We start from the raw sequence: 72089 nt of genomic DNA, 5'->3' as shown, positions 1-72089 counted from the left end.
GGAGTGCAGTGGTATAATCATAGCTCACTGCACTGCAGCCTTGAACTCCTGGGCTCAAGCAATCCTCCTTCTTCAGCCTCATGTGTAGCCGTGACTACATGCGAGCCACCACTCCTGGTTAATTTTAAAAACAATTTTTTATGTAAAAACTGAGTCTTACCATGTGGCCCAGGCTGGTCTCAAACTCCTGGGCTCAAGCAATCCTGCTGCCTCAGCCTCCCAAAGTGCTGGGATTACAGCTGTGAGCCACTGTACCCGGCCTGTGTTTTCTTATTATCCAAATAATCATGACTTTGAGGCCCAATTCCATAACTCAAGAAAGTTATTCTTCTCCCTGCTTCTCCTTCATGAAAATGTTGGAGAATTCTGGAGAGATGCTGGATGTGCCACCCACCCATCCCAGTAGTCACTCATCCCTCCAGCCACCCTGACTCCAAGGCCGGTGCTGCAAAGCCCTGCAAGGAAATTCCCTTGAACAGGCTCAACACTCGCTTCCTCAGGCTGCTTTGCCATCCCCATGCAAGACACTCCAAGTGCAGACACAAGCTCTGCCTGTACTTCCACAATGCACAGAGAGGAGCAGCCCAATTGTTTAATAAAATTGTACTGAAGGCGTGGGGCTGACACAATTACAACTCCGAGAAACATTCCCATGCTTATCAAAAGGTGTTCCTCTAGAGGGTCCCGGCTCTGAAAGCCAGCCTTGGGCCTTTGGCCTAGCTCCTGGCTACCTTTTGCCTGGCTAAGCCAACTCAGCCTCCTCTCCACCAGGCTCCAGGTCTCTTTCCCACCTCTGAATCCAGCTGGAGCTTCTCAGTCCCAGAACTAAGTGGCAGCCTTGCTTATTCCCACCCCAAGATGACTGGGAGCTTCTCCTTCCTAAAAGGGGGACCCTTCAACCACCCACCAGCTGCAATGCAGCCTCCTTGGCCCCAAACACCAGCCCCAATCACCAATGATTCATTTCCATCTGCTGGTCTTCATAACACCACGCCTGGGGATGTCGCCCTGATAGCCAGGGTCAAACTTGATTCCATTTCTTTTTATCTTATTTTATTTTTTGAGACGGAGTTTCGCTCTTGTCGCCCAGGCTGGAGTGCAATGGCATGATCTCAGCTCACTGCAACCTCTGCCTCCCGGGTTCAAGCGATTCTCCTGCCTCAGTCTCCCAAGTAGCTGGGACTACAGGCCCCCACCACAACGCCCAGCTGACTGTTTTCGTATTTTTAGTAGAGACCGGGTTTTGCCATATTGGCCTGTCTGGACTTGAACTTCTGACCTCAAGTGATCCGCCTTTCTCGGCCTCCTAAAGTGCTGGGATTACAGGCGTGAGCCACTGCACCCGGGCAAACCTGATTCAATTTCCTTTCCCAGTCTTTTATCCAGTGTGGAGTAAAGAGAGGGTCAAGATACTTTCTGGGTTAGCTCAGGGTTTGCACTGTCCTAAAACAAATATAATCAGACAAATAGACAAAATATACATGCATTTATACATACAAACAGATATGTACACACATGTGCATGCACACAAACACACACACACACACCTTCCCAAGACAGTTTCAGAGATAGTCACTAAAATCTAAATCCATATTCAAAGATGCAGCAAGGACAATGTCCTACTAAAAATGGACTCTATTTATGTTAAATAGAACACATTATTTCTCAGCCTACATTTGAAGTAACATTGAGGATGACGCTCATTACACAAATTATTGTTCTTAGACAAACTGAAGTGTTTATTCTGCTAACTTTTCCCAAAACAAAGGAGTCACAATCATGAATTGGTTGCTCAGCCTTTCTTAACTACAAGTAACTTTTAAAGAACAGTTCTACTGCTTTAAAATATATTTTTCCACTGGGCATCACTACACAATGATGCAGTCATAGCTCAAAATATTTTGGAAATTCCTCCTTTGGAATTGCCTCCGGAGCCAAGAGCACATTCCTTTAGAATAGTCTCAATGGTTATAAATCTTTATACCAAGAAGAAGGTGTATTTGATTCTTAAAATAAACCAAAAATTATTTTAAAACAGAGCTGGTGAATGTAGGTGATCAAATTGGGTGACACTGCTTTGGTATACAAAATGTGGCCCTAAAACATTAGGCAAGTTTTCCTGTGTGAGTCATAAATTATCTGTGAAGGCCATTCACTCAACACACTTTAAAAATTTTTTAATGCAATACATTTTTACTCTGTACCAATCCTTGATGGGGCACAAACCCCAAAAACAACTAATTTCAATGTTAAATGGAAATATTTACAATAGTAATATGTATGAAACCTCAAGCATCTCAGAAGAGCGGTGCACAAGAGGAGAAGAAGGGTTGGGAAGGGTCTCAGAAAAGGCTTAAGAAACGTGTCATAATAATTAGAGTTTTTGCCATGGCCAACTTGAAGGCCACAGCATTTATTTAGATACATTCATTCAGATAGATTTGTTGAAGCCCTTACTCCATTGCTTTACAATCATGCTTCAGAATAAAGGAACATGAACTTCATTTCACCCCCGGAGTTATCGTAGCAGGACCCAACAAGACATTAATTTTGCCTATGGTTTTTGACCTTTTTTTGCTTCCTAACACACTTTCAGTTATGATCTTGGGCTTTCTTTGAGCAAAACCCTCTTGGCTTCCATACACCATTGTTATTTAGGAAATCCCTTATGACTTCCAAAACATTCACATGTTTTTCCCGGAATAACATTGCACACATTTATATGCGATCACGTTTTCCTGCCCCATGTATGTTTATGAACCCCAGTGCATGTTGCTTCAGGCCAGCTCTTACCGTGTAGTGATATTGCAGCAGCTGCTGAACAGCACCCTGCTATTACAGCCCCTGCATCCTGGTGAGGAAGGGAAGAACCCCAAGGATGGGCCAGGGAAGTGGAGGCACACAGGCAAAGTGGGGTTCCTCCAGATGGCGTTCCATCCCAGCTCTATGACTGCCTGAGTAAAGAGTGTCTTGGGGCTTTGGGTGGCAGGTTTTACTAGTCAGGGATCCATTTATATCTCCCCTAAAAGCCTGAAACACCAATGGCTACTCGTGAGTTTCTCAGTCACAGTGGAGAGTGGCTCCAAGGCCCTTTCCCAGGAAAATTCAGAAGGGGTAATGACCTCAGAGTTTTCAGCTGTGGCACCGGCCTGAGTTTCTCATGAGGCACTGGACTGTCATTTCTCATCAAAATCGTCTCTTGAACTTCTAAAGTAAACACCAGGAGGAAAAGAAATGAAATGGCTTTGCAACTGTGGAAATTGTACTATGTCGGGTCTACAGGGTGAAATGAATTGCTATTTCACCAGGCCAGGTAGCTACACCCTTATGAATCAAACAGCAAAAGAGGTGAAAAGGAATTTTAGCCATGTCAAAATTTCACCTAGACCCACTGTTTTATACTTTTCTTTGACTTGCTCTATAAATATTTTACTACAACTTTCAAAGTTTATAGGATCCTTAAGACTTGTAAAAAGGTCGAGTAACTAGAAACCAATGACTGATACCTACCACAGGGATCTTGATTTTTTTTCTTCTTCTTCTTAAGATTCCATGGAACAGATTTCATTCTACCCAGGATTCCTTGAAAGGTGGCTTGAAACTCATCTCCCAATTGAAGTCATGAATCTGCAGGGGACAAAGAAAAATGGCATCCACATATCAACTCTAGTTGATTTGGGGGCACTCTCCAGAGAGTCAGGAATCTGGTTTTGGCCCCAGACCTATAGCTTCCAGGGCTCAGACTCCTCAGAAGCTAAGGGTATGTGCCCTGATGACCTGGATCCCTGGTGCTGGCATCACATCCAGATTCCCCAAAGCAGAGAGGGCCCAGTCACCTTGTCCTACTGCATTCTGGGAATGACAGACATGCCACTGGTTTTAAAAGGATGTATTTCCAATGGACCCTTCACCAAGTTGCAAATTTTAATTGTATAATAGAGAAATAGGCATGAGTGTCTTCTGGTTTCCAGTGACTTGAGTTTTGTTGGTGATTGAACTAATTATCCTGATTCCTAAATCCCATAAAAGTACATAGGACTATGGTTATCAGTCTAGGCAAAATTAATTCACTTGTACATTTGGATACATTTGTTCTAATGACTGAATCGTGTGTCTCTTTTCTTCAAAAATACAGAGTTTGGCCAGTGCACGGTGGCTCACACCTGTAATCCTGGCACTTTAGGAGGCTGAACTGGGAGGATCACTTGTGTCAAGGTGTTCCAGACCAGCCTGGGCAACATATCGAGATCTCGTCTCTGCAAAAAGTTTTAAACTTAGCTGGGCATGGTGGTGCACACTTGTAGTCTTATCTACTCTAGAGGCTAAGGCTGGAGGAACAGTTAAGCCCAGGAGGTTGAGGCTGCAATGAGCTATGATACCCCACTATGATTGCCCCACTGGGTGACAGAATGAAAGCCTGTTTAAAAAATTTTTTAGAAATAAGAATAATACAGGTTTATAGATCAAAATGTGGCTCCTGAAATATTAGTTTTAAGCTTCAATTCAATAAGAAAGTCATTGTATTAGTCCATTCTCGCACTGCTATAAAGAAGCACCTGAGACTGTGTAATTTATAAAGGAAAGAGGTTTGATTGATTCACAGTTCCAAAAGGCTGGGGAGGCCTCAGGAAACTTACAATCATGGTGGAAGGTGAAGGGAAAGCAAGGACCTTCTTCACATGGCAGCAGGAGAGAGAAGTCCAAGCTGAGGAGATGCCATATGCTTATAAAACCATCAGATCTCGTGAAGAGTCACTCCTGTCATAAGAACAGCATGGGGAAAACCACCCCCATGATCCAATCACCTCCTACCAGGCCCCACCCTCCACACATAGGGATTACGGGAATTACAATTCTAGATGAGATTTGGGTGGGGACATGGGGCCAAACTATATCAGCCATACAGGAAGGGAGCGTGAGAAGCTGAAGGTTATGGTTCTTATGCTTTCTAAGTGTCTTCCAGGCCCTGAGCCCACTGTCTCACCTCCACAGTGCAGATATGCCTTAAACACAATTAAAACTGAAACCAACATTAAACAGAACTAAATGTAAGAAATTAACAGAAATTAATTACCACATATCAGAGAGACAATCACCTGTTTAAAGCTTTAATATGAAAGATACTTCTTTGAACATAAAAACCCCAACACTCACATATTTTCAAGGTAGTTTTGTACATTAGAAAATAATTCTCTTGTATTCCGTGATGAACGATTCATCATGGAATGCCTTTTAAAAAACAAAGACATTGAAAACGTGGTTCCAGGCTGGGCACAGTGGCTCACGCCCATAATCCCAGCACTTTGGGAGACTGAGGCAGGCAGATCACTTGAGCCCAGGAGTTCGAGATCAGCCCGGGCAACATGGCAAAACCCTGTCTCTACCAAAAAAAAAATTTTTTTAATTAGCTGGGCATGGTGGTGCATACCTGTAGTCCTAGCTACTTGGTGAGGCTGAGGCCAGAGGATTGCTTGAGTCTGGGAGGGAGGCAGAGGTTGCAGTGAACTATGATCATACCACTACACTCCTCACCCTGGTCAACAGAGTGAGACCCTGTCTCCAAAAGCAAAAAAGAAAAACTGTGATTGCAGACACAAACACTTAAACATAACTCTGCAAACTTTTCTGTTACCTTGAAAAACTATTTCCGTACAGGCAGGAAGAAAACCCTTAGCCTTGTTTTGATAGGGAAATTTGATTACTCATTTGAATAGACTGAGTATGATAGTTATTTGACTTTTGAAAATGTTTCAGGTCTCCTTCCTCTCTGCTATCTTAGGATCTGAGCTTCCTGAAATTTTGAACCAAGGGCCATGAAATACATTTTCTTAGCCTTTGCTGTAACATTCAGCATTAAACAGAAGATGTGAAGTGTGGCCGGACATGGTCACTCATGCCTGTAATCCCAGCACTTTGGGAAGCTGAGGAAGGCAGATCACTTGAGGCCAGGAGTTCCAGACCAGTCTGGGCAACATGAGGAAATACTGTCTCTACCAAAAATGCAAAACATTAGCCAGGTGTGGTGGTGCACGCCTGTGGTCCCAGCTACTCAGGAGGCTGAGGTGGGATGATTGGTTGAGCCTGGGAGGTGGAGGCTGCAGTGAGCCAAAACTGATTGCCACTGCACTCCAGCCTGGGTGACAAAGTGAGACTCCATCTCAAGAAAAAGAAAAAAAAGAAGAAGAAGAAGAAGAAGGCATGAGGTGAGAGGCAGGGAACATTCTTGCAAATCCAGGATGGTTTCTTGTAGGAAATGGTCTTTCTATTTTCAGTCCCTTATTTTATTCTTATTATGACTCAGGGACATGCTTTCTTTTGTATATTTGATCATCAAAAGATCCTTTCTATATTTGGAAAATTCTGTGCTTATGTTTGACTTTCTTGTTTTACATGGGGTGGGGGCGGGCGGGGAGGCAATTCCTGCAGTACAACGTGCCTCATCACAGAGGTTATACTTGCTCAGTGGAGTGTGATATTCATGTCCTTCTGTGCTGGATGTGTTTTTTCTTTTTAATATAGACATAAGCACTTTGCATTTCCATATGCATTTTGATTAGGTAAGTAAGACATAAGACAGGCCATTTTCACATTTTTTTCTGCTTCAAGCAACTAAATTGTACACGATATACTGACAACAGGCACAGCTTGGCACCAAACTGGATGTGAGGGGAAGATCTGGGGTGTGTCAGAGAAGCATCCGCAGACTTCAGAGCCTGCTGGTTCTTTTGAAAATAATTGCCGAGTTTCATCTGCTATCACCTGCTTTGCCTGCGTTCCTTTTGATAACTGCCTTCCTTTCAGGGCTGACTGAATAAGAGTTATTGATTTAGTGCTTCAAGATCTCACAAGATTCAGTCATGAAAATGAGATCTGACCTTGGGGGAGAAAAAAAACCGCTTCCTGCCCAGCACAGAGCCCAAGCAGGGACAGTGGCCGGATCTGTTCAGTGCTCATTAATGAGGTAACTTTGCCATTTATCAAAGCGCAGGACCAGTCTGGTGAGCCAAAACCAGAACATGAAAATAGATCTTTCTTCTGAAGTTCAGATGTAAAATATTTTCCATGTTTCCAAGAATTTTTTTTTAAAGCCTCGACTTTTGTCCATACCATAATTTTCTGGGAGTTTTCCTAATTAAAAATGCTGATGGGTATGGACTGTGTCCTTTCATAGAGAAGGCATTTAAGGGCATCTACAACTCACAAGTTCAATAAGATCACCCAGCATTAACATGCCTTTGATGAGACATTCGTTTATTATCTCTAGTTATTTCTCAATAATCACACAACTGGCCTAATGACACAATGGGCTTTATAATAATGAATTTTCAAAAGAAAGCAAACATTTCCTTTGAGGCTATATTCTCCAATGAATTTGGCATGCCCTGGTTTGAAGACTTTCATCTCCGAATAGGCTGAGGTTTCTCTTTTATCTAGCGGCCTGCCTTGCTGAAACTTTCTCTGACACACAAAGGAAAGTCTAAAAAATGTCCAGTTCTATCCAAGGCTTCAAAAGTACTCAGGGAGCCAGATAAAATCTGTCCCAGGATTTTTTCTCTCCCTGACAAATGTTTAGGAAAACCTTACTTCTGAGTCCAGGGCTACTTGGCTAGGACTGAAGATGCTAATGAAAAAGTGTTTCACTTAAGAACCTTGAGTGAGTCAAAATTAGAGAAGGCTTGTTACCTAAAGGCCTGTGGTTTCATTATACAAGGCCATATACATCACCAAGGCCAGTAAAGTCATTCAAACAACGACGTGTCAAAAGACAGAATATAGGCAAAAGGTTTTGACCCATCTGGTTGGTTGTGGCATCTCCTAACTCAAACACCTTTGAAAAAAAGCCTCGCAAAAGGTGAATATAAGGCCTGTTAGGCCTCAGAACACAGTGGTTGTAGGGCAGAAACTTTCGATCACAGGTCACTAGAAACACTCTCCAGATCAAAGTCATTCTAGTAATTGTCATTGTGCATTATGGAAATCCGAGTCCTGGGTTTGTGCCTTCCTTCCCCAAAACATGATTATTACTGAAACAGATGCATGTTGGATTTCCAGATTGTGAAGCTAAGCTGTAAGGGTCTGCCTTGTCATGACCTCACTGGCTGTGCATGGTCTAAACTCAACCGCCTCCCAGTCTCCAGACTGAACATCTTAATGTATTAACTTAGAATATACTTCTTGTAAGCTTTCTTCCAACCCAGGTTCTACTCATTTTGTTGGTCAAACAAACAAAACATTCAATCTAAAGTCAACAGTTACACAAGGATATGAATGTAAGAAAGGCTGAACGTGAATGATTCCAGGATAGAAAAAGTTAATAAACAAATTCACAAAATCTGTGAGCATTGCTAACCTTCAAAAGAGGAAGAGAAGGTTACATTTTGTTTAAAGACAAAAAAAAAATCCTAATTAGTATCATGCTCTAAAATATACCTTTTATTGAAAGCTAAGTTTTTATTTTTAATTAGTTCAATAAATGGCAATGGGCAGCCTTCTCCTACTTAGCGAACTCACCAGGCTGTAGAATTGTTGTAGGAAATTAGCTCCATTTCAGTCTTTGATCCTTGAAGACCAAAGTGTGCAATTTTGCTGGAGTAGTGTCAGTCGTTTTTAAGACCTTAGTGAAAGAAAAGTCTTAGTGTCCCTTAAAACTCCTTTAAGTATGTAAAAATGCACAATGTCAGGGACCAGGACCTCGTCTACATTAAACAAAGAACAAAGTCGATCACTTCCCATAAAGGGAAGGATTTACATTAAACTTTCCCCAGCAGAAAAAGAAAACAGAAATTAAAAAGATCAGACTGTGTTTTCTAGGGAAATCTCTGAATCTCCTTTTGTGCCTAATAATCTTCATTTACTGGGACACCTAAGCTTCTTTGTGACTTTTCATCTAAATATATATCCAAAGTTGTCTTCGCTGCCTCATTAAAGTAAAATAATATCACAATGTAACAAGTGTTCACATTTAAAAAAGTTTGTTTGTTTTTTAATCCCAGGCAATGACTTTTTTTCAAGTTATGCAATAATAAGACACTCCCTGAAAGTTTGTTTTATTTGCCTCTGGGCTTGTCATTTTCATTTTCCTGCCCTTTGCTTACTTTTCTGTTGCTACTAAACAGTAAACTTATTCAGGTATCTGTGTGTGTGTGTGTGCGCGCGCGTGCACGCGTGTGTGTGTGTGCGAGCACGCGTGTGTGTGTTTATATTATTTATTGATAGATATATATCTTAAATAATGAACTTTGCAAAATAAAATCACATTATGATGAGTTTTTTTAATCCTATTAATTTTCTAATGGCGTTTCCTTGCTTTGCTTAAAATAAGTGGACCACTGTTTGCCTTTGAATTTCTTTTCCATGAAAATATTCTTTCAAAATATATGCTTGCTTTAATAGAATTTAACCTGGTAATTTTGTTGTGACTGGTGCTAGCTAAAATTTGAGAACAGCCTCATGTCCACAAATGTTATATATCTTCATGCAGCTAGAATGGTTTGCCAAACATTTGCTCTGTATTCCAGATTTATGAGCTACCTTCATTCGTCTGTGGCCCCTAGTTTTCAGCCATATTTTCACACCATCCTTCTCTCCTCCCCACACAGGTTCAAAGTTCCATTTTCCCAGAATTCTTCTCAAAGCTCAACAAGCATATCAAATTTCCACTTCAGCATAGTGGGACTATCTCATACAATCTGCAACTCTCAATCTCATATACAATGATATTTTAATTGTGTGTCTTATTTGCAAGATATCTGATCATGCGGTATTAAGCAAGTCCTTATATTTATTTTGGAGCAATATGTCTTTCCTGGGGCTCATTTGGCCGGCTTCACGTGCTGGTGTAATAATATATCATACACAAACTTAGGGAAGAAATTAGAAAAACAGTCTATTCAGAAGAAGTATTTAAGAAGTCTACTGGGTTGGAAGACTTTCTCCCCTAGTTGAGATCATTTTATTTTTCTTAAAAAAAGATGAATCTATAAATTATGTCCTAGGAAAAAACCTCACAGTGGATATTGCAAGCACCAAATCCCTTTGTACCCTTTATTTGTGTAGCAAAGCATCTCCACGCCTTGTGAGAACCATACTGTTCTTCAAGATGGCAGGCTCTGGAGCAGAATTCCCTGCCTCTCAATGGCTGGGCCCTCCTCTGAGTTGGGACTAAGCCACCCTGCCTCCTGTAGTTCCATGGGCCTCACCTGGCCTGCACGCGGTATCCCTGGTTTGAATTCATCTGTGCCATTCTCCTCCCCTGCCAGATACTCAAGAGGATACCCATCCCCACAGTCCATATTGAAAACAGTCCTTAGCTGTTAGCTAAGAAACTGATCTCTATCACTGCGTTTACAAAAACAGAATCCCCATCCCTGAACCTTCAGCTTTTATAAAAGTACTTTTGTTGAGGTGGCCACTGGTTTGTTGGCATTGTATTTATGTTGGGTCACCCAAAAATGGCTGCCTGGAGCAGCTGACCACAAGAATTCCTCCCTATCTCCTCCTCCTTCCATTGTAGCTGCATAAAGGAATATAACATTGGTAGACGTGAGGTGATTCTCCAGTTGCTTTTTTTCTTAGAGACGGGGTCTTGCTATGTTACCCAGACTGGTCTTGAACTCTTGGCTTCAAGCGATCCTCCTGCCTCAGCCTCCCAAGTGGCTGTGACCACAAATGTGAGCCACCATGCCTGGCTGCAATTAGTTAACACCAGTCACAAGAAAACTACCAGGTTAAATACATATATTTATATTTAATATATATATTTATGTACATATAAATATACAGATATTTCTATATATAAATATAGATATATTTATATATAAATATAGATATATTTATATATAAATATATAGATATCTATATATAAATATAGATATATTTATATATAAAAATATATGTATATATAAAAATATAAAGATATATACATAGAAATATATATGTATATTTAACCTAGTAGTTTTGTTGTGACTGGTGTTAACTAAATATATATATATACATACATATATATATATATGTATGTATATATATGAAATTGATGCTGAGGCTTCTTCTAAACCCTTATTCCCAATCTGTTTACCTTGCACCAGGGTTTGTACAGGGCAAAAACAGTAACAACAGAACACTTGGTACCAAAGGAAAAGGGAGAGTAACACCTCATGCTGGCTCTTGCTCTCTGCCTCCCCATATCCTTCTCTCCACATCTCGTTGTTCCACTTAACTATTGCAGTGGAACAATCACCCCCAAAAGTTAGCCACTTCATATGGCCAGTTCTTTATGCTTGCAAATTTGGTGGGTCAGGGTTTTGGTCAGAGTACAGGGAAAATGGCTTGCCCAGCTACACCTAGAACCTCAAATGGAAAAACTCTATAGCTACGGGTGACGAAATGGCTAGAGACTGGAATCTTCCGGAAGCACTTTCACTTGTATGCCTCGTGGTTGATGCTGGCTGTCAGTTGGGACCTCAGTCAGAGCACTTACATGTGCCATCTCCATGTGGTCTGGACTTCGTCACAAGATGGCCGGCTTGGGGTCTTGTTGCAGGTATCCCAGTGAACAAGGTGAAAACTGTGTCACTTTTTCCAACTGAGTCGTGAAAGTCATGCAGTATTCTATTGGCTAGAAGAAAGTAATGAGCCCACCTAGATTTAAGGGGAGAGGATATAGACCCAGCCTCTTAATGGGAGTAGTGTCAAAAAATTTGCAGTCATTTTTTTAAACTACCATGCTTATCAACATTTTCCCTTAAAGGCGATATTTTTAGTCATTTCAAAACTACCTCTTCATAAGTTTTCCCCCAACACACACACACACACACACACACACACACACACACATTCTATAATGCACTTTACATTAGATATTTATGTTTCATTTTTCTCTGAATATACCTGACATTTTGTCCTTTGTCTGTACAAGATAACCAAAAAAAATGTGGCTGAAAAAAATTGAACTTACAGGGAAAGACCAAAGAAAAGAATCTAGATTCAAAGGCAGGAGAACCGGGAGAGCCCAGTGGTCTAAGTTGCAGTCTGGGACAGAAAGCAGAAGGATACAGATATCCCCACTCAAGGCCATCAAGCAGAGAGAGCAACTTCTCCCTTCCCCACCTTCTGTTCTACTCAGGCCTCCAAAGGATTGAACGGGCCTCGCCCACATTGAAGGGAGCAACCTGCTTCACTCCATCCACTCATTCAAATGTGGATCTCACCCAGAGACACCTTCCCAGACACAGCCAGAAGAATGTCTAACCAAATATCTGGGACTTCATGTCTCAGTCAAGTTGACACATAACATTAACCATTACATTCACAAAGATACAGGAACCTATTCTCAAATTCATACATTTGTTCATTCACTAAACAAATATTTATTAACGTTTAATGTGCCAGGTACGGTGTGGTGATATAAGCTGAGAATACAATGAGAAAAAAAAAGCAAAGAAGTAATACAAGGACATATTTCCTATCTATATCAACCTATTTCATCTCTGATAAGTCTAGATTATAAAATAGTATAATAATAGTACGGTAATTAAAAGTAAAATTTTGTTCCTTTAACCTGAAAATTGGGCCATCCTCTAAGTTGAAGAAAATATTTTTCTACCCCATGTTATCTCAGAACTTACATAGCAGCTTCTATTTTGTACTATTAATCTGAAATTGGGAAAAATATTCACAAAACTCCCAAGTACATATTCATATTTAATTCATTCTCCACATGCCCATGTGCCATTAATGTCAGAGGTTTCATTTCATTTCAACTGGTAATAATTTAAAGCCCACCAAGAGATGGAATGGTTTGAGAAATACCATAAACAATGTACAATTATGACTGTCTATTTTTCCCCAACTTTATCATGCCATAATTGGCTAAAGACTTTTTTTTTTGAGATGGAGTCTCGCTCTGTCGCCCAGGCTGGAGTGCAGTGGTGTGATCTCGGCTCACTGCAAGCTCTGCCTCCATGGTTCACGCCATTCTCCTGCCTCAGCCTCCCGAGTAGCTGGGACTACAGGCACCCACCACCACGGCTGGCTAATCTTTTTTGTATTTTTAGTAGAGACGGGGTTTCACTGTGTTAGCCAGGATGGTCTTGATCTCCTGACCTCGTGATCCGCCCGCCTCGGCCTCCCAAAGTGCTGGGATTACAGACGTGAGCCACCGCGCCCAGCCGCTAAAGACTTTTTAAGAATCAAATCTACAGTGAAAATTAAAATAAGTGGGAATTTTTCTATTTTAAAAGATCTCCTGTCACAGTTATTTTAACACATATAAAATGCAAGATAGAATTTTCTGCCTTTTAGATACCTCTTTAATGGTGTTACAGTCATCATCACAGTTATAAGTATGTTGATATTAATAACAATTATTATTTGGATATTTTTATGTATGGTGCTAAGTATTTCCATTCTCATTCAATTCAGAAACATGAGTCAGGTTTTAAATGCATCTATATTTCTAACTGGTATGAGTATATAGGAAAAATATCTAATGCATCAATGTGTCCATAGAGCTTTATCATCTATCATGTATTTATAAACATATAAATATCAATATATATGTACAGAGAGAAGGAAAGGGATTTTTAAGAACATAACTATATATATTACAATGCTTTGTAAAGGACATGATCCATCTGTTCATATATATTTGGGGTTGAATAACATTCTAAAGATTATATAAAGAATGTTCCCAATTTACAGTCAAGGCAGCTGAGGCCTTTAAAAGTTAAATTTCTACCCATGTTTTTTCTCATCTGCTGCTTTCCCCAACACTCCTCAATGTTTCTTTACAACTGTATGTTTTCATAAAAGCAAATAAAAAATATAAAATTTACATTTGCTTTAATCACAGTGTACAGTATACACAGTGAACGGTATTCTTCTAGCACTGAGTAACTTGGAGATCACCTTGCATCATTTCTGATTTCCCCAAATAGGCAAAGTCAACGTCAAGGTTAAAACTATCACATATTGAACTTCCTTTCTGTGTTGAGTGAGTGCAAAACATGCTCCTTTTTGAGAATCCCCAGAGGTTATTCAGGGTTATTGAGGCATAAAGAAAACAGGGCTCACAACCCAAAGCCATTGTTTCCTTCCCCAAGCTTCATTAAGACTTTGCTGCCCATCAGCCCGCTACCAGAGAGCCAAACTCGAGAGCCCAGGCTCATAGATTTGGTATCAGTCCGGAAAGCACAAGTGTGAAATGGAAGCCACATTCACTTAGTTCCCTTTACTGAAGTGTCAGCTCCACTCAGAAACCGACTATCTTCCCTGCCAGCGAAGGAGAGGAGAGTGCTTTGTCTCGTTCACTCCATCACACAAAACCATTTGATGAGCTTGACAGCATTGCTTGCTAATTACGGGGCAAGCTTCTCAGCACGAGGTTTGTTGCATCAACAGGTCCCCGAACAATCCAGCAACTGTCTGGGGGGAGCTTGGCCACTCGGGGTTGAGCACTTTTACGTCAATTATCCCCACCGGTTGTCATGACTTGGAGCCGCTCTAGTGGAATGAAGGGAACAAAATGATACGGAACACTGAGGCCTGCACACATCAGATTGGCTCCAGAAAACATTCCGGTTGTATCTATGTTTCTGGCTGTTGACGATATGATGAGAGGTCGCTGTCCTACACCACCCCTGCTCTAGGAAAACATGATGAAAGAGCACCCATTTGGGAGAGTCTAGCATTTAGATAGAAAGGGCTCATTCCATAGAAATGTAATTATTTTCAACCCAGTCTATGTCTGTTGGGAATTTGTGATTTTTGAAATATGAACAAAAAGGTTGAAAAAAATAAATTCTCTTTCATTCTTGGTTTTGGGGTTTTTTTTGTTTCTTTTTGGAAAGAGAGGGAGGTAGAAGTAGGGGAAGATGGAAACAATATACTATTGAGAGGTGACAGCGTGCTGGCAGTCCTCACAGCCCTGGCTCGCTCTCGGCGCCTCCTCTGCCTGGGCTCCCACTTTGGCGGCACTTCAGGAGTGCTTCAGCCTGTTGCTGCACTGTGGGAGCCCCTTTCTGGGCTGGCCAAGGCGGGAGCGGGCTCCCTCAGCTTGCGAGGAGGTGTAGAGGGAGAGGCGCGGGCGGGAACCGGGGCTGCGCGCGGTGCTTGCGGGCCAGCTGTAGTTCCGGGTGGGCGTGGGCTTGGCGGGCTCCGGCCCCACCGGCCCCGGGAAGTGAGGGGCTTAGCACCTGGGCCAGCAGCTGCTGTGCTCAATTTCTCGCCAGGCCTTAGCTGCTTTCCCGCGGGGCAGGGCTCCGGACCCGCAGCCCGCCATGCCTGAGCCTCCCCGCCCCTCCGTGGGCTCCTGTGCAGCCCCAGCCTCCCCAAAGAGCGCCACCCCCTGCTCCAAGGCGCCCAGTCCCATCAACCACCCAAGGGCTGAGGAGTGTGGGCGCACAGCGCGGGACTGGCAGGCAGCTCCATCTGCAGCTCCAGTGCGGGATCCACTGGGTGAAGCCAGCTGGGCTCCTGAGTCTGGTGGGGACGTGGAGAACCTTTGCGTCTAGCTCAGGGATTGTAAATACACCAATCAGCACTCTGTATCTAGCTCAAGGTTTGCAAACACACCAATCAGCACCCTGTGTCTAGCCCAGGGTTTGTGAATGCACCAATGGACACTCTGTATCTAGCTACTCTGGTGGGGCCTTGGAGAACCTTTGTGTCTAGCTCAAGGTTTGTAAACACACCAATCAGCACCCTGTGTCTAGCTCAGGGTTTGTGACTGCGCCAATTGACACTCTGTATCTAGCTACTTTTGTGGGGCCTTGGAGAACCTTTGTGTCCACACTCTGTATCTAGCCAATCTGGTGGGGAGGTGGAGAACCTTTGTGTCTAGCTGGGGGATTGTAAACGCATCAGTCAGCGCCCTGTCAAAACAGACCACTCAGCTCTACCAATCAGCAGGATGTGGGTGGGGCCAGATAAGAGAATAAAAGCAGGCTGCCAGAGCCAACAGTGGCAACCCGATCGGTCCCCTTCCACACTGTGGAAGCTTTGTTCTTTTGCTCTTTGCAATAAATCTTGTTGCTGCTCACTCTTTGGGTCCACACTTCCTTTATGAGCTGTAACACTCACCGTGAAGGTCTGCAGCTTCACTCCTGAAGCCAACGAGACCACAAACCCACCGGGAGGAACGAACAACTCCAGACGCGCCACCTTAAGAGCTGTAACACTCACCGCGAAGGTCCACAGCTTCATTCCTGAGCCAGAGAGACCACGAGCCCACCAGAAGGAAGAAACTCCGAACACATCCAAACATCAGAAGGAACAAACTCCAGACACGCCGCCTTTAAGAACTGTAACACTCACCGCGAGGGTCCACGGCTTCATTCTTGAAGTTAGGGAGACCAAGAACCCACCAATTCCGGACATGCTATCTTGATGGTTATGGAGTCATAGCATTTGAAAAGAAAAAAAATATTAACAACTGAGAAAAGGCACTTTGGGAGGCCGAGGTGGGCGGATCACCTGAGGTCAGGAGTTCAAGACCAGCCTGGCCAACATGGTAAAACCCCGTCTCTATTAAAAATACAAAAATTAGATGGGCATGGTGGTGGGTGCCTGTAACCCCAGCTACTTGGGAGGCTGAGACAGGAGCATGGCTGAAACCCAGGAAGCAGAGGTTGCAGTGAGCCGAGACCATGCCATTGCCCTGCAGCCTGGGCAACAAGAGCGAAACCCCCCCTCCAAAAAAAAAAAACTGAGGAAAGGAAGGTATAGTGGAGAGTGCCATTAGTTCACTGAAATTCATTTTCCACTTCTTCCTGAGCAGTCTAGACTACATTTTCCAGCAACTCTTGCAGTTAGGTATGGCGTCCAGTCCAGTGGATCATGAGCAAGCAATGAGGAACCCAGGCCTTCAGGGAGTGGGCATGTCTCGTCCATGCTTTTTCCCCTTCTCACAAGTGGAAACTCAGACATGCCTCCATAATCAGCTTCAGCCATGCAGAAGACAATTCTCCCAGAGAACAGGGGGCAGGGGAGGACAGAGCAATGACTTGAAAGAAACCTGTGTCCTTAAATAACTGTGGAACAGAACAGGCTGCACCTGGAACATTTATTTTGGATGGTTATACAAAAGAAATTTCTTCATCTTTTAAACTTCTGTACTGTTGAGTCTGTGTTATGGCAGCTCAGCCTTTTACCCTACCTAATATAAAAATAATTCTCAAATCAGATCAGAAAGAGATTCTCCAGATCCCATCTTTCCTTTACCAGCTCTCCATATGTCACATGTCGGCTGGGCAGGGTGGCTCACGTCTATATCCCAACAGTTTGGGAGGCAGGTATGGGAGGATCACTTGAGTTCAGGAGGTTGAGACCAGCCTGGGCAACATGGCGAAGCCCTGTCTCTACAAAAAATACAAAAAAATTAGCCAGGCATGATGAGGTGCACCTGTATTCCCAGCCACTCAGGAGGCTGAGGTGAGCTGCCCTCCAGCCTGGGCAACAGAATAAGACCCTGTCTCAAAAAAAAAAAAGTCACACATCATTGTGCGGAAAGCCAAACCTTGGCCAAGACGAGGGCCAATGACTCCCCCAGCCCCTCAACTCTTTCCTCAGGCAAGCAGCTCACTCGAGCAGCAGTGATGAGCAGTGATGATCTTCAGCTCTCCCTTTGGAAGAGTTCGTTGCTGTCATCTTAAGAGGGCAGCCAAAAGTTCTCAGGCTTGCGAGGGCTGGGTGACCTTCCTTCTGAGCAGGGGCAACCCAGTCCATAGTTCACAGAATCTCTCTCCTACCCAGAGGCTAGCAAGGAATTGTGAATGCAGGAGTCAAGCGAAATATGTGGAAATAGCCTGAATGCCTGCATCTTTTAAGACTCACATATGAGAAGGAAATAATCATTTTTCCAGAGAGAATTCTGTATGGAGGATTATTCAGAGTGAGGTGTTACCCTGCTGCTCAGAAGCCGACAATGAGTTCAACTCATTCCCTGAAGTGATTTTTACCTTTGATTTTAAAAGGTGATGGAGATCAAAGAACACGATATGTTTGGGTTGTGAGCAGATTTATACACAAGATTAATGTGTTATTGATTAATACATTAGGTTTTCATTCATATATAGGTTTAAAGCGAACTTTCTGTAATGATGGGTATGTTCTGTATCTGTGCTGACCTGTATGGTAGCCACTATCCACATGTGGCTAATAAGCACCTGAAATGTAGCTAGTACAAATGAAGAAATATGTGTGTGTGTATATAGACACATATAAATTCTTTCTGTTGCGTGGGCTAGAGTGCAGTGCCACAATCTCGGCTCACTACAACCTCCATCTCCCAGGTTCAAGCAATTCGCCCACCTCAGCCTCCCGAGTAGCTGTGATTACAGGCGCCTGCCACTATGCCCGGCTAATTTTTTGTATTTTTAGTAGCGACAGGGTTTCACCATGTTGGCCAGGCTGGTCTGAAACTCCTGAACTCAGGTGATCTGCCCACCTTGGCCTCAAAGTGCTGGGATTACATGTGTGAGCCACCGTGCCCAGCTGAAGAAATGTATTTTTAATTATATTTAATTTTAAGACATTTACATTTGAATAGCCACATGACACTAGTGGCTACTGTACTGGATAGCATAACTATAGACAAAGGATCAGCAACTTTTTTTCTCTAGAGGACCAGATAATAAACATCTTAGGCCTTCTGAGAAGTGTGGTCTTCATCACAGTGAGTCAGTCCTGCCGTTGTAGTGCCAACAGCAGCCATAGAAAATATATAAATGAATGGACATGGCTGTGTTCCAAAAAAACTTTAGAGTCACTGACAAATTTGTAAATACTTTCCATGATATTTTCAGCTACTAAGGCTAAGTAGATTTCCACCAGAGTGTTAGTGACAATATAAGTCAGTATCTGGATTTTTTTCTTTCCTTCTTCGGTAAGAATCCAAGGAAAGGAGTGTTTTACGTGGAAGATTGAATCTCACATGTTAGCATTTCGGACCCTGTTGGACTTGATGGGAGAAAACTTTGGGGCAGAATGGTTTCCCTTCCTCGTGCTCCCACAAACCACATTCCAGAATGAACGGGCCCTTGTTCTGCCTCCTCGAGGAGCTCTGCTCTGTGCCCCAGGCCTTGTCATGAGTGTCAGCTCCTATCAGACCTTCATCTTTACCCAGCTCAGAAATGTAGGAAAAATCGCCCTGGCCAGTTTCTCTTCCACAACCAAATCTGTCCTATCAAAGCTCATTTTTCCTGCCACCTTTATTTTGTGCCAAGACCTGAAGATTAAAAGGTAAATAAATCAAAAACCCTTTTTACCACATGGTAAAGAAAAATCAATACACTCAATTTCCCAGAGTCTCAGAGAAGACTCTGAAAAAATGCATCATTTTTTTTACATTTCACCTCAAAAACCATTACTGGCAAATATAGGATACACTATTTCCTGCACACTAGGGCTCAGCAAGGAAGAGAAATGGAAAAAAGAGAGTTTTGAGGTGAAAGAGTCACAGCAATTAAAGAATCTGGATTAGCCTCAAAATGAAATGCTTTGCACAATCAGACATGTGGTTTAATATTAGTTAAAGAAACATTTAATTTTAGGTCACATTTGTACCCTAAAACATTGTTGTGTACCTTAGAGAAAGACCTTCTTCCCCTGGCCCAAGAGTGGTGGAGATGATCATAGCCCTGAGAAGAAATGCTGATCGATCATTAGGAAAGCACGTGGTTAGATGTATAATATCATCAAAGTTATATCACTAATTGTTTCCAATTGTGGTCATTCTGGAGGAAAATGAGTTTTTCTATGCAGCCATAATATTGTCAACATTAAGTAGGAAATGCTTCCATATGTATGACACCCAGCACAGAATAAATAACAAAGTTGGGCAGGGTGCAATGGCTCATACCTGTAATCCCAGCACTTTGGAAGGCTGCGGCAAGAGGATGGCTTGAGCCTAGGAGTTCAAGACCAGTCTGGGCAACATAGGGAGACCTCACCCTTACAACAAAATTTTTAAAAATTAGCCAGGCATCGTGATACTTGCCTGTAGTTCCAGCTACTTGGAAGGCTAAGGTGGGAGGATTGCTTGAGCCCAGAACACTGAGGTTGCAGTGAGCCATCATCGCGTCACTGCACTCCAGCCTGGGCCACAGAGCAAGACCCTATCTCGAAAAATAAATAAATAAATACAATTAAAAATTAAAAACAATAATCCCAGCACTTTGGGAGGCCAAGGAGGGCAGATCACCTGAGGTCAGGAGTTCAAGACCAGCCTGGCCAACATGGTGAAACCCCATCTCTACTAAAAATACAAAAATTAGCTAGGTGTGGTGGCTAGTGCCTGTAATCCTAACTACTCAGGAGGCTAAGATAAGAGAATTGTTTGAACGCAGGAGGTGGAGGTTGCAGTGAGCCGAGATTGCGCCACTGCACTCCAGCCTAGGTGGTAGAGTGAGACCCTATCTCAAAAAAAAATTTTTAAAAAACCAATGTTGATGGAGGCAACTGTGTATATGTTTTTGCCTTTTCTCTGGTTTGTTGCGTCACCTTCTAAACTTAGCACTAAGTGTCAGCAGAGCATGGCCTAGTCGTGGTGCTTCTCGGAACACACGCAGAAGGGCCTGAGGATGACAGAACAGAGTTTAAATGAGGAACTGCTCATGTCTGCTTCTTCAGATTGTTTCCTAGTTCTTTGCCTCTGTTTCTCGGTACTTCTGGCTTTCCAGTGCTCCATACTAGCAATAGCAAAGGCCCTGCTAGCACGCACACCCCAGGCTTCACCTCGCCTTAGTCAGCAGCTGCCAGGCTCTATGCACCATGTGTCTAATGACTGGGCCTGTCTATTAGAAGGGCCAGCTTCGGTGTCAGCCAGCCAGGGTGCACTAGAAGCCAACTGTGTAACTCTCCAGGATGAGTCAATAGGTGCAGGTAGAAGGAAGGGGTGGGGAAAAGACAGCCCTGAAGACACCACTCCCTTCTAACATTCTGGCAAAGAGAAAGAAGAGGAAGACCACATAGGAAGGAAAAGAGAAACACCGCGAAGAGGAGAATCCATTGCCCGAAGGAGACCCGGATGGTTTTCTGCCCCCTGCAGACCCTCAGCTCTCAGGGCCCTGCCTCAGGAACTATCTGGGAATGTGGTCTCCAATGCAGGTCTCCTGTCAGGAGATTTGTCTGGAATATTCCACAATATTTTGAATGCACAGTTAAAACCATACCACCTCTGTTTGATGTAGGCAAGAGACTGCTCAAGCCCTCACTCTGAGGGTGAAGAAAGCTCTGGAAGTTTCTCATGCCCTGGTTATGACAGCTGCAAGGGCCTCTCCCAGAGCCACAACGTGCCCGACTGCATTCTGTAACTGGAGCAACAAAACATTTTCCCCAGCCCCCAGCCAGGGGAAACACATTCCCCACCTCAGGCTCCACAGGGGCTGCCTGGGGCTCTTGGCAAATCCTTAGGGTTGTCTTCAGGAGATGAGTCCCAGTCCCCCTGATTCTAGAGGATATGAGGAGTGAGAGTCCTATAAACTCAGACTGAGTCAGGCCTGCTCTCAACTGGAGTGACCAAAATCTCATTCGATATCTACCCACTCTTAAGGCCTATAACAGCCTTTTACTCATTTAGGTTTTACATTGTGTGATAATCCCCATTCCCCTCTCCCCAACCCCACCCACCAGAAAAACACAGCTGAGATAATATCCACATTTACTCAACACTGACCAAAAGAAACTGCATCACCTTTTATGGTAATTGTTCAATTTCTGACTCAGAAACTTAGGTCACCGTAAGTGAAGTGGGGCAGCACTGGCCTTGAATGAGGTGATCTGAGTTCTAATCCATCCTCAGGAGATTCATTTAATCACATAGTGAGGTGGTTTGGCTCTGCGTCCCCACCCAAATCTCATCTCCAACTGTAATCCCCACATGTCAAGGGAAGGATCTGGTAGGGAGTGACTGGATGATGGGGGCACTTTCCCCAGGCTGTTCTTGTGATACTAAGTGAATTCTCATGAGATCTGATGGTTTTATGAGGTGCTCTTCCCGCTTCACTCCTGTCTCTCCTGCTGCCTTGTGAAGAAGGTGCTTCCTTCCTTCAGCTTCCGCCATATTGCAAGTTTCCTGAGGCCTCCCCAGCCACGAGGAATTGTGAGTCCATTATACCTCTTCCCTTTATACATTACCCAGTCTTGGGTAGTATCATTAGAGCGGTGTGAAAATGGACTAATACACACAGGTTTTTTAATGTATATTAAATGACAGCTGAAAGAATGACCATCTCTCAAATTCTATGGCTCTCTAAAATAATTGACCAAATCTAGGATGCTAGAAAGTATTTTACATAGATTGACAAAGCCCTGAGGAAGAGGGATAAAAGCAAATGAAACCATCCTAATTACAACTGAGGACAAATGGCCAAATTTGCTACTTTATTAGTATTCCTGATAATTAAAGGAGTTAAAGATACCTAAGAAAGTCAAGAGTCTTAACAAGGAGTTCTAGACACCTGGAAGGGTAGGATGTTAACCTCTGCAGTTAACTCAGATCTACCATATAAAGAAGTCTAGCTTATTCTTTACAGTGATATAAGAAACGTGTTTTAGAAAACTACTTTAATAAAGGGTCCAGCTGGGGGGGAAATCATTCATTGGATGAGAGATAAAATTTTAGCAAAAGTTGAAAATATGGAGAATTTCTGGTGTGAAGCTATGGAGCCGAAACCCATGATTTTCCACGGAAATGTGAATCCAAAGGAAGTCAAAGATCTTAATGCACATTTCAGTGAAACCACAGGTAGAGAAACCACTGATGCTGCTACTGAACTATTCACAAACTGGATGGGGAAGATTAAAAACCAGTTTTCTTACCATAATGTAAAATATCTACAAGAGGGCAGGGCACAGTGACTCGCGTCTGTAATACCAGCACTGAGGGAGGCCAAGGCAGCAGATCACTTGAGGTCAGGAGTTTGAGACCAGCCTGGGCAACACAGGGAGACCCCATATCTACAAGAATTACAAATATATATATATATATATATTTGTTATATATATATATATATTTGTTATATATATATATATTTGTTATATATATATATATATTTGTAATATATATATATATATTTGTAATATATATATATATATTTGTAATATATATATATATATTTGTAATATATATATATATATTTGTAATATATATATATATATATATATTAGCCGAGCAGGGTGGCAAGCATCTGAAGTCCCAGCTACTTATGAGGCTAAAGTGGGAAGATTGCTTAAGTCTGAAAGTTCAAGGCTGCAGTGAGCCATGATCACACCACTGCATTCTCTCTCTCTCTCTCTCTATATATATATATAATTAATATATAGAGTGAGAGAAAGAGATACATATATCTAGATATATATGATCACAGAATGAGACCCTGTCTCTCTCTATATATATGGATCACACCACTATAGATAGACAGATAGATAGATAGATAGATAGATAGATAGATAGATAGATATAGATATGCCTATATCTATCACACCACTATAGATAGACCACACACACACACAGGGTCTGTGTGTGTGTGTGTGTGTGTGTGTGTGTGTGTGTGTGTGTGTATACATCCACAGGAAGCAATTGGGTTTTTCTCTCTAGCCACAATGGTTCACATAGGAGGAAGGTCGCTGGCCAGTGTTCAGGGGCGACTCAAACTGCAATATGAAAGGAAATTTCCTTCCCAGGTCATTTTTCTCCTCAAAGCAAAAGAAACCAGTGAGCATTTTATCAAGGAAGAGGGACCTGCCCTCACTGGGGTGATGTGACCTCACATTGGGCCAGATGCGCTGTATCCTCCAATGAACCCCAGGACATTAAGGGGCAAGAATTTTTTTAAAAAATCGAACACCACCGGTATAGGCAATTTTCTTTTTTTTGTTTTGTTTTGTTTTGTTTTTGAGATGGAGTCTTGCTCTGTCACCCAGGCTGGAGTGCAGTGGTGCAATCTCAGCTCACCACAACCTCCACCGTACTGGGTTCAAGTGATTCTCCTGCCTCAGCCTCCTAAGTAGCTGAGATCACAGGTATGTGCCACCATGTCTGGCTAGTTTGTTGTATTTTTAGTGGAGACAGGGTTTCACCGTGTTAGCCAGGATGGTCTTGATCTCCTGATCTTGTGATCCGCCTGCCTCGGCCTCCCAAAGTGCTGGGATTACAGGCGTGAGCCACCACACCCAGCCTTGTATAGCCAATTTTCTAAAGTTCTAATTGTGTTTCTCTAATCCTGGAAGTTGAGAACAGGTGAAACAGACATCAGTCAGTTTGTACTACAAAAAAGTCTAATCATGACGGGACACTAGCAAGACGATTGAATATTATAGGGTACATCCATAATATAGGATACCATGCAACCATTTTGAAAGAATAAAGCACAACCTTTGTATTGAACTGAAAAAACTCTCTAAAATATGTTGTTATATTTTTCTTAAAATGTTAGTTACAGATTAAAACATATGATGTGATATGGTTTATATTTTTCAAATCTCACAGAAGGAAATCATGTTATATATACACATACCACAAATGCATAAAAACAAAGATCTGGGAATCTCCTAAGAACTTTGGGGGATGACTGATATAAGATAGGGGAGTTAAGGGGGTTATCAGCTGCATTTCTACTGCATGAACATTTTTCCAGCTAGGATACATTGTGCGTTACGTATGATAAAATGATTAAGATCAGGATTTTGATATAAGACTTGCTTTTTCAAATTTCAGTTTCATTGCTTAGTAGCTGAGGCAAATGACTTACACTCTTTGAGCCTCACTTTCCTCATCAATAAAATGGAAAAAATAATAGTTCCTAACTCACAGAGTTGTTATAAGAGTTAAATGGCCAATACACTTGCTAGTTATCCACAAAGTTAAAAATTAAAAATTAGAAAAAAGACAACAGACATGGTGGCTCACGCCTGTAATCCCAGCACTTTGGGAGGCAAAGGCGGGCTGATCATGAGGTCAGGAGTTTGAGACCAGCCTGGCCAACATGGTGAAACCCCATCTCTACTAAAAACACAAAAATTAGTCAGGCCTGGTGGAGAGCACCTGTAATCCCAGCTATTAGGGAGGCTGAGGCAGGAGAATTGCTTGAGCCCAGGAGGCGGAGGTTGCAGTGAGTTGAAATCACACCACTGCACTCCAGCCTGGGCAACAGAGCAAGACTCCGTCTCAAAAAAAAAAAAGTTTTTTTTAAATTAGAAAAAAGAATTAAATGACCATATGATATGCACTTAATACTATGGCACTTAACACAAATTAAATGCTCAATTAATGTTAACTATTATCATTATTGCTATTACTGCTTCTAAGATTATTCTTGACTCAGTTACTGATCAGGAGAGCATTCCAACAGTGATCACACCCCCATTTCAGAAACTTACTGAAAATGAGCAAATGGGATATAAGTTCCCACTAATGAATTAACAGTCACTAGAGGGGTGTCCCCTTTCCCCACAAGGAACAAGCTTACTCTCAATCAAAACTAGAGGCTGTGAGTGGAGAAACACACAGCCAAGAAATCACAGAGAAGGCAGAACCCCAGTCAAAGGGTAGGGCCACTTTGATGCATATCTTGAATGCTCAAATTAATTTCCAGAACCTAACTCATCCCTGAACAATTTTTTCTTTTTCTTTTTTTTTTTTTTTTTTTTTAGCATTGGAGTTGGGGTCTTACTTTGTCACCCAGGCTAGAGTGCAGTGGTACAATCACCACTCACTGCAGCCTCAAACTCCTGGGCTCAAGCTATCCTCCCACCTCAGCCTCCCAAGTAGCTGGAACTACAGGCATATGCCACCATGCTCAGCTAAGTTGCTGGGGGTTTTGTTGGTTTTGTTTTTCTTTTAGAGAAGGGATCTAAACAAAGGATTTAAAATGTGTGCTTGGGACAGACAATTCACGGCCCAAAGGACACAGACACCTCAAGTGTCAACTCCCCTCCATCCTGGGGAAGAAATGCTCAGGCCGTAAGACTAGGGAGGGCTGGGAGACAGGGGTGAATCAGGATTTTTCCTTCTTTTTTTCTTATACATAGGCCTCACTTCTGTTTTAAGGAACCTGGAGTTCAGCATGCTTCATTAGGTTGCATAAATTAATCTTTAATATCTCAAACAAATCCAGAAGCTGTTATACAAGAAAGTCATTTATTTTAACATGTTGAAACACATACCCACACCGCACACAGAAGAACCACAATTTTTTCAAGCTATCAATTATAGCCATTAGAAACCAGATAATTCAGAGTTAGTCCTTGACGCAAGCCAAGTGGTTTAAAGTCTATTTAGAGATGTAATATACACTTTCATTACTTATAAAACAAACTTTTAGGTTTTTTTTTGTTTTTTGTTTGTTTGTTTGTTTGTTTTTGAGATAGAGTCTTACTCTGTCACCCAGGCTGGAGTGCAGTGGCACGATCTCGGCTCACTGCAAACTCCACCTCCTGGGTTCAGGTGATTCTCCTGCCTCAGCCTCCTGAGTAGCTGGGATTACAGGCGTGCGCCACCACTCCTGGCTAATCTGTTTGTATTTTTAGTAGAGACGGGGTTTCACCATGTTGGCCAGGCTGGTCTCCAACTCTTGACCTCAAGTGCCTTGGCCTCTCAAAGTGCTGGGATTACAGGCATGAGCCACCGTGCCCAGCCAAACTTTTAGGTTTTTTGTTTTTTGTTTTCAAAGCTCATGTGTGGCAGGCAGCCCTCTTCCTAACTGGCTCAGGACTGACTTTGGCCGGGCGCAGTGGCTCATGCCTATAATCCCAGCACTCTGGGAGACCAAGGTGGGAGGATTGCTTGGGCCCACAAGTTTGAGACCAGCCTGGGCTACGTAGTGAGACCCTAACTCTACAAAACAAAAACACAAAAATTAGCCGAATGTGGTGGCACGTGCCCATAGTCCCTGCTCCTCAGGAGGCTGAGGCAAGAGGATGGCTTGAGCTCAGGAGATCAAGGCTACAGTGAGCCAAGATTGCACCACTACACTCCAGCCTGGGCTACAGAGCAAGACTTTGTCTCAAAAAAAAAAAAAAAAAAGAGAGAGAGACTGATTTTGTGCTATAGTAACAATGTTACTAAACTTAGATTTTTCAAAGTCTTCAGACAGATCCTTGAGACAACCAGGGACCAAGGGCCTACTTGAGTCAAGGTGTTAAGTGTTAGAAGAGGTTCAAACTAAACACTTATTAACTAAATTGTTAACTTGGGGGATAAGATCCCACTTAAAGAGGCAGTACTTTGACTGTTTGAGCACCAACAAGGAAATGCTGTAATACCTTAGTCATATTTGCTATCTGGGAAAATAATAACTGAATATATGTTTACTGATAGAAGTAAGTTCTCTGAAGAATGACAGAGTTAGTGTCATTTTCTAAATATTAAATTCCTTCGGCCTGGAGGAGTGTTTCTCATGACAAAGGACTTGCTGTTTGTTTAGTATTAGTATGTATTAATAATGAGTTTTCAAAGAGTAGAAGGGTTGAGGACTGTTTGACTAAACTCTTTCAGAGAGTTCAGTGTACATAAACTGTTCATTAACAAGAGCAGAAAGATCCCTGGAGGTAAAATTTGGATTTCAGAAATGTGATTTTTATTATATTTGGAGCCAAAGCACAGTAGGAACGCATATCAGATTATAATAGAGAGATAAGTTTTGAAATTCAATTACTTGCCATAAACAGTTCATGGGTACACGCTCCAAGGATCAATCAAATGAATAAAATGACGACAACTTGGAATCATGCTATTATCAGAACAGGATATCTGAGGAACATTACACTCTAACTGAGTGCTTCAATGGAAGATTAATTATTCTGAATATAAGTAATTCTAGAAATAGTGTTTAAAGAAAGCTGGGCCTATGGTGGAAGACGGCTTGTCATTCCCGACCACTCTGAATGTTTCTCATACTCCCCTTTGTACAACAGTGTAGCAAACACTGAAGAAATATGGCCAGGAAGTTTTATAATTTATACTCTCAAGGAGTCTGCCTTAGTAATGGAAAACAGGACAAACAGACATAGAGATGATACGTAGATGAGTGATATACACAGAGAGACCTCACTGCCTGGAGCACAGCGAGGATGCCAAAATTATAACAACTCTCAAGAAACTTACAATCATGCTCAGAAAATAAAATATACATAGGTGATAACTAGTTTTCTAATAATCAAAGAACAATATATCAGAATCTAAGCATCTCAGAGGCAGATGAGAAATTAGAGTTGATAGACTAACTCTTTGATAGATGAAGAAGAAATAAAGATATGAAAAAATAAGGCAAAAACTAATAATTAATGAGTGACTATGGGTAAGACAGACCCCAGGCTCGTCCCCTTATACATTATCTCACGGAATACTCATGACAGCTCTGTGAGGCATGGGGATTACCCTCCTTTGACAAAGGAAAGGACAGAGGATTTGAGAGTTGAAGGAAAATCACACAGCTAAGAAGATGGATCCAGGACCAGACTCGGGTTCTTTTCTCTATGTCTGTGGTCTTTCCCCAAACAATGCAGGGGGGCCTAAGTGCCAGATCTAACGCCTGGTAACAACATGGATATGTATATTTGAACCTAGAGGAGACAAATCTGGGAAATCTTCACAAGAAAGCTGGAATTGAACTAAGATGTAAAAAGAACATAAACCAGAAATGTTTAAAGAATAAAGTAGCTGAGATGGTTTCTACCTCCAGTGTGTGTCTTTCTCACCCCTAAAGGAGGAATCTTTGCCAGGGCTAGGCGTAGGTTTTACTCTCCGTGACATTTTCAGTGCCAGCCCTCATATCTGGACCTCGGTACCCTGAACAAGTGTGTGTTGAACTATTAAATGCAGAGAGACTTGGGGATGATAGGGGTAATAGGCTGTGAATTGTAAATTCACAATTGTGAATAGGCTGAGGAACAGAGAGCAGATGTTGCCTAAATGAACAGCAAATAAATGGGGAATATGAAAATTTAACAGATTTATCCAATTGTGGTGTCCATTCTGCTGCCCTCCTGTCCCCCATGGGTAGCTGACCTCTGACCTTGGCTAGAAGAGTGTTTGCGGTTTTAGAGTCACTGAGCAAGGACCACATCATTAGCCTCAAGGTTGAGGATGATTTCTCCCTCCTAAGTCCTAAGAAAGTCAGTGTGAAGGTGGACCCAGGGTCTGAGTCCACACTAGCGGGCGGGAGCAGAAAAATACCCCAGACCCACCATTACCAACAAACCTGTCAATTGCAGAACTTTGGTTGGCAACATTCTTGGCTTGGGGGTGAGGAGAGAGTTGGAAGGGACAGACAGAAAGGTGCCAGTGAATCAATTTTAGTTTTGGCAAACACTGGATGGAGACACATCAATAACGGTAGGGCTAGAGATTAATTAAGAAAAAACTTTAAATGGAAGAGATAATCTATTCTATCAGATAATCTATTATAGCAGTGGCATGATCTTAGCTCACTGCAATCTCTGCCTCCTGGGTTCAGGCAATTCTCCTGCCTCAGCCTCCCAAGTAGCTGGGATTGCAGGCACGTGCCACCATGCCCAGCTAATTTTTGTATTTTTAGTAGAAACATTCATTTAGTGCATAAATGAATATAAATGAAATATATCAATAGAACAGTGCTGGATATAACCTAAGTTCCAGATTTTGCCCTTTTCTCTTTCTTTCTTAAATATGTTTAATTGTGTAATATCTCAGCAATTCAGAAGAAATGAAAACAATGACAATGACCAAGGGGTTCATCCACTAGATCTAAGAAGTGTTATCCTTAACACAATCTTTCCTTTAGTTACCTTTTTATTTTTTGAGAAAGAAAATATTTTAGTGTCAGCTAAAGCATCCCCATTTCATTGTTTACTCTCCATCACCAGAGATAGACAGTAATTGACTATATTTTTATATTTTACAGACATAAAACGGTAAGCAATGTATAGTAACATTTGAACATCTTTAAATGTACAGATGTGGTGAATTACATTAAAAAGATTTCCTAATGTAAACCATCCTGCCACATTAGGATAAACACTAACTGGTCAAAAATGTATTATTTAAATATTTTGATAGATTTGGTTTACTAATATTTTATTTAAGATCATTACACTCATTTCATAATTAACAATGACCTATAATTTTGCTACACTCTACTTTACTTGTTCAGTTTTATTATCAAGGTTATGCATACAAAATGATGTGGGAAGTTGTCCTTTTTCTATTCTTTGAAAAAGTTTATACAAAGTAGTGCTTATCTGTTCTTTGAAGATTTTGTAAACTTGGCTGTGTCTGGCCTGTTTTTTGGAGAGGGAGGCATCCGGGAAAGGAAGGCTGTAGATTATTAACTTGATTCACTTCTTTTGTTGATTATAGGTATATTCCAGCTTTTTCTTTCATCAGTTTTTGTAATTAATATTTTTCTAGGAGATTGTCTGATTTCTCTGTTTCCAAATGTATTGTCAGGAATTTGTCCATAATATTCTCTTACAGGCTTTAAAATCTCCATCAGTAGTTATGCTCTGTTTCTTTTTCATGCTTTTTCTTCTCTCGTCCTTGGTCATTCTTGCCAGATATGGCTTTATCACTCTTTTCAAGGAACCGGCTTTTAGTTGGGTTGATTTTCTGCATTATTACTTTGTTTTCTAGCTCATTAATTGCTCTCCTTATCTTTATGGTTTCCTTCCTTCTTCTGACTTCTTTCTGCTTGCTTTGCTGTTGTTTTTCTATTGTACTGTGTCAAGCACATAGCTGGCAAATTTTTCAGTCTTTCTAATTTTCTAATATATGTGACTGAGGCTGTAAATGTTTATTTAAACCAGAGGTGGCCAGTCTTTTGGCTTCCCTGGGCCACATCAGAAGAAGAAGAATTGTCTTGGGCCACACGTAAAATACACTAACACTAATGATAGCTGATGAGCTAAAAAAAAAAAAAAAAAAAAAAAAAGTCTCACAATATTTTAAGAAAGTTTACGAATTTGTGTTGGGCCGCATTCAGATATGTCCTAGGCCACATTGTGGCCTACAAGACATGGGTTGGATAAGCTTGATTTAAAGTATCATTTATTTAGGCTGCATCCTACAGGTTTTTTCTCTGCTTCATTTTAATTACTTCATAATCCGTATTATTATTTCTTTTGCTCTTACAGTTTTTCAATTTTATTATGGAGCATTTCAAACATACAAAAGCAAACACTGCTTCACGTGGAATCCTTCTGGAATGTTCCCAGTTCAATATCACTGCAAGTGAGCTTTCTAATATATGCTCTTAGGTAATAACATTCCCTCATTATTTTTACTTTAAAAAACCATGCGTGTGTCTTATTTCTTCTCTTTGAAGACAAAATTATACCTTAAATAACCTCATGTCATACAATGCAAGGGCTTTGCAAAATCCAGCTGAATTAAATTTTTTTTAAAATCCCACATGACCAGATTAAAAGCAGCCCATTTTGCCAAAATGTAGACTTGCTTCATAGACAGTTAAAAGTAATTTTTAAAACACAGCTCTCATTTCATCACTACAATTTCCAAGTTTGAACTTCTACAAAAGTTCAAGATAGTTGAACAAGCACCGTTTTTGGAACTGTAAATAAAGCAGTTGCCTATGGAACCCGGGTCCTGCTTTTTTTGCCTCTTTGCCTGCCGCTGATCCTTGTCCTGCTGCTGCCTTTCCAAAGGGCTCAGTGTGTGCACTCCCAGGGAATGAGCCATCCAAGCCGCAATCCTGAGCCCAAGAAAAGCACCACCGAGCCTCCGCAGGAAAAATAAGTTGCTGCCACACGAAGGAAAAGATTCCAGAGCCTTCAGACTCCACCGCCACTGGCTCAACTGTTTCTAAGAATAGCGTGAACTGTGGAAAAAAAAAAAAAAATACTGGCACCAGACATTGGTCTTTAATTGTCTCCAGGCATTAAAATAGAAACAAGCTGAAACGGAAGTGCCCCTGGAAACCCTCTCCCAGCCTCACTCAGTGTGAACTAGAAGCGGGATGTGGATGCGCCTTCCAGAGACATGGACTCCAGAAGGCCAACCCTGCGCCGTGGCGTCACCACGGAGCACGTTTCCAGGACAGGGTGGTCTCTCCCAAAGTAGAGGAAGGCCAGGGGCCAGGAGCAGTCTCCAGGGGCCCAGGCCTCACCCATTCTCAGGCTTCCTAGCGATTCTCTCGAGGCCTCTGATTGGAGGCCCCATGGGATGTGAGGGGTCCGCCTCCCAATAGCCGAAGTTGTTTATCAGAGGCTTCTCTTTCTGGTTCATTTCCATAATCTTAAATTTAGCTAATTGATTCCTAAATCAAATTTTGCAAATAGTTTCTTGTCATAAAAAACAACATCAGCCTTATAACTGGGAGGCCCCTCAGCATAAAGGGATGTGTGCAGTTAGATCCTATATTCATAGGCTAGAGAGCCCACCACATCCCCTACTCCATAGAGGGAACTCTTCAGTTCAGAAGACAGAAAATTGTGTTTTGTTTTGTTTAATGAAGATGTGACAGTCATCTGAATACTGGGTTTCATAACCTAAACAGATTTCCAAACTTTGAGGATTGCTTCCAAATAAAAGAAGTGCTGCATGCAGAAAAAGATCAAGGAGCCCAATTCTAGTCTCCACTCATTCAAATTTCTCTTGCCTAGTGCCTCATTCGAATTTCCCTTGCCTGGTGCATTAATCATTTTATGAAAATAGGTTTTTTCCCTGCAAGGTTTCTAGTATTTATGAAATTACTCTTAGTTGGAAACATAAGATAAACCAACACTCAAGCTTCTCTCAATTCCTAGACAAACACACTAAATAAAAGAGGTGGTTAGGGCTAAGTTTTCCAGAAACCCAGCGCCAATTCCTGATGGGATTATTTCAGCTCTACTTTTTCTAACATGGTTAATTGTTGACGAAGTATGGAAAAAAACAGAAAATAAAATGAAGCTCTTTTCTCTTATGTGCATAATATTCCATAATATGGAAGTCAAAAGCTGCTTCACAGGTGGGGAACAGGGCTGGAGCAAGGGGAGATACACACTTCAAAAGAATGCAACTTAATAGGGCTGGCAGGCCCCACGTGGCTCCAAACCCTACACACCATGGCCCTCCCAACCCAAACTCCAGTTGAAGACCTCAGAGGGAATTGACCGGATTCTGTTTTAGAAACACATAAAACCAAAAAAATCTAGCACCAGAGGGAGACAGATACAAATGGGAACAGCCCAACCAGATGGAACATTTACAACATATGTCTCTCAGAAGCCCTGTCTTTGGTTGCAACCATCAGCACATGCAGAAATGTGTCATCCCCCACTCTACACCCTCCCCAAACACAGTGCTCACTGTGATCCTTATCTACCCAAACCAGATTACTCAAGCCAGAGCAGAGATTGATTGTCTTTGCCCAAGGTCGGCAATCAGCCATCAATTATACTTGCCACATGCTAGGCTGTTCCTAACTCAGAAATCTTAGAGCATTTAGTTGCACATAGAAAGGACTCCATAAGTGTTCGTTGAATTGAATGGAATGATTGTGCTCAACTAATCGCCATTGCTCAACTGTTTCCCAATATCCATTGGTGCTTAACATCAACTCTCATCACTTGGACTTTCTCTTGCCTATGTTTGCCAATAAGGTTTATATTTCAGGACACCAGACCAGTTCGCCTTCTAGAACCTGAACCTACCTATGTTCTCCACCAACACCTCACCCTCATCTTCGCCTTAACTCAAGATTCACCTGTCTCCACTGTCTGACATCTCTTGATCTATTCACAGCTACCAGTACTCAGCTGTGGCATTTAGAAGTGGAATCAAGGAGGAGAAGGATGGTGAGGAAAGAGGAAAGAGTTTACATTTGCTCTCCCCACTGCTGTGTGCCAGGCACTGCATATATTATCTCTTGTAATCCTGTTTTTAAAGAATGCTGGAGACTAGGGAAATGATACTTCCACTGTCTAAGCCTTTGGGTCAGGAAACTAACTCAAACGCCAAGCTCCCAAATGCCTTCCACAATGGAGACATTAAACCCTTTTAAATTAGTGATTTTTAATTTATGATTTTAAATTATGAGAATTGATGAACACCCATAATGAAATTTTCATCCACCCACTATAAAATGAAGTACTAAAATGTGATTCCCTGAGGCTGAAATATACTATTCAAAGAACTATCCTGAGACTATAGGGGAATCCTATCTTAGGAAGGAGTAAAATAATCTCTTATTGCAAAAATTCACATGCTCAAAATTGCTCTTCAAAATCTTTCAAGGAGGTACCAAAATCAAGTCCAATAAACCGTTATTACTTCTTCTTTTTTTTTTTCTTTTTTTGAGATGGAGTTTTGCTCTTGTTGCCCAGGCTGGCATGCAATGGCATGATCTTGGCTCACTGCAACCTCCACCTCCTGGGTTCCAGCAATTCTCCTGCCTTAGCCTCCGAAGTAGCTGGGATTACAGGCATGTGCCACCACGCCGGCTAATTGGGCATTTTTAGTAGAGATAGGGTTTCACCATGTTGGCCAGCCTGGTCTCAAACTCCTGATCTCAGGTGATCTACCTGCCTCGGCCTCCCAAAGTGCTGGGATTACAGGTGTGAGCCACTGTGCCCAGCCCCAGTAAACCATTATTACTTAACAAGTTTAATCACAGCCTATTTTTCTTACAGCATTGGACAAGATCACTAGTTCTACAGCTGACTATACCTGGTGAAATATTTGGCTCACTTTAAGTGCCAGGCTGTTAAAAAGAAAAAAAAAAAAAAAACAAGCAGAACAAAAACCTTCTCTTAAAAGACTAGAATCGCACTCAGCTGAGGAACACAGAACTGTGTGCTAGTCACGTGGTTATAAGCATATGTATAAAAGTCATCACATTTTTTGCCTTAGATTTTTTTCACTTTACTATATTTAAATTTACCTCCATAAAGTGTTACAAGAAAGTCTTATAGTGATTGTCAAATGATTATGCAGGGAATTCTCAAACAAGAATTCTCCCCTCTCTCACAACTGAATTTTAATCAATGCACTTAAATCCTTAAGTTTTTGAGTTTTAAGCTCCCTCCTTGGGAGGAAGAACAGTACCTAAGGAACCTTCGTAATTCTTTCATATATTGAGTAAAGATGCCAAAGTCACTGATTAAAGCTCCCTAACCTCTTAACTCATTACCACAAAACCACCCTGGGGGCCAGGGATCCTGGGTTTTCACTGCCTTCTTTATGAAACTTTCTTTCATCTTAGCTGAAATAATAACTCAAAATCAGTATGTGAGTCAGTCAAAGCATTGTTAATCCAATAGCAAATGTCTTGACTTTTTAGATTACAGGCAACTAGGGAAATACTTATAATAGTTAAGGCTTTTTTAAAAACAAACAAACAAACAAATCTTCCATGAAGTCTATATGAATTATTTTTTTTGTTGCTTTACAGAGCAAAAATTATCTTAAATCTTCTTGATTAAAAAAAAAAATCAAAGTGATGCTTCCTTGTTAGCTTGCAAAACCCAGAAAATGATACTGTTGGAAAACGCTAGTGATTTAATTAGCTGTTAAATAGACAACTTCCTTTCACCCTCTCGATTCATAGCTCCCATGGGAGAATTTATTAACTTTAGTGGCTAAGTTCACATTAATTAAGCCTAACTGCCCTTGACCAGTTAAATAGCTAATCTGTAAAAATGCAGCTGATTTTGGATGTGTGTGTGTATAAAATTATTGATAATTTTTTATGTATTTTAATATCTCCATTGCTTCAGGATACTGCTTTACAAGCATGCATCATTAGAGGATAAATCCATAATGATAAAGCATTTCCATTCACACATGCGATCTTTCGCATCAGCCTTATAAATGTCAGCATTGCCTCCGAACATTTCTTCACGTGTTTTCCAAAGCTAAGTCTCTGGAATCCCCTGACTTTAAACTGTTGAGTAAGTTCAAGTTGAGTTTCATGCTGGCAAAGAGAGTGCCTAACTACAAAGAAATACCCACTGTGTAATCGCTGTTTCATGTCCGCTCGGACCGCCCGTTCTGTTTCATTATTCCTCTTTCAGCCACCTCCAGGCCAAACACTCGGACAAAATCACTCTGGCAACTTGTGAATGCCTTCTGCTCATATAGGATGGCTGTTTTGCCCCCTGTGCTTTCTTTACTGAGCTGTTTAATAAACAGCAGGGTAGCTGGGAATTTCTTGGAAGGAGCCTGGCAGGGAGAGGGCACCATGGTGCCGACTTTCCAGGCTGACTCACAGTTGCATTTGCAAGCCTGGGGCTCCCCAGCCATCCCCACAGAGCTGCTGAATAGGTTGCTAAGGGCTTGGCAATGTTCTGCACAGCCACTGCTGATACTAAAGAGGCCACAACAGGCTGGATCCCAGAAGAAAGGAAGTGCTAACAGGTTGAGTCACCATGAATGCGGGACTCCTTCGTTTAATAATTTCAGACAGTTCTGTCTGGGCTTAAACGCCCCACAGTCCTGTGACAATGTCCCAGAGATTCAAAGATAAGTTACCTGATGCCTTCAGAACACATTTCCTTTTGTTCACAAGATAGTAAAGCTTCTCCCTCACGCATATTCACTGGGTTTTTGTTTTGTTTTGTTTTGTTTTGTTTTGTTTTGTTTTGTTTTGATGGAGTCTCTCTCGCCCAGGCTGGAGTACAATGGCACGATCTCTGCTCGCTGCAACATCCATCTCCCAGGTTCAAGAGATTCTCCTGCCTCAGCCTCCCCAGTAGCTGGGACTACAGGTGCCTGCCACCATGCTTGGCTACTTTTTGTATTTTTAGTAGAGACAGGGTTTCGCCATGTGGTCAAGGCTGGTCTCGAACCCCTGACCTCAGGTGATCCTACTGCCTTGGCCTCCCAAAGTGCTGGGATTACAGGCGTAAGCCACTGTGCCACATATTCACTGTTCACCAGCCCTCTTCATTCATGGCATCTGGCCTTAAGCAAGGGAATGAAAGTTTTTTGTTTTTTGTTTTTTTACGTCAAAAAGGGAGGGGAATAGATGAGAAGGAACATTAATATCAGCTTAACTGACCTGAAACAGCAAGTGCAAATTTGAGAGGGATGTTGGGGTCCAAAGTTGTGTGGAGGTTCAGCAGGCAATCTTTCCCCACACACACACATCCTCCAAGTAGGGGAAGTGGAGATCGGAAGGAGACATTGCTCTTATTTTGGTTGTTAACTGGACACAGGTATGTAGTCATACCTCGATGACAGTCACAAAGTCCTGGACAAGGTAACATTGGAGTCCAGAATAGATGCCCATTTTATTTCCATCTGCTATAGAATGCTGAGCACTTAGGAAACAGGAGAGCTTTTGTAGTAGTATTTATCTCCACCCATCTCATTTTTCTGTCACTCTAGGGTGGTTGAACCGTGGCATTATGTTCTCTATCTCATTCCTACTATAGGATGAGGCAATGCTTGACAGAGAAAAATTGGGATTTGGACAAGATCTATTCAATGTCCCTGCACATTGTGTAGAAGCTAGAATTGATGGTGCAAATACTACATCTTGAAGATAATGCACCTGATCTCATCCAAACTCAGAAGCTAAGCAGGTTTGGGCCTGGTTTGTATTTGGATGGGAGACCACCTGGAAATACTGGGTGCTGTAGGCTTGGCCGGGCACAGTGGCTGATAGGTTTGGCTGTGTCCCTACCCAAATCTCATCTTAAATTATAGTTCTCATAATCCCCACATGTCATGGGAGGGACCTGATGGGAGGTAATTGAATAATGGGGATGGGTTTTTCTCATACTGTTCTTGTGATAGTGAACAAGTCTCATGAGATCTGATGGTTTTATAAAGGGGAGTTCCCCTGCACCCCCTCTCCTGCCTGCTGCCATGTAAGACATGACTTTGCTCCTCTTTCACCTTCCCCCATGATTATGAGGCCTCCCCAGCCGTGTGGAGCTGTGAGTCCATTAAACTTCTTTTTTTTTTCTGTGAATTACCCAGTCTCAGGTATTTCTTCATAGCAGTATGAAAAAGGATTAGTACAGTGGCCCATGCCTGTCGTCCCAGCTACTGTCATCTCAGCCTGAGGATCACTTGAGATTAGGGGATCATTTGAGCCCAGGAGGTCGAGGCCAGCCTGCACAACACAGGGAAGCTTCCTTTCAAAAAGTAATAATTAACTTAAAATTTAAAAGGTGAGACTGCTCCAGGACCTAGCCATTCTCTCTAGTCACCCTGGGTACGTCACAAGCCACAGGCACACAAATGCAAACTCCCCCGGGGGACAAGGCCACTTCCTTCCTTGGTGACTTCCTAGCATGTATAGGGTGTTAGCTTAAACTATAACCTGTCCTCCCCAGGCCACAGGACCTTTGTCCTGGCCCCTCCCTAAGACTCACCAATCACCTCCCTAGAGAAGCAGAAGAAACACGTAGGGTGCAGAGTGCCAAAGTGGCACACACCACAGTCCCAAATAATTCACCCAGGTGGCCAGGGGCTCATCTGTTCCCAGTTAAAAATACATCTACAAGCCAGAAATCTTGATTTCAAACAGATCCAAGGGTGCAAAAAGGCACTTTGAGCACATAAGGTATAGTATATAATAAGGAATGTAAAGTTTCGTTAGAATAAGTAAGTGCTAAGTACACGTGTGTGTGTGTGTGTATATGTATATATACTAGAAAACTTTTTCAGTTAATAAAAATATATCATCTATCATGCAGACACACTGTGGCGTGTAATAAGTACTTACCGTCATTGAGTTCCAATCATACAATTCTAGGCTTACCTGAAAATGAAAAAAAAAATCACAACAGTAATTAAACCTTAAATAATAGAGACTAAACATAATTCAAGGTGTGTACTTATCCAACATAACCTGAAAGGAATAGAAATTTCCATTACACATTCATTGTCTTAAAAGATCTTCAAAGCCATCATTCATAATCATAAATAAAAATGATTGTAAATCAAAATTTCTCTGATCTAGAGGGAGCAGTATGACAAAATCATGTAGAAGGATTTGTTGTGATATCATCCAGTTAAACCCCAGGAAACAGTGATGCAACAGCTCTTGGGAAAGATCCTGCGGTGTTATCAGTTCTTTCTTTCAAATTCTCTTCAAGCTTGTACATCTAGAGTATCTCCTGCTAAATGGTAAATAAGCATTGTTTCATAATGCTTATAAGGTATTCACAAAATAAAATACGGACATTTTTTGACTCTTTTTCTTGTCCATATAATGTGGATTAGTCTCCATGACAACACCAACTGTCGCATCACATTATCACGAACACTCCCAACAACTGCTGTGCTGCTGTGACCCACAGTAACCCATTGTTCGATTTTTATTTTATTTCTCGAGACAGGGGCTCACTCCATCACTCAGGCTAGAGTGCAGTGGCACAATCATAGCTCACTGCAGCCTCAAAGTCCTGGGCTCAAGCTATCCTCCCACAACAACCTCCTATGTAGCAGGGACTACAGGCACACATGCCTAGCTATTTTTTTTTTAATCTTTAGTAGAGATGAGGTCTTGCTATGTTACCCAGGCTGGTCTCGAACTCCTAGGCTCAAGCAATCTTCCCGCTTCAGCCTCCCAAAGTGCTGAGATTACAGGTGTGAGCTAGCACACCCGGTCCATCATTCCATTTTTAAATAGATGACCATGTATTGAAAAATCTTGGGGAAATTATTTGGCTGCTTATGTGTGTCTAGTATTTAAACACCCGGAGAAATGGGTTTCTCCTGTACGTTGTAATTTAGTGTGGATGAGTGTGATTAGGAGGCTGTCGGCTCTGGAAGTCATTCCTAGTGTCTTGGTGACATCAGTTCCACTGGAGCTGGCTCCCTGGGAACTTTTCCACACACAATGGGACTTTCCCAGCCTCCGGAGTCCTAATGTCCACACAAATTTAGACACATTCATCACAGAGAGAACATTCTTGAGGCTGTGTGGCAACGAAAACTTCATTTGTTAAAGGTTAATCTATGGGGTAGCAGAAATACTCAATAAGGGGTTATTAAATTTTCTTATTAAATGTGATCAGGGAGCTTTGTTGTCTGGATGTCAAGTTAAAGCCACAACTGGGCAAAACTCTTCTGAAGACAGTCAAGCACAGTGTTATGCCCCTAACCGTAGATCAACATACTCTGTCACTTGCACTTGAGAGTCCTTTCATCGTAATGAAAAGTATCAAGTGTTGAGTGTGTGTTTTACAGCTTACACGGAGCCATAAGCCAAAGGAGTGGGTTTCAGTATTTCAGAAATTCCCCAGGCTTCAGGTTTGACAGGACGGAAATAGGCCGTTATCCCCCATGTCAGGCAAGGGTCCTGCTAGATAGAGGACGCTCCCCACCAGCTCTGTACCCTTCAACTAAGGGACACATAACACGCAGACACGTTTCAGAATAAATTCACAATAACCACATACAGTCCACAACCTCACAACTCATCTGTCCAGATAATGTATTTTACAAATAAGGACGCTGACACTCTGAAAAGTGAGAATTCAGAAAAGTGAGAGACTTCAAAAGAAAGCTGAGCTCTAATCAGAAACCAGGTTTCCAAATTTTGGCTTGTTGCAGGAAACAAGGAGGCATTTGGGCACCAAAGGACAAATGTATAATGGAGCTTTTGATACCCAAACTAGGGCAGTGATGGCCTCTGACACAGTCCACAGAGACCTGGACCATGAACACGTAAGAGCAGAGCATTGGAAGTTCTGGAATAATCCCAAAGCTAAGGCTGAGTGCACCACACAGGTAACAGAAAGGCTGGCTGAGGAATGAGTCAAACTGAGAACCCCCAGAAGGAGGGACCCTAGTGGGCCCCAACTGGCTACTGCTCTTTGGGAATGAGCCCAATGACGTCAAAAGAAGCCAGAAATCCAGATGATTGAATATAAAATCTCCCAATTTCTTAATGCCGGCAACCTGTTCAAAACATTTTTTAGGCTGGGCGCAGTGGCTCATGCCTGTAATCCTAACACTCTGGGAGGCCAACGCAGGCGGATCACTTGAGGTCAGGAGTTGGAGACCAGCCTGGCCAACATGGTGAAGCCTCATCTCTATTAAAAATACAAAAATTAGCCGGGCGTGGTGGCGGGTGCCTGTAATCCCAGCTACTCAGGAGGCTGAGGCAGGGGAATCACTTGAACCCAGGAGGTGGAGGTTGCAGTGAGCTGAGACTGCACCACTGCACTCCAGCCTGGGCAACAGAGTGAAAAAAAACAAAAAACAAAAAAATATTTTTTTAGATAACTTGCCTGCTGGCATAATTCACTTCCCAGGCCTCCAGCTTTCCATTTCTGTCCTGAAGCAGTTCATACCAAATTTGTTTTTTCAGACAACCATGCATATACTGCTGGTTGCCCTAGTCATTCCTCCATCAAGTTGTAGTGCATGTCTTCTGTATCCAGCTCAAAGGTCAAAGGGTGTGCAACCCAAAGATGCAGAGATATCAGGAATATCCAGGAAACCAGAAGAATGAGAGCACCATATTGCTTATGTTTGTAAGGAAGGAACTTGGAAGGATCTTGGAAGGGACTTAACCTACAAGGAGAGAGTGCTGAGGAATAAGACTGTCTTGTAGCAGAGGAGTGGGAAGTCTCAGGATAGCACAGTTAGAATGTCTTGGCAAGAATCCAGTGAAGATATTATAAGGGAGTAAACAAAGGCAGACTCTCTGGGAATTGAGAGAAAAGATTCAAGAGATATTCAAAAACTAGTTTCAAAATGTGATCCATCAAGAGTGACACTGCCTTCAACATTAGTGGCTTCACACAACCTGCCTCCACCCTGAGGCCCAAGGCCACAGAGCAAACCTCTCCCCGGTACCCTCCCGATAGCATCAGTCACGTGTAGCCAGCAAATACTTACTGGGCCCCTGATACACACAACACTTCAAAAGTTGATCAGACTAATTTTGACAAAAAGTCTTACTGACAAACACACTCATTGTACAAAATGGCATTTAGATTTATTGAAACCTAAGTATTTATTATTTATTTTAAGGATGTATTGCAACATATTGTGGCATCTTTTCAAGGTGTGCATGTACACAGCTTTCTGAAGAGCAATGTTTCAGGACTTATCAGTATCAGTAGGATGTTTTCAGGTGCGAGTAACAGGAAATCACAACTAAAAGTAGCTGTAAAGTAAGGAAATTTTTTAGCTCACATCACAAAAAGCCTAAAGAGAAGGTTTACCTGAGGCATGATATGTCAGGCTCCGGGTCCACTTCTTTGCATTTCTTTCCCCTTGGATCTCCATGTGTATTAGCCTCAGTCACAGACTGGAGATACGATGGCTGAATCAGCTGAATCAGATAAGATGGCTGAATCAGCTGAATCAGATAAGATGGCTGAATCAGCTGAATCAGATAAGATGGCTGAATCAGCTGAATCAGATAAGATGGCTGAATCAGCTGAATCAGATAAGATGGCTGAATCAGGCCTCACAATTAAAAACATCTAGAGAAAGAAGAGGAGGAATCATCTCTTCTTCAATGGTTTGTAAAGGAATTTAGAACTTTTCCCTGAAGTCTCCCTCAAGCCAGCTCTCCACATTTGCGTTAGAATTCTTTTCATATCCATCAACTAAAGTGAGGTCACTCGTGTATTCCGAAACCCATCATTGGCATGAGTTGCACAGTCACCATGATTGGCTTAGGCTAATCCATTGTAGTGGAGTGAATATTGAGGAGTTGATGACATTAGCCACAATAATATCAAAAACCTTGGCCGTGCAGTAGCTCACACCTGTAATCCCAGCACTTTGAGAGTCGTGGCAGATAGATCGCTTGAGCCCAGGAGTTCAAGCTCAGCCTGGGCAATGTAGTGAGATCCTGTCTCAAAAAAAAAAAAAAAAAATAGAAAAGATTAGCTGGGCAAGGTGGTGTGCACCTGTAGTCCCAGCTATTCAGGGAGCTAAGGTGGGAGGATTGGTTAAGCAAAGGCATTCAAGGCTGCAGTGAGCTACAGTCCCACCACTGCACTCTAGCCTGGGTGAGAAAGCGAGACCCTGTCTCTAAAAAATAAAACAAAACCAGAAAAACAGGCTGCAACTTTTTACCATCTTTAAAAAAAAAAAATCCCTTAACTCCAAGTCCCTCAATGCACCTCCCATATTCTGTTCCCTTTTGTAATAAAACTTCTCTAAAGAATTATCTGTGTTGACCATCTTTCTTTTCTCCTTTCTTATCCTCTCATGAAAATACTCCATTTAGGCAGGGCACAGTGGCTCACGCCTATAATCCCAGCCCTTTGGTAGGCCCAGGAGACAGGATCACTTGAGCCCAGGAGGTGGAGGCTACAGTGGGCTGCGTTCGTGCCACTGCACTCCAGTCTGGGTGACAGAGTGAGACCTTGCCTCAAAAAATTAAAATTAAAAAATATATACTCCATTTAGACTTTCATCTTCACTAGTCCACAGAAACTGCCCTTGTCAAGGTCAAAACGACCTCCCCATTGACAAAATGAATGGCCAATGTTGTCTTATTTGTTGCGTCTGCTGTGCTTGGCACTGCTGAACAATCTCCCTTTCCTGAACACTTCCTAAGTTTGGCTTCCAAGGCTATATGATTTTAAACTTCTGTGCAGCTAGAAAGGGAGCCCTGCTCTACACTCTGGCATCGCTAGACTACAGTTTTCAGACATCAGCTTTTCTTTTCCATCCATTTTCACACCCTAGATGACTGATTCCATGCTGGGGACTCCCAAAGTAACATCCTCACCTTACCTTTCTCCCAAACTCCATACTTTGCCTATTAGACAAAACCTCTTTTGTCTAATAATGAAAGACTGTTCCCCAAAAGCCCTTTTACAAGAATTTCCATCATTCTAAAAGTTCTTTAAATATCTGCAGTTCATTCTCGGTTCTTTGCCAACTTGTTTTCAGCATATGCTCAATAAATGATGGTGAGTGATAAATTATTCATTGATCATAGTAGCAACTTAGGACTCCCCTCAGATGGAAATATAATATAGGTGAATAAAACCAGGCAATTCCACAGATAGGACACAAAAGGGCACCTAGATTTTATATATTAAAATGAAGAATTAGGGCCAGGCATGGTGGCTCACTCCTGTAATCTCAGAGCTTTGGGAGGCCGTGGCAGGAGAATTGCTTGAGATCAAAAACTCAAGACCAGCCTGGGCAACATAGCAAGGTCCTGAATCTACAAAGAAAAACAAAAATTAGCCAGGCATGGTGGTGCACACTTATAGTCCCAGCTACTCGGGAGGCCAAGGTCAATGATCACTTAAGCCCAAGAGATGGAGGCTGCGGTGAGCTATGATTGCACCATTGCACTCCAGCCTGACAACAGAGCAAGACCCTGTCTGTCTCTAAAAAAAGTTGTAATTAAAAAAAAAAGTTAAATGAAGATTTATAGTGCATTCATTCACTACAGAATGGCAAGGAGTGAGGATGCATTATTTTTTTGACCTGAAACTAGGCCAATAATTTTTTTCTTTTTTTTTTTGAGACAGAGTCTTGCTGTTTCGCCCAGGCTGGAGTGCAGTGGCGCGATCTCGGCTCACTGCAAGCTCCGCCTGCCAGGTTCACACCATTCTCCTGCCTCAGCCTCCTGAGTAGCTAGGACTACAGGCGCCCGCCACCATGCCCGGCTAATTTTTTGTATTTTTAGTAGAGATGGGGTTTCACCATGTTAGCCAGGATGGTCTCGATCTCCTGACCTTGTGATCCACCCACCTCGGCCTCCCAAAGTGCTGGGATTACAGTCATGAGCCACCATACCCAGCCCTGGCCAAGAATATTTTTAAACCTTTAGGTCTCATTCAAGAGCAACCCAGAAGCAAAAGCATCTTCTTCAATCACCAAAACACAGTGGGCACTGATCCAGAGGAAGGAAGAGCTGGCTACTCACTCCAGCGGTTCTCAGCTTTAGGCAAGCCAAAAGCTTACATTTCTTAAATCTGCAAAAAAGGAAATATGTCTGCCCTGCAAGTCTTTATAGGGTCCTGTGTTGGTAAAATTAAATATCTGGGATATTAGTCTTTTTAAGATTATTTAAAGTGATACTGCATTTATTCTTATTGTACAACCCAGAGCCATATTTAATAACCAACTATTTAAGGAGCGCTATATTAACAATTTATCACAGAAACCTATAAAAAGAAATGTTTAAATTTAGACTGTCTGATATTCGAGGTTACAATTTCCCCCATAATCATTACAAGAACAATTTTTTAATAAACCCACGTCCGTGATCATAAGACCGCCAAGAAATACGTTGAACTTGCTCATTTTAACATCATTCCAACATATCTTCCTTCTGCCAGTATATTATGTCATCATTAGTGGTAACATTTTAATTCTAAAGATTCTTTTAAAGGAAAGTCCAATTTGGCAAAATTTTTTCCTGCCCTCCTCCCACCGAACTGTTACAAATATTACTTACTTGTCAAATTTCTGTGTAAACTAAGGTTTTCATTAAATTTTTAAATAATATTTCAAAAATTATTTTAAGATGTAGTGAAAATTTCAATGACACTCATTTTTGGATTCCTTTTAGCCCAAGTGCTACCTTCTTCCTGCCAGATTCCACGACAGTTCCCACTTTCAGATTCTATATCTGTAGCTAACGTTACACACCAATTCTGGGTCATAGCACATATTCTTAAAATTAACTGTTTGACTTTGCTGTCTAATCATCAGTTGCTTCTTTGGGAAAACACTGGAGATTAACCACATTAAAGAAATAGCTGACATTTTTAATGGGGAAAATAAAACATGTCCCTAAAAATTTCATGGAAACTCAGTATTTGTTAATTCATACCTCCAAAAAATCCTAACATTTAACATTGTTTCACAGTGAAAAGTGGGAATTAGGCAGAATAATGAACCTATTACTTCAACTATGTTCAAAGTCGCCCCATAAACTGGAGCTTTGATTTTACAGTGGAGACACTGAATGCTTTTGTGTCTGGTCTGTCTTCATTGTGGTTCCACAGGGAGTCCCTGTATTTCAAACATGTCTGGCTTAATGAATTTTTTTTCTTATTATTGCTGCAATCTGTTTTGTTGTCAGATTTGCTCCAGCTTGGAGGGCTTTGTTATTCTCTTTTCAGGCATCAGACCCTTTCACTTTCTGGATATGTTGACTGAGGATGCAAAACAACTAGTCTAAGTGGACCTGCAATGCCACCACGGTAGAAACCAGACGAAATCTTCAAAACAACTCCCGCCTCCTTTTGATCAGTGAAGCAACTGCAGCCTAATATTTTGAAGTGTATTTTTCTTATCTTTAGGTCAACTCAAATGCATGCGGTCATGAGAACAGACCTCCCTAGAACCTCTGAGGTCCACAGCAGCCTGACTCTCATCATTTTATTTGTGTTGAGGTCATCGTTCATGGTTAGGTGCCATGTTTTCATAATTTATAAGGATACTAATCCACTAAGAAGTGGTTTCACCAAGGAAGATCTCAAAGGTCTGCTCAAAGAGTCTGAAAATCTCCATGACCCCTCAAGACGATATCGTCTATATCATTTTACCACAAGCAAAGGGCAAACTGATGTCCAGGTAAGATACAGTCACATATGCACAGCTATATAATTTCTCCATTCCCTGATTTCTATTTAAAAATTCTGCATGCCATACTCTGGAAAATAGGAAAGTGTCGTATGACAACCCAATGCCCCTGTCCTCTGATGGGGGTGTCTGCCTTTTGTGTGGCCATCGGGCTTGCTCTGCTAGAGTCTGATGCTGGCCCTACTGAGGACTTGGAGTAAGAGTGGTCAAAGTTCAGGGTGGGAGTTAGCCCCTCCCTGCAGGGAGTGGACATCCCAGCATCGGAGAGGAGGAAGGATCTTAGAAGCAAAATGGAACCCTGAAGATGTCCCGAGATAGGAATGAGAGGGGGCATGGTGTGGTGGCTCACGCCTGTAATCCCAACACTTTGGGAGGCCCAGGTGGGAGGATCACTTAAGGTCAGGAGTTCAAGGCCAGCCTGGGCAATATAGTGAGACTCCCATCTCTACAACAAATTTAAAAATAAGCCAGGCATTGTGATGCATGCCTGTGGTCCCAACTACTTTGAGAGATCAAGGTGGGAGGATTGCTTGAGCCTGGGTGTTTGAGGCTGCAGTAAGCAGTAACTGCACCGATATACTCTGGTCTGGGCAACAGAGTGAGACCCTGTCTCAAAAAAAAAAAGGAATGAGAAGGAATACCTCTGTCTTTATGGGCCTCTGTCTTTTGCTTCTCTTGCAGGCCTTCCCAGGAGGTAGGATCAAACATGCCCACGGTCCCGTGAACACAGGGGTAAAGCCAAGTGGGAAGGTGACCAAGAAGAGAAAGTAATTGGAAAATGCAGTGATATGATTTTATAAGCCAGATTATTTAACATCATGTTCCTCTTCAGAATTATATCCTTGCAATTGTCCCTTTCCATTTGTTGAACTCAAGTTTAAGTGTTACAAAAAATACAAAAAATATAAAACCTGGTCTCTACCTGGTCTCTACCAAAAACACAAAAAATACAAACACTTAGACGCCACTTTGACACAGTGGTGTCAAAGACTCAACGAGCAAGACTACAAGTCCTGCCATTTTTGCCAACAGGAAGAATCTCCCTTTTTAGAAACCCTGGCATATCTGGGTTTTATATTATTCACAGTGGGTCTGGGCACAGTGGCTCACACCTGTAATCTCAGCACTTTGGGAGGCTGAGGTGGGCAGATCACTTGAGGCCAGGAGTTTGAGACCAGTATGGGAAATATGGCAAAACCCCATCTCTCCCTAAAAATACAAAAATTAGCTGAGCGTGGTGGCACATGCCTGTAGTCCCAGCTGCCTGGGAGACTGACGCATGAGAATCACTTGAACCTGAGAGGTAGAGGTTGCAGTGAGCCGAGATCACACCATTACACTCCAGCCTGGGCAACAGAGCCAGACTGATTATATATATATACACACATATATATCACAGTTTAGTGAATAATGCTCTCACTTTTGATTGGGTAAAGATGGAGAGAAATAGAGGTAAACAGCACACTATTTGGATTCAATTTAACCCCTGCAGATGAGAAAGAGGTATAAATAATATTAATATTACAGCCCAAACCTGCAAGTCTCAAGCCTTTGAAGATCCCTTAGCTCTGGACAAACCATGAGAGTTGGTCACTATCCAGGATAGATTCACAAACACAATGAAGGGGCCAAAAGGCCAAGTTCCATCATGAAGGCTGACCACAGCCCCCGAATCAACCTTGGTCTTCTGGAGCGACAGACCCATGATGAACACTCACATCAAGTACTGGAGCACAGAGGGTGGCTGCCTCTGGAGGAGATTCTCCCACATTCTGATGGTTTCAGCCTTGCTGTCTACACAGCATATATAAATTAAAAAACAAAAAAGAAGGAGGAAGGAAGAAAGGAAAGACAGAATGAAGGAAAGACTCATTCTTCATCCCAAATTGCTTTCCTTAGCTTAGGCTCAACCTCCACTGGTATCACAGTTGGTCCATTCTCTAACCTTGGCCACTACTGAAGACAGGCTGCCTTGAAAACACAGTCTCATTGCAAGTATACACACACAAACACACATATACATATACGCACACATATACACATATACACACACACAAACACACATATACATATACACACACATATACACATATACACACACACAAACACACATATACATATACGCACACATATACACATATACACACACACAAACACACATATACATATACGCACACATATACACACACAAACACATATACATATACACACACAAACACATATACATATACGCACACAAACACATATACATATACGCACACATATACACATATACACACACATACATATACATGCACATATACACACATATACATATACGCACACATATACATATATGCACACATATACACATACACACACAAACACACATATACATATACGCACACATATACACACACACAAACACACATATACATATATGCACACATATACACATATACACACACACACACATATATATGTATGTATGCAAGCCTGGCACAGAGGTTCACATCTATAATCCCAACACTTTGGGAGGCCAAAGTGGGCGGATCACTGACTCCAGGAGTTCGAGACCAGTGTGGGCAACATGGCAAAACCTGGTCTCTACCAAAAATACAAAAAATTAACCAAGCATGGTGGCATATACCTGTAGTCCCAGATACCCTGGAGGTTGAGGCAGGAGGATCACTTGAGCTCAGGAGGTGGAGGTTGCAGTGAGCCATGATCTCACCCCCACACTCCAGCCTGGGCGACAGAGTGAGACCCTGTCTCGAAAACTATATATATGTATATATATATTCCACCTGTCCTCCCTTTCTCTCATTCTTCTCCACCCCAATTAGTAAAATGATTGTGAACAGGGTTCATCCCACACAGGAAGAAAACTCAAACCTCATATCATCAGTGTTTCCCTAGTTGTTTTTTGGTTTTGATTCATTCAGACTTAAATTCCAGGTGACCAACTCTTCTGTTTGCCCAGAACTAAGGGGTTTTCCAGAGCTTGAGACTTTCCCTTTTAAACCCAGAATAGTCCCCAGCAAACTGGAACCATTGCTCTCCCTAAGTCAGCTGGGCGAGGCTGGATCCTGGTGCTCCTGAGGCTCTTGACGACTTCTGTACCAAAGCTTATGTGAGTTCATCATTTCAAACGCAATAATCCCACATCACTGCTTCATCAAGTCAGGTTCTTGGTCACAAGAGGCCAAACTAGCAATCTTGTCAGCACCCCCTTGGTCCCAGCTACCATTTTCAATTATAGTCAAAGGAATAAAGTAAACTCCTTCAAATCAGGTTCCACTTAATTCTACATCTAACCAGACCCGACTGAAACTCCTCAAAAGACAACAATTGAAATTCAGAAACAGACAAACCCTTAGGCTAAGGATTAAAGACAAGAGTAGTAAACATTCCCAGTTATTGCCTGGACTATCAGGACCAAAAAGGGACTTTGAACATATTACAGCAGGTGGCTTAAGACTGGACCAGGAACCATCTCTTTTATGCTAAGTCCTTTGGGATTGTCTCCTGTTTTCAATTAAATGTGAAATTATTCCTGTAGATCCTACAGTTTTTGTGTTTTAAAAGTCAACCATTAGAACTCAATGACTGCCTGTGTGGGAGTAGAAAGTCCCTTTGACTGGAAAAAAAATATACAGTTGACCCTTGAACTGCAAGTTTCCACTTATATGTGGATTTTCTTCCACCCCTGCCACACCCGAGACAGCAAAACCAACCTCTCCTCTCTCTCCTCCTCCCCAGCCTACTCAACACAGAGAAAACTAGAATGAAGACCTTTATGACGATCCACTCCCACTTAATAACAAATACATTTTCTCTTCCTTATAATTTGCTTAATAATATTTCCTTTTCTCTAGCTTACTTTATTGTAAGAATACAGTACAAAATACATAGAACATACAAAATACATGTTAATCAACGGTTTATCTTATGCATAAGGTTTCCCGTCAATAGTGGACTATGAGTCGTTAAGTTTTTGGGAAGACAAAAGTTATACACAGAATTTGGAGTATGGAGGAGTATGCATACCGCCCTAACCTTCAAGTTGTTCAAGGGTCAATTGTACCTCAAAACATAAAATGGCAATGCTCTGAACATGGGGTGTGACTCTTATTTTCAGCCATTGGCTACCCTTGTTAAAACAGAATAGTATCATCTAATGAGGTGGTCCTAGGAAGGAAATTACAGTTGCCCATGTTTCTCTTAGATATTTAAAGATGTCTCAGTACGAAGCTCTCAGGAAATCCTTAGAATTTTCTATCATCTCAAATTCCCTGACTTGGAAGAGACGCTGTATGAGCAAAGAAGAGGGGAGAAAGCTATGAATCCCCCACATACTAGTAGGGTTTATTTCATGACGACGCCATCTTGTTTTTAGCTTCTGCCAGCTGGGTGGTGCTCCGGCACTGGAAACTCTAAAGCTTGCCACAGGAGCATGGGAAATTTCTGAACTTCCGAAGAGCACTATAGGAGGATCATCTCAGCACGGAGAGAAAACAAAAGGAAGAGATATGAGTCTTGGTGAGATCTGCGTGAACTTCATCGTGATTGCAAAAGGGTTGACTAGGGTAGAAAAAAAGCTGAGTTGGAGAGAGGTTAGAGTTTGCAAGCAGCTTCCCTGCAACACTGCCTGCATTAGGAAGGCTCCATTCAGAAACATCTAAATACCCATTATGGAAAAATAGACTTGCATTGCAGAATAAGGGGAAAAGGTCACTGCTTGGTGGTCTTAGCTTTTTATACTTTCCAATTCTTCTGCACCCTCAAAATGATAGCCACACTCAGGGCATGTGGAGTAAATGAATGCTCTTTACCCAGGCTGCCCCCCACAAAGGACGAGGGCATTTGCCCAGAGAGAGGCCTCTGCTGGGGCTGCTGCTCCGGGTGTAGGGGCTAATTAGGACACGCAAGGTCCCCAACGCTTCTGTGGTGTGGGTTGGCCCGTGGATGGATTTTCCATTCGATCTTTATTTTTTTTCCCCTTCACATTTTCCACACGGCACTAAAATTACTCTTCAGAAAAGCATTTATCTTCCTATTGCTGCTTCACAGCCTGTCGCCATTAGAGGATTTTCAGGAAGGACTAGCTGGTACCTGGAAAAATATCCATTGACTTTTACGAGTGGAACATCACCAAAAACTCCTATTTCCTTTCCTCCCCGTTCCCTCCCAACCCATCCTTTCCCTGCTACCCACTCAACTCATAAACTCAGTAAAAAGATTTCAACATTTCTCATCCTTTTTCTCACTTCTTTCTTCAATTTTTTTTGTTGTTGTTTTCGGAAAATTTATTTTGAGAAGAAGCTTCATTTCTAGTACCTGTAGCTGACTTCCAGAAACACATGAGAAAATGCACAATGAGATATCCCAGCTTGTCTCATTTTATTAATATCAAAGTGTGATGTGTGTTTGCATTGCTCAACAGGGATTTTTGTTTGTTTTCATTTGTTTTTATTTTATTGTGTGTGTGTGTGTGTGTGTGTGTTTGTAAGAACTATTTCTTCCAGGTTTTTTTTTTAACTTTTTTATCATAAAAAAGCAAACTATTTTTATAATTCATGCTGAAAGATTTGGAAATATCAAAATAGGGAAGAAAAAAACTTCTACCAAGCTAAAAGCCAGGAATGCTAATATTAATAATTTAGCATATTTTTCCATTCTGTTTCCTGAAGTTATTGTTTTTATGCGATGGTTTAGATTTACGGGAGGTTCTTCAGCTCAATTCAAGTGTTCCTTCCCTGAGAAGCCTTTCCTTGGCTTCCCCTCGTGTTCACCCCATCACAATGAATTGTAAATATTCTCTGTGTACACATTTGTGTCACTTACTTGACTAACAGCTCCTGTTTGATGGAAGCTTTCTTTAGTTCATCTTAGTTACTCTAGGATCTAACACGTGGCAATAAGTTCAACAATCAAAACAAATATTGATTTGCACAGTGTCTGCACTGGGGCAGTTACCACAGACTAAGTATTAATCAGTGAAACAGATATGAGGAGGGCCAGCCACGGGTTGTGGAAAGAGGAGGGGCAGAGACATGGTGAGAGAAGGAGGGCTTACATAGAAAGGCAGGGGCCAAACCAAGTAGGGCCATATGAGCTGGGCAATGGGGAGCCATTGAAAGATTTATACAGGCATCACACTTTCCCTGGATGCTGCGTAGGAAGAAATTGAAGCCTTCCACAAGTGGAATCAGGTAAATCACATAAGAAGCTTATGGTGAGCTGGGCACAGTGACTGACACCTGTAATCTCAGCATTTTGGGTGGCCGAGGCAGGAAGATCACCTAAGCACAGTAGTTTGAGACCAGCCTGGGCAACATAGCAAGACCTTGTCTCTACAAAAAAAAAAAAATTAAAGATTAACTGAGCATAGTAGTTAACTGGCCTGTAGTCCTAGCTGCCTGGGAGGCTGAGGTGGGAGGATAGCTTGAGCCAGGAGGTGGAGGCTATGGTGAGCTATGATTGTGCCACTGCACTCCAGCCTGGACAACAGAGCAAACCCATGCCCCCCCAAGCCCCCAACTCCCCCCCCGTCAAAAAAAAAAGAAGAAGAAGGAGAAGAAAAAACTGGTGGTGGCTTGGACTATAGTGAGAGAAGAGGTAATAGGTGGACGGATTCAAGATGTGTTTTAGAGGTAGAATAGTCCGGAATTTCTGACAAACCGGCTATGAAGGTAAGTATGGGGAAAAGACACGTAGGCCATCCAGGTTTCTGAATGGAGCCACAGGTGGATGAAGGTGTGATTTATTGAGACAGGGAAGACAGGAGAGAAATAGATTGAAGTGGCAGGAATCAAGAGTTCATTCTGGGACATATTAACTTTGGGATGCTTGTGACATTGCTGCATGGGAGTGGAGAGTGGGCAGTTGGATACACAAGTCTGAAGTTCAGAGGAACAGTGGTCTAAGCTGAGGCTATAAATTCAGGAATCACCAGCAAATAAATGCTATTTAAAGCCATGGGTCAAGTTGGGACCACCCACAGAGAGTATGGCAAGAGCAGTGGAGGGCTCAGGAACACAGTCATACAGCTGTGTCAGGAGGGGAGGAGGAGCCAGTGAGGGAACTGGGAAAGACAAAGAAACCTCGGCGAGGTGGTGACTGCCCTTGAGCAAGGAGCAAGATGAAGGCAGAAAGCTGAGGCCGGGCACAGTGGCTCATGCCTGTAATCCCAGCACTTTGGGAGGCCAAGATGGGCAGATGACTTGAGGTCAGTAGTTCAAGACCAGCCTGGCCAAAATGGCGACACCCTAACTTTACTAAAAATACAAAAATTAGCAGGTATGGTGGTACATTCCTGTAATCCCAGCTACTTGGCAGGCTGAGGCAGGAGTATCACTTGAACCCGGAAGGTGGAGCCAAGATCGCGCCACTGCGCTCCAGCCTGGGCAACAGAGTGAAACATTGTCTCAAAAAAAAAAAAAAAGAAAAGAGAAGAAAAAGAAAGAAAGAGAGAGAGAGGAAAAAAAAAGAAAGCTGAGCCCTGAGTATGGCAAGGAGGAGGTCACTGCTCACCTGGAGCAGGAGTCACAATCAAGCAGCAGAAGGGGGAGGCCGACTGGCATGGAGAAGAGGTGAGGTGGTGAGATGGTATGCCCAGCTGACTCTTCCATGAATTTTAGGCATAAAAAGCAGACAAATGGAATGATAGCTGGACATCCTCTAAAGGATCAAGGAAAAGCATTCGGAATGTTTGCATGCTGATGGGAATAATCCAGGAGAAAGGGGAAGCTTGATGAGGTTAGAGATAGAGGAGATAATAAAAGGAGGAAGTCCCTGAGATGGTGCAGGGATTGTGTGCAAGGCATGAGCATAGGAATTGACCTTGGACAGGGGAGGGATGCATGACAATTGTACCTGGAGGGAAGAAAGGGGAAACAGTGGAGGGAGATGATTGTAGATTTAGCAGGAGATGGGCCGAGCGCAGTGGCTCACGCCTGTAATCCCACCACTTTGGGAGGCTGAGGCAGGTGGATCACTTGAGATCAGGAGTTCGAGACCAGCCTGGCCAAAACAGAGAACCCCTGTCCCTACTAAAAACAGAAAAATTAGATGGGTGTGGTGGCAGGCGTCTGTAGTCCCAGCTACTCGGGTGCTGAGGCACGAGAATTGAGAATCTCTTGAACCTGACTGGTGGAGGCTACAGTGAGCTGAGATCGTGCCACTGTACTCCAGCCTAGGTGACGGAGCAAGACTCCATCTCAAAGAGAAAAAAAAAAAAAAACACAAAAAAGACACATGGTTGATGTCTAGTGGGGGTATGTGATAATTCTTTTCCATATTCTCTTCCACCTTCTTGTCCAAGCTTCAAGTCAGCAGTTTTGATGAGAAGATTTAGTGGTAGTCTGAGAGAGTTCTTCCTCAGAGAAGTGTGATGTGAGGCCACCAAGTGAGATCAAGGAGGGAAGGTGGGTGAGCATGCCCACTGAGCACACAGGAGCGACCCAGTCCAGCCTTGGGGAGGCTGGAAGTCTGAGTTCCATAGAGAAGGAGGAGGAACGGGGAAATACTGGGAGATGCTAAGCAGGGAAGTGACAGGATTGGACTAGAGGCAGAGAAGATGCAGGGTGGGCGTGGACAGTAGGTTGCTGGGGGAAAGAGATTGGAACAAAAGAGACCAAGTGAGAGGCTGAGAGTTTAATGGACATGGGAGGTGAGGCAGGCCTGGAATAAAGGTGTGGTGGTGATGGAGAGAAGTGGGCAGATTTCAGAAATACTTAGGAAAAGGGGCTAAGAAGATGAACTTGAATCAAAAACACATTTATTTGTAATTTTCTTAAACAAACGTGACTTCATTTCGAACTGCCAGATGGCTATGTTATCAAATATATTAACCTGAGGGTCCTTTGGTAAGTCTGATGGTACTCCCAGGCATTGGTTTGTAAATGCCCTGGTTGAGACGTTTCTCTGTTTCCCGCAGCTTCTCAGCACAGTCTAGGCACACAACCTTGGGTAAGTGATTTTTTTTTTCCAGCCAAGTGAAGCTACCCAGGGGTAGGACTGCAGATTGCTCTGGCCTTCCTCTGCAGCAGGGAGCTGGCCAGTAGCACTCACAGTGCCTGGTGACCGTGCAACTGGGTCACACGTCATAGTAAAACCTCAGTGATACCTTGCACTAGCGTGTAAGGCTATGTGTCACAACATGCTGTCATCTGTATCATTTGATCCTTTCTGACACTGAGAGGTGAGCAGAACAGAATCAATCATCTCAGTGTTACAGATCACAACACTGGTATCCCAGAGAGCCTAAGTGAATCCCCTAAGGTCCCAAAGCCAAGAAAAAAGGAAAGGGTCAAAACATCTTACCCCATACATTACAAGGAGCAAGTTTCTTCCTTTTATTTTTATTATTTTTATGTTTTTGAGAGAAGGTCTTGCTCTGCTGCCCTGCTTAGAGTGCAGTGGCATAAACACAGCTCACTGCAGCCTCAACCTCCTGGGCTCAAACCGTCCTCCTGCCTCAGCCTCCCATGTAGCTGGGACTGCATGCATGCGCTGTCATATCTGGCTAATTGTTTTACTTTTTGTAAAGACAGGAGTCTCATTTTGTTGCGCAGACTGGTCTCGAATTCCTGGACTCAAGTGATCCTCCCGCCTCAGCCTCCCAAAGTGCTGGGATTACAGGCATGAACCACTGCACCAGGCCATTCTTCATTCTAAAGCCATACCCTTTAACGTCTTCCTTTACGGTGACAAGAGGTGACTGTGTGGACTCTCAGAACATGTGTTCCTAATTAAGAACTCTTGAACTCTACCACTGGAAAGGCCTCAAAACATCAGTGCAGTGGCTTCTGGTTGCACCCACATCATCAGAAAGCATTTATTCAGTATCTTCTTAGGCCCTTTCGCTATCGTCCAACACAAAGAATTAATTTTCAAGGGATAAATTGATTATTTTCCCCAACTTGACCAACCTAGTGGGCAAGTCAGGGAATGATTCTATAATTTGCATCTATGGCCTACAATTCCAGCATCATTTAAGCAAATAGGTCACCCAAGAAGAAATCACAAGCCCTGCCTCCCGCCTTCCCTCTAAGGTTTGGCTCATGGGCTCACTCAACTCCAGGCCTCAAAAGATCTTTTCTTTCACCTTGATTCTCTTCTGCTTGCATTAGAAAGTAATCGTTTTGGGCCTCTCTTTCTCCTCCTATTTTCTTGTTTCTTCTTCCCACTTCTCAATCTAGAGTTGGTGAGGAAAATTGAGAAGGATTCAGAATTGAGAAGACAACGATTCAAAGAGGTGAGTGGGCCAGGTGCAGTGGCTCACACCTGTCATCTCAGCACTTTGGGAAGCTGAGGTGGAAGGATCATTTGAGGTCAAGAGTTGGAGACCAGCCTGGCCAATGTAGTGAAACCTTATCTCTAGCAAAAATTTAAAAATTAGCCTGGCATGGTGGTGCATGTCTGTGGTTCGAGCTAGTCAGGAGGCTGAGGTGGGAGGATCACCTGAGCCTAGGAGTTCAAGGCTGCAGTGAGCTATGATTGCACCACTGCACTCCAGCTCAGGTGATAGAGCAAGACCCCATCTCAAAAATAGAGGTGAAGAAGCAAAGGAGGGCCATGAGCTGGAGGAGGGTCTAGAATAAGGGGCCAGAGTAAGACAAGGAGCACAGAGAGGGGGCAAGCATAAAACACACTCAGCATTTACAGCCCATGAGAAAAGAATGCCATACAGGGGTTTTTTAAATTAAAATTATCCTAAAATATCTTAGAGAAAATTGTTTTTTTTTTTTTAAAGTTATTTTTTTAAGGGGAAGGGCTTACCAAGACCAAAATCACCACCATAGCAGTTCAAGGATAGAGAATTTATTCTAGAGAATCACAGGGGTGCAATGCCAGGTAGAAGGATAAGGAGGAAGGAGAAGGGGAACCCCAGCCCAGGACTGCATGTCGGAGAGCACAGGGCAAGCCAGCCTGGAGGGCCAGGGCAGGAGGGAGGCCAGGGCCAATGACCAGGACCATAGCAGAGCAACCCAGAATGGGGTGAGGCAGAGACAAGACCAGGAACTGGTGAAGCGTGAGGGAGTGGAGCGGGGGCCCTGAAAACCACTTCAGTCTTACAGGTACAGGATCCCGGCACCAACCTTCACTGACTTTACCCCATTGCCTAAACTGGGTTAAATGCTGCCCTGTTACATATGCATGCAGCAATGAGTGCTTTGTATAATTTCTACCAAAAAATTTATTTTAAGCCATAAACCATGGAAAAAGACACTACACACACACATACACGCCCACACACCCACACACCAGTGCTTACCAAACATTGAGAAAAAATAAAAGTAATGTCCTTAATATTCCATTTAACTTTCTAGCCCTTCCATTTATTCTCAGTTTATGTTCTGTCTGCATATTTGGAGTTTAAATGTCCCTTTTCTTTCTGAAGTAGTAGTGATAGTTTTCCCACCTGCTCATCTCTCATTGAACTTCTCATCGTTCAAGTCACTTTAGATGCATCTCTGTTCACTTTATTTAAGTACACTTCCCCCACACCTATCCCATTGTTTTGTTATTGCACCCTGTGGGTTTGCTTTAACAGACTCAAGGAAACTTTCCGATGGCCATGGTTGCTCACACCTGCGATTCCAATATTTTGGGAGGCAGAAGCAGGAGGACTGCTTGAGACCATGAATTTGAGACCAGCCTGGGCAACATAGCGAGATCCCTCTTTACAAAACTTTTTTTTAATTAGCTGGGTGTGGCAGTACATGCCTGTAGTCCCAACTACTGGGGAGGTTGAGGTAGGAAGATCACTTGAGCCCAGGAGTTTGAGGCTGCAGTGAGCTTTGATCACCCCACTGCACTCCAGCCTGGGTGCAGAGCAAGACCCCATCTCAAAAAGGGAGTGAGAGAGAAACTGTTCAGCTTCACAGAACACAAGACTGTTACTCAAAGTGACATAAAGCATCAGGAATGTGTACTAGATCATAGAGCACACTGTCCCCTTTCAGGGCACCTCCAAAATTGAGTCATTCAAAGGCACAGTGGCCTCAAGGACACACTCCCCTTCCATTTTTTGTCTCTGCTATCCACAACATGTTGGTCTGTCTCACCTGGATCCCTTCATTGTTCAAAATGGCTGCCTCCAAGGTCCCAGGGTCACCTGCTGACACAATGACCTCCAGTACAAGAGAGACTGTGTCTTCCTCCTCTGTGAGTCTTTTCAAGAACCATTCCTCGAAGCCCCCCTGTATCATTCAGGGTTTGAGCAGGGAAGAGCTTGCACTCTCAGAGAATTTAATAGAAGTGAATTTAATGGAGGGGCTGTTTAAAGACTGCAAGCAAGCAAAGTTAAGAGAACCAAGGAGAAAAGGTGAAGTGCCAAGGATTATAGCAGGGAGTCCTCCCTGCTTCTGGTCCTGAAGGAGAAAGGAGAAAGGAAGTTTCCACCCTTCATAAAGAGAGCTGTAGCTGAGGAAGGGAGCTTGCTCGACACGGGAGCTGTGCCTTAGAGGAATGTGGCTACTGTCTGGATCACAGCCAGAAGTAAGGGAGTCTGAGGTCGAATTATGAATACTCTGCCCTCCTAGCAGTGCCTCCATTAGCCAAATCCAGTGGAATGCCAGAGGACAAGGAAGACTTCACAGTGCAATCCTTAGAGGTCAACCTCCTGGGGCACAGAGAAAAGCAGAAAAAGACAGATGAGTTCTGGATGGAGTGGGACAAATGGAAACAGACCAGCATAAACCCCTAACAGACCTTCCCATGTACATAGTAGTCCAGAAAAGGATCTCATGCCTCCCCTTAAGCCAATCGCTGTCAAGGATATTGACTTAGAGGCTTCGACTTGTCAAGATTTAACTTTAACTCATATGGGAAAGGGATAAACTCCCACATGAAATTGAAGTTTTGCCAAAAAGGAAGGAGAGAGGAATATCTGCCACAGTAAATATTTCTGGAAAAAAAAAAATCTGTTCGACAACCTCTTTTTAAAAACTATTTTTACCTGAGAAAATAAAAATATTAAAAACTTTAAGCAAGGCTTCAAAAATATCTTTTGGAAATTTACTACTCAATGAAATCTAAAAAGCTTTGGAATAGCTTCTACACACTTATAAAAACAAAAGACTATTTAGTCTCATTAGGATTTAGGGGTAGATGGTAAGGAGGCAGATCGCCAGTTAAAACAGTTCTCTGGGGGACACTCTCCAGTGCTCTGTCTACTAGAGTTTTAAGTGGCTCACAGAGGTGATCCTGGGGAAGACCAACACATTTCCTCTCCTGTTCTGAAGCAGATCACAACGCACATATCACATTTAATCCTTACCCAATGCAACAATTATTACAAGAGACAAAAAGGCAAAGGTAACCGTTTATTACTTAGACTAAAAGTCACTCCCATTGTGACCTCTTTATTGAAAGAAGAACAAGCTAGGAAATGAAATGTGTGAATTGCAGACACACATCCCTGAACTGTCTCATGATGAGTAGTTGATCATTTTGTTTAATCACAGTTGGCAAAACATTTAAAACGTTTGTCTCCTGTTCCTGAAATGCAGATGTTAGAACTGTGAGGAATATACTGTGATCTCAATTTCCTTTATCTCTGTTAAACTTCCAGTTGCCTTCCAGACAATTCTGGCGTGAAGAACTAAAGTATTAAATGAAACAAAGGCTAAAAATTAAAATCAATAAATAAACAAATGTCAACAGTACTGAGACCTAGAAACAAAAAGGCAACAAAGATGTCAGATGTCTGGCTCAATGGATGATAAGCAAACAGGTATACATAAATAGCTTGATGTCAGTTACACTTTGAGAGATTTCCTCCTGTGTGTTCTCAGAGGTATGTTCTAACTCAAGGGGAAACCAGCTAATACCAGGAAAAGTATTAGAACGTCTTTGGCTCAGCATTTTTCTTACTTATAGCATAGTTATTTGTTAACTCAAGTAAAATCCTTAGCTCTGACAGCGAACAACTATGTAAAAATCACAGGCAGGGCGCGGTGGCTCACACCTGTAATCCCAGCACTTTGGGAGGCCGAGGTAGATGGATCACGAGGTCAAGAGATCAAGACCATCCGGGCTAACATAGTGAAACCCCGTCTTCACTAAAAATACAAAAAATTAGCCGGGCGTGGTGTCATGCACCTGTAGTCCCAGCTACTCAGGAGGCTGACGCAGGAGAATCGTTTGAACCCGGGAGGCGGTAGTTACAGTGAACCAAGAGCGCACCACTGCACTCCAGCCTGGAGGACAGAGCGAGACTCCGTCCCAAAAAATAATAATAATAATAAAACAATTACAAAGTATCCAAATTAGTCCCTCAATCCTCAAATTTCTGATGATGATTTTGAATATTCTCCTTTATTCTTTTTTTTTTTTTTTTAAGACGAGGTTTCACTGTCACCCAGGCTGGGGTGCAGCAATGCAATCAGGGCTCACTGAAGCCTCCACCTCCTGGGCTCAGGTGATCCTCCCACTTCAGCCTCCTGAGTAGCTGGGACCACAGGCATGCACCACCATGCCAGGCTAATTTTTAGTATTTTTTGTAGAGAGAGGGTTTCACTATGTTGCCCAGGCTGGTCTCAAACTCCTGGGCTCAAAGGATCCTCCCACCTCAGCCTCCCAAAATGCCAAGATTACAGGCATGCTCAGCCTCTCCTTCATTCTCACACATTTGTGATTGTAATGAAGGCGGAGTAGTTTGACCACAGTTCTATAAGAGAGAAGAAATTGGCAAATATGCCCGTTTGTATCTTTCAAGCACAGGCATTCTGCCAGTCACCATTTATCTTTACACTTGTACAAACAAGCTCATGGCTAAGGAAACGTTAAGATAATGATGAAGAAGAAGAAATCATTTGGAGGCAGTTAGAATAGACCTTTAGAAGGAAATGGTTCTTAAGAAGGAATCTCAAGATTGAAGGAGATATTGATAAAATGAGAATGGCTGGAAAACGGTCTAGTAATAGCATCCAAAGAAGAAAAATGGGCCGGGTGTATTGAAGGTGTTGGCTTGGCTGGAATTTAAGTTCTGAGAAGACTGGTTATTAAAGGGAGGAGATTTGTGGATAAAGATGCAACAAATCTCAAAGTCCATGGGCTTTGAGCTTTAAAAGAGAAAAAAAGAAAAGACTGGATGATGGAAAACCAAATAAAGAATCTTAGGTAAAAGATTATGTTCTTTGTATAAAAGCTATTTTAAGGAACTGGTTTTATTTACTAAGTGCCTGGATGAAGAAACGGAAAGACCTTCCCACTCCCACCCTTGTCTCAGCCATTGTGACAAGCCATGTGACCTCTTCCTAAGTCCGAGGAATTGAGCTGTTGTCAAGGATCTCAAATATTTTTTTAAAGTGGCAGCCAAGATGTTGTTGTTGTCTAAAGCTAGTAAACATATATGATTGCGGTGCCACAAATAGCACTAGGAAATAAGAAAGGCAAGAAAGTGTTGAAATAGGAGGCAAAGAGTGTATCCACCACTGTCCTTAATTTTGGGTGACTATCAAACATTCAAGAGGAAGTGGCTCAGCCATAGAAGGTGCTTAATCTAAATGTGAGACCAGTTTGATTTTGTTGCCCAGAATTTAGCTGCTTCCGAAATACAGAAAGCAAATTCCATAACAAGCAAGAAACGTCTGTGTGCAATTCACAGAACCCCAGCCTAAATCTGGTCGAAGGAAGTAGGGTAGATGCTTACATTTAAAACAAAAATTTTGCATCTGTAATTAACTTAGATTTATCTTCAATGTAGTTTTCCTACTTAACTTCCAGAATATTTCAACTGTAACAGCCCCTGCATTAAAATACTGTAATGAGAAAATCTGGTACTACTTTGTGAATCAACTTTTTAAATGGGCATAAACATTTCCATGTGTGAGCGAGCCTCTGCAAAGCCATTGACCGCACCCGACTGCCTTATCTGTGGCTAAACAGACTACAACCCAGCAGACCAGAGCATTATGTCAGTTGCATCCTAAGGAAAGCAGACAATGAGGTTGATTTAGAAGTGCAAGAGATATGGGTTGGGGAGTAATGTTTGTAAAAAGTGTAAGAGGAAATATCAAGATTGCCCAAGCATGGAAAGCCTTCAGATCACGATGCAGATTTGACACTTACAAAAGGAAAAAGGGTAGAAAACAAGATAGACAAGAGAGAGCCTCAGATTTTGGTGGGTCAGACACGGATTTGACCAACATGATGGGAAGCTCTGGAGCAAAGGGGATTCCTGTGTTGGACAGACACGGCCTTGGTACCGCCATGGTGCCGGTATTGGCTGGGAGCTGCCCAGAAAAAGTGTGGTCTTGGTTGAAAAGCTGAAGCAGATCCTTCAGGTGCTGCAGCTGGAAGCTGTCGGCTGCCTACACTCCTTGCAGCTGCCAGGTAAGTCCTTTCTCTAGTGAAGATCTCAGTCATTGCACACCTCAATGCCTACTTCCATCCATCCCTGCAAGGCATCCAGTAATCTTCAAAACAGCTGGGAGTTTTTCCCCAGAGTAGAGTCACTTGAATAAATGTCCTTTGGGGAAGGACAAAAGGAATTATACCGTCACAGACTTGGTGTGGTGTTGCTGGGTCCTTCATCCTGGGAACATGGCCACCCTTTCTATTGGGGTATTCCAGGCCTGAAAACTGCCTCAGATTCCAGGTACTAGACAAGGGATTGCAAATGTTTGATAGAGCAAACACCTCAGCCTCCTGGGCATCCTTGTTGGATTTTTTTTTTTTTTTTTTTTTTTTTAATACAAAGTCTCACTCTGTCGCCCAGGCTGGAGTGAAGTGGCACGACTTCAGCTCACTGCAACCTCTACCTTCCAGGTTCAAGTGATTCTCCTGCCTCAGCCTCCCAAGTAGCTGGGACCACAGGTGCACACCATCACATCCAGCTAATTTTTGTATTTTTAGTAGAGACAGGGTTTCTCCGTGTTGGCCAGGCTAGTCTTGAATTCCTGACCTCAAGTGATCCACCCACCTTGGCCTCCCAAAGTGCTGGGATTACAGGTGGGAGCCACCGTGCCTGGCCTGTGTTGGCTATCTTTTGATTAGATGTATTAAGAAGTATCTCACAAGATTCCCATCTGTTTCACCCCATCATCACTACTCTGTGTGGATTCAACTCCACAACAGCCTTTCACACCACCAGTTGTGGTCTGCAGAGGAAAGCCTTCAGCTAATTTCCCAATGGCTTGGTGAATGCTGTGTTCTCCAGACCTCCCTGGGCATCATAATCCTCTGATGGGTCTTCTGATCACCATAATATACCAGCATGTTCACTTCCCTGAGCCTTTAAAAATCTGTCTCAGCTCCACTCAGCATGGACCTATCTCTAGGCTTGTTGAACCACCCAAGCAGCAAGTCTGCACCATCCTCTAGGGTCTTTGCCAAGCATTAAGTCCCATATCCTGAGAAAATGCCCTCATGTCCCTTTACTCTCCTTTATCCAGCCTCCTTGATCAAGCACCTTCAAAATCCAGTTCTTTCCTTGTAGAACATGGGGGTGAATTTTTCACAGTTTGGAGGAGGTACAGCTTTCTGGCTCATCAATGTTGCCATAATATTCTTGGCTTGGTGATGTTGTGACTTACCTCTAATGATTGGTCTGGCAACCAGGCAAGAAGTTGAGGATCCTGAGAAGCCCTCCTTGGCCCGTGGGGACAGAACTCTGTGGTGTTGGCCCATATGGGGAGTTTCAGATCATAACAGGGAAGGGTGAGCCACCTCTGCAGGCTCTGAGGGCTTAGAAGAGTTAGAGAGCTCAAAATATTTGGAGGCATCCACCCAAATGTCCCCATCCCGTGCACAAGAGCTCCATGTTTTCCCAACCAGTGCTCTGATCTTTGCGTAATGATGATCATCTTTGAAGCTAGGCAAGCCATAGTTTGGTCTTCTGCTTTTTCTACACTGAATGGAGTGAAAATGGGCCCCTTTCCTGGAGGCCCTCAGGCCTTCACACTTGGCTTTCAACTGCTCCCTAACAGCCTACAGCTTTTCATTATCCTACTGTAGAGCCTCAATGCAATTGAGCAACAGGCAGCCAATTCCATTGTCCTTGGATACCTTGCTTCTTTCTGACCTCTCAAATGCCTGAATCCTCTCTCCATCCAGGGCTTTCCCGTCCACACGAACATTCTTCTAAGTCACTGACATTGAACGTTTTAGGCAGGGCTCAGTGGCCCGTGCCTGTAATCCCAACACCTTGGGAGGACAAGGCAAGGGGATCACTAAAGGCCAGGAGTTCAAGACCAGCCTGAGCCTTGCTCTGTTGCCCAGGCTGGAGTGCAGTGGCATGATCATAGCTCACTGCAGCCTCAAGCTCCTGGGCTCAAGCAATCCTCCCGCCTCAACCTCCTGAGTAGTTGGGACTCCAGGCATTCCCATTCAGGCAACATTCAGATAGATTTTTAAACTGCCTGAGCCAAGTTAATTTCCTCATAGATTGGATGTGCATGTGAGAGCAAAAGAAGAGTCAAGGATGACCCAAGGGTTTGCCTTGAGCACATTCCTCAGTGCTTCCAGGGTACATGGCCTCTGAATGGTGCCCATGGGCTTATAAATCCATCTCCTCCCATAATATAACACATTTATTTTCTCCCTGGACCTTATGAAAGTTGTCAGAATCAAAATAGAATCACTAGTGTTTTTTAAGAAAAACAACAAACAAAAAACCTGAACTGGATGCAGTGGTTCATGGCTGTAGTCGCAACTCAGGAAGCTGAGGCAGGAGGACTACTTGAGCTCAGGAGGTTGAGGCTGCAGTGAGCTATGATCACATGACTGCACTCCAGCCTGGGCGACAGAAGGAGCCCCATCTCTAAAAAACAGACATAAAAAGACTTCACTCTCATCACTCTTGAGATTAAGGATTTACCTAAGTAGTAAAATATGTCAGATCACATTCTGGGCCCAGGAACTCTGAATCTGGGATGTGAAAAGATTTCTGGAGAGGCGTTCTTTTTCTCATATCATTAACCACAGGAAGATATTATTTGGTATACAAGAGGACATTGCTTAAAGAGATGAGAAACAGAAACTATCTCCCCCTTATATTTCTCCAAATACCTTGTAAAGTTGCCAGTTAAAGAAAAAAGAACGATGTTCACTCAAAGGGGAGATGCAAAAATAAAAAGGTAAAACATTTTCCCTTACCCTAAGGAGATAATGTGTGCATTTAAAAAAAGTTCTAATATTGTTTTTGCAAGTCAATATATAAGCATTATTGAAAAGTCCAATCTTGCCTGTGTTTTACAGCTCTCAGCTCCTTTCAGGAAGCAACTAAATCAGAAAACAGTGTTCTCTCTTCCTTGGAGCTGGCACAGGTTTTGATAACATCGATTGAATGCCAAGCATAAGTACAGATTGGAAGTTAGAAGTATTGCTATTGACCCTTTTCTAATATGTCCTTCAGCTCAGTAATTAATCGATTTGTGACAAAATGAATAAGAAGCTGAGGTCTTCTAAGAGCTTACCATGTGGCAGACACGAGCTCAGGGCTGTATGTTCGCATTCATGCTCTTCATCCCTGTCTCTCAAGCCACTTGTCACACCCACACTCTCCGGGCCAGAAGACTTGCACAACCCGCACTGGAAAACTTCTCCCACCTGTTCCTGACTCCTGAAACCCCTCCACGGTGCCATCAGCCTGATCCACTAATAGCAAAACGCCTCACATCCCAAATCTAACTTCCAAATAGTTCCTCCTTGTTCTGACAAAAACTGACTCTTCCCTGAGGACGATGCTCACCTCTTCTCTCGTGTGCTGGCTGTTTTTCTTTTTCTTTTTTTGAGCTGGAGTCTCCCTCTGTCGCCAGGCTGGAGAGCAGTGGTGCATTCTCAGCTCACTGCAACCTCCACCTCCCAGATTCAAGTGGTTCTCCTACCTCAGCCTCCCGAGTAGCTGGGATTACAGGCACATGCCACCACACCCAGCTAATTTTTGTATTTTTAGCAGAGACGGGGTTTCACCATGTTGACCAGGATGGTCTCAATCTCTTGACTTCGTGATCTGCGCATCTCAGCCCCTCAAAGTGCTGGAATTACAGGCGTGAGCCACCGCGCCCGGCTGCTGGCCGTTTTTCATTCCAGGCCTTCCTGCCACCTCTTGCAGACCTGGAGGTGATGGAGGGACCCTGCTGGTCCTCTTTTCCCCTTCCAGAGCCTTCTCCTTCCCTTCTACTGCAAATCTCATACCATCATCATCTATCACTCCTGAAACTGTCCCTATAAACTTTATAAAATTAATCAGAAGAGAAGGGAGGGAGAGAAACAAAAATAAGCCAAGCTTGCACATACTCAGTGTTAGTCATGGGGTCAGCTGTTCTCTGATCCTTCCTCATAGCATTTTGCTACCTATTGCTCCAGAATCACACAGACCCTGTCACAAGATTAGAGTCCCCCTTCACTGCTCTACAGATAACATCTGAACATTGTGAAATGTTGTTTTCCATTTGAGATATTCTTGTAGGTCGTGCATACTGATGAAACTACTGACACCAGCTGGTCTGAAGGACCCCATGAGAAGCTGACTCACCGAAGAATGCAGTTTCTACATCCTGATGATTTCATCCCCCTTTCCCCAACCAATCAATGACTACAGTTTTTCAGCCCTTCACCCCCTACAATCCCCTTGAAAACCTCAGCCCAGAACTCTTCAGGGAGATGGATTTGAGGGGCTTCTCCCATCTGCTCACTTGGCCTCCCTGCTGTCATCAAACCCTCTCTCTGTTGCAAAGCCTGCTGTCTTGGTGTATTGATCTGTTTCTGCACAACAGGCATACGAACATGTTGGTCCTATAATACCCCTACCCAACATTGTTCCCCACTTTTTTCAAAAACATCAGTTCTCAGCCCATTGGCATCCTCCCCAATACTTCTCCTCTCTTTTCCGAGCATGTTCAATGTATAGATAATAATCTTTCCAAAACTCCACCATACCAGGTCATTAAACTTCTCTCCTCCTTCAGTCATCTTGACCTCTACCCTCCTAGAAACAGTCACTCACTTTGATGGCAATACACGGATCTTGTCATGCACATTCATTGCAGTTCTTAGCCACTTTTAACTTCTAATTACTCTAGGACTCAGTCGTTGCTGTTGTTTTCATCTCTGTCTCTACTTACTCCGTTGGAGATCTCGTGTGGTTCCATGGCTTTAAATACTACTCACACGCTGATAACTCCCAAATGAATATCTCCAGTCCGGTCCTCTGTCCTGAACTCCAAACCTGCATATCCAATAGCGTACTCATCATTTTCACTTGAATATCTAATGTACTTCTCTAACTCACACGTCCACTACTAAACTGATTTTCCCTACCTATCCCACTGCACCCACAACCTTCCCCATGTTAGTTAGTTGATGACAGTTTCATCCTTCTGGCCTAAAATGGAACACTTCTTGGATTCATCCTTGACTCCTCTCTTTCTCCCGTATCCTACATCCAATTCATCAAGAATATCCCTGGTCTCTTTCTTCAAAACACATCCAGATTCTGACAGCTTCTCACTGCCTTTGCTGCTCTTATTCTGATCCCAGTACCATCTGGAGGACTGCTGCAGCCTCCTGGAGGCTGCCTTTACTGCTCTTGTTCTGATCCCAATACCACCTGGAGGACTGCTCTGGCCTCCTGAAAGGCCCCCCTGCTCCTATACCTTGCCTCTTATCATCTATTTCATGTGATTCAGGCTTCTGTGACCTCCCTAGTCTCAGCTCCTACCATCCCAGCTCCAGCACAGCAATTCCCTTCTGCTCCTCAATCAACCTCCAGGCTCCTTCCTTTCCTTGGCCTGAACACCATGCCCTCAAAGATCCACATGGCTCACTTCCTCTCCCTGTCTAAGACTTTATTCAAATCTCACGATCTCACATTGTCATAAGCCAGTTCTCATCATCCTATTTAAACTCACAACTTTAGCTCCTTCCTCAAACACGCTATTCCTTTTTCTTGCCCTACACTCTTCCTTTTCTTATTTGTTTCATTTTGGACAGCATAGCATTTATTATCTTCTGACAGTCTATATAATTTACTTTATTATTATGTTTATTATTGATTATATTTATAGTGAATTCCTTTCATCCTCTTCTCGGTAGAGATAGAGTCATTGAGCATGATAATACGGAAGCTGTTGTGTTGCTGATTACCATGGTAATAACAGCAACAAAAAAGTGCAGTGTTTTTTTTTACGTTCCAATTTGAAGACTGCAAGCATCTATTGATAGAAACAAGAACAGGTCTCAACCACAAGGAGCTGCAGCAATATGAAGGAAGGATAGATGGGCAAGGAGAAAAGGGCAGAAATGGAAGAGAGAAGGGGCTTTTGAATGTCAGTTCAAAGTGGGTTATGTTCAGAATAAAATATGACCTAATCAGAATGGAGAAGCAGCATTTGGACTCTCTGGACCCCAACCACTGAGAAATAAGGGCCTCTTTCTGTTAATGCACCCTTTCCAATGTGATAAGGCATCAAAACAGGGTGACCCTCTTTTAAAATTGCTAATAAGGAAGAAAGCCCACTAGTATGAGGCAATCATTTTTAATGCATTTTTTGATTCAACAGAATTTTTCAAGAGCCTACTATGTGTAAAGTATTGTGGTTATACTGTGGAAGATTTTAAATGGAATGAGAAATTATGTCATCCTGACTAGAATATAGTAGAGGGAGGCCAGGCACAGTGGCTCAGGCCTGTAAACCCAGCACTTTGGGAGGCTGAAGAGGCAGATCACTTGAGGTCAGGAGTTCAAGACCAGCCTCGCCAACATGGTGAAACCCCGTCTCTACTAAAAATACAAAAATTAGCCAGGTGTGGTGGCGGGTACCTGTAATCCAAGCTACTCAGGAGGCTGAAGCGGGAGAATGGTTGCAGTGAGCTGAGATCTCACCACTGCACTCCAGCCTAGGCAACAGAGAGAGATTCTGTCTAAAAAAAAAATAATAATAAATAAATAAATAAAATATATATATATATATATATATATAGTAGGGGGAGAGGGCAAATAAACAGGTTACTATAAATATAAAGTAGAAATTTTCATTATTGAGGCACAGCAAATGTATTAAAAACAAAAGAAGGGATTATATATTCTGCATGAGGCTAAATCAGCACCCTGGCTACCAAACTGCAAATAAAGAAGGGACCCTTTCTTTCCTAGCAGCAGTTTATGCTGATTTGAATCAAAAACCCTTTCTCTAGCACTCTAGAGAAACCAAACCCACAAAGTGATAGGCACAAGATAGAGACTTCTGAGTCCTGTGCTGGAGATCTGATGAGTAAACCAAAGTCATGACTCAATAATAGGAATTTGTCTATGGTTTGTTTCAGTATGAAGATCTCTAAGGAAATCCCTTCTGTTGCTTGGCATGGAAACATTGTGAACAACTAGGGACAAATCCCTAGGGAAAAAGGGACTCTGGGGATTAGAACAGGGGTTCTCGAGTTCAGCAATGCCTCCAAAAATAGAAAGTACCCCACTGTTGCCCACTTTGGAGAATGTGAATTTGCTTTTATTGACAGAGCCTCAGACCTAGAATGAATGATTTTATCTTCTACAATATGGCACAGAGTGTTGTCATTAACAATTGATATGGAGGGCACAACATTTATTAAATTTTTTAAAACTTTTCTTTCCAAATACTGAAGCCAACCGTTAACAACAAGTTATTTATTTATTTATAGACAGGGTCTCATTTCGCCACCCAGGCTGGCATGCAGTGGCACAATCACAGCTCACAGCAGACTCAACCTCCCTGACTCAAGGAATCCTCCCACCTTAGCCTCCTGAGTATCTGGAATCACAGGCACACACAACCTTGCACGGCTAATTGATTTATTTCTTGTAGAGACAAGTTCTATGTTGCCTAGGCTGGTCTCGTAGTCCTGGGTTCAAGCAATCCTCCCACCTAGGCCTCCCAAAGTGCAGATTACAGGCACGAGCCACCGCGCCTGGCCCATAGCAATCTATATGATTTCTGGAGTAGTTAGTGACTGGCCTTTCTTTTAATGTGGATCAGATTTCTCTCCACCTCTAAAATATAAACGATTCATCCTGCAAACATGGGTATTATGCTACTGAGCCAAAATGCTTTTTTTTTTTTTTTAGAATGGGAAAAAACTCAGTGTGATTTCCAAGGTTTTATCTAATATCGTCCCTAGAAAACAGCTTGCTGAATGTCTTATATAGCTTTGTCTTATAATTAGATTGACATACACAGTGAAAATTTAGCATATACAATTTATTTGAAACCAGATATTTCTGTTTCATGCTGCCCCATACTTTGCCTGATGGACAAACAAAACGAATCTTATTTTAGAATATTTAAGTTTAACAAACACAAAGCACAGTTAGTTTTCACACAACAGTGCCTCCTTGTAGCAACAACCCTACAAGGCACTTAAGTTGAGCCAGGGGGAGGACCTCCACCCCACATCTTTCAGGATAAAGTGGTAAATGGGAGGTGGTACTAAAGTCCTATAATTCCTCTTAAGCTTTTAAGAAATTCCCTTCATTAATATCAGTAGCTAGTTTTCCTTAAGGCTTTGGTCTGAAGGAATGTATCACTGGCAATCTTGACAAAAGATGTTTTAGTTTATGTGCAGTCGTCTCAAGATTGTACAGATATTTGCTTTGACTAACCTCAGAAATTCAAGCAAAGCCATGTTACAGTAGGCATATAAACAAGTAGGTCACAGGGTTAATGTTTGATGCTAACACTGACTTTTTTCTACCACTCAAAAGCACGCAGGAGCAGTAAGATGTGCTACCCAGAAGCAACAAAAGATAAACACTTAACTATCCGCAGTCAACCAGCTTGGAGCTTTCAGGCGATGAAAAGTTATTTAACTATTAAGGCAAAAAGCACACAGGCGTACGACTGAGGACACCAGAGAAGTTGATGCTTTCCAAATTTTGAATAAAAGATTGTAACTTTAAAACTGATTTTATGGAATAAAAATAATCTCTTAATGGATCTGTAAGAATGTATTTAAAAACTGATCTGAAAATGATATTTCTTAATCCATTAATCATTAGCAAAAAAAGAACTCCTCCATGCATGCATCATACACGATATGGAAAACTTATCGAATATTGATTTTGGCAGGGCGGGAACACATTTCCAAACGTGTTTCTGGATTAGGAATCTATGTATCTGTCTTGCCTATCTCACCTCAAGACTGAGCTCCTGGTCGGGTGGCTCACACCTATAATCCCAGTTCTTTGGAGGCCAAGGCAGGAGGATCGCTTGAGGCCCTGGGCAATATAGCAAGACCCTATCTCTACAAAAATAATTTTAAAATTAGCTGAGTGTGTTGGCGTGTGCCTGTAGTCCTAGCTACTCGGGAGGCTGAGTACTCAAGGAGGATCAGTTGAGCCCAGGACAGGAGTTCAAGGCTGCAGTGAGCTTTGATTGTACAACTGCACTCCAGCCTGGGCAACAGAGCAAGACTCTGCCTCAAAGGAAAAAAAAAGACTGAGCTCCCTGAAGGTCCAAGGGCACTCTTTGAAATCCCACACTTGGCAGGGTGCATAGCAGAGAAAGGGCTCAGAAAGTCTTGTGTTGAATTTCAGTAAAACAGACAAGATCGCATCCCAACTCTTATCAACAATAATTGTGAACTCTTCCCTTGACCTCTCTCTTAAACTTCAAGTCAAAATTCCCCACCTAGAAAATGGGAGAAGTAATTTTATGCAGCAGAGCCA

General features: G+C 42.5%; 1 protein-coding gene across 1 annotated transcript; it reads right to left on the bottom strand.

Annotated features, from left to right (window-relative positions):
* Nucleotides 1-30032: 30032 nt before the first annotated feature.
* LOC100937132 (putative uncharacterized protein C10orf126) lies at nt 30033-65918 on the bottom strand. The gene is made up of 5 exons (XM_003777533.3): nt 65863-65918; nt 65063-65207; nt 63982-64132; nt 38649-38684; nt 30033-31808 (listed from the first exon to the last, which is right to left on the bottom strand). The coding sequence occupies exons 2-5, from the start codon at nt 65083-65085 to the stop codon at nt 31500-31502; spliced, it is 519 nt and encodes a 172-aa protein (XP_003777581.2). The 5' UTR covers nt 65086-65207; nt 65863-65918; the 3' UTR covers nt 30033-31499.
* Nucleotides 65919-72089: the final 6171 nt, after the last annotated feature.

Source organism: Pongo abelii, chromosome 8 (genome assembly GCF_028885655.2).
Source record: "Pongo abelii isolate AG06213 chromosome 8, NHGRI_mPonAbe1-v2.0_pri, whole genome shotgun sequence".
Classification (NCBI taxonomy): Eukaryota; Metazoa; Chordata; class Mammalia; order Primates; family Hominidae; genus Pongo; species Pongo abelii.
Note: the sequence above shows the minus strand (reverse complement) of the source record. Positions and strands in the feature narration are given on the sequence as shown.

What these genes read in the sequence shown, in the direction of transcription:
- LOC100937132 (XM_003777533.3), bottom strand. Translation starts at nt 65,085, where the DNA reads ATGAACCACTGCATCCAGTTCAG. An exon ending in TGCCAGACCAATCATTAGAG is followed by an intron (nt 38,685 to 63,981) that starts GTAAGTCACAAC and finishes TTTCATTTTCAG; the next exon opens with GTAAGCCTAGAATTGTATGA. An exon ending in ATGATTGGAACTCAATGACG is followed by an intron (nt 31,809 to 38,648) that starts GTAAGTACTTAT and finishes TTTTTTCCACAG; the next exon opens with TTCACGCTATTCTTAGAAAC.